The sequence below is a fragment of the Pinus tabuliformis genome, chromosome X (genome assembly GCF_031772625.1).
Source record: "Pinus tabuliformis cultivar Carrire ecotype Pingquan chromosome X, CPIR1, whole genome shotgun sequence".
Classification (NCBI taxonomy): Eukaryota; Viridiplantae; Streptophyta; class Pinopsida; order Pinales; family Pinaceae; genus Pinus; species Pinus tabuliformis.
In genome coordinates, this window is record NC_142308.1 from 316,271,680 (window position 1) to 316,343,768 (window position 72,089).

General features: G+C 37.9%; 2 pseudogenes; both read left to right on the forward strand.

Annotated features, from left to right (window-relative positions):
* The first annotated feature begins 22,261 nt into the window (after positions 1–22,261).
* Positions 22,262–27,315, forward strand: LOC149139688 (uncharacterized; annotated as a pseudogene).
* A 31,102-nt stretch (positions 27,316–58,417) lies between these two features.
* LOC149139689 (short-chain dehydrogenase reductase 2a pseudogene) lies at positions 58,418–59,318 on the forward strand (annotated as a pseudogene).
* Positions 59,319–72,089: the final 12,771 nt, after the last annotated feature.

Consider the following 72,089-nt stretch of genomic DNA (forward strand, 5'->3'; position numbering starts at 1 on the left):
CATCTCTTTAAGCAAATCCTAGTCCCGACAATAGAACCATTTGTTGGCTTAAGGGGTCCTGACCGGGGTTCGGAGTTAGTTGCGCCAACCAAAAAAACCTTACACTATTGGCCCTTTCGGCAACAACCTGCGTAGTGCGGGTTGCAGTCTCACCTGAAGCAGTGTTGTGGGATGCAAGAACCAAGTTTCTGCATCAAGAGACTAATGTGATGTATTTCAGTGCCTTAGATATGCTTCCATGCAGATCTAACCTTTCGACAAAGCTTAAACCTTGAATTCATCCCTAAGTACCTTTAATCCTTCGTGCCTCTAATCAATTTCCTTATTCAAACCCTAATAGCATAGGACCGCTACTTTCACGTGCATAGATAGATCTTCTAGGGCTTCTAGGATCTAAAATTACCGTCACACAGACCTATCTTATTTATCCGTAACTAACTCAGTTTAGATCTAGAAATCCACATACATCATTCAATCATCTTATTAAGAATAAACATATTCAATTAACCCAATTCGCACAGGTAAGACACATTACTTCAAGAAAACAATATTCAGAGAGAGATAAACATATAAATAGATAAATCACAGATGCAAGTATTTCCAACCCAAAATCAGTCTTTATTAATCAGAATCGGTTCAATACAGACTTCAACTACCCTGCGCACTCAGTTGCAGGGGTCCACGCACTCAGACGTGGACTCTTCCAGGCCTCCGCGCACTCAGTTGTAGAGTCTTTCCTTTGCTACTGACAGAAACATACCTTCTTGCCTGTCAATCCCTTACAACATCGTTCATTCAATCCTCTCGTTCATCTCTATCAAAGTTATCTCTAAGACTCGATATGACTCAACTATTTATAGCTTTTCTAATACAATACCATGGCCCCGACTCATGGGTGAGTCTTAAAACCGATCAAAACAAGGGGTTAAGACCCCTTTGACTCCTATCTATCTGTGTGCTCTGCATCCACATTTCGCAGAGACTTTACATCCTTTACAAAATTCTTTACAAAAAATGAATAATTACTTCAATTCTACCCCTGGGGACCCCATCCCAACAACCCCACACTTATATATCTCATCCATTTTTATATCTTTTATTAAGGGAAACTAGTCCCATAATCCCAGTTAGAGCCACCATTCCAAATAGAAAAGGAGTTGCCTTAAGTTCTCGACCGAGTGGTTTTCCCTGATGTTGAGGAAAAGAATTTTGAGCATTTAACACTACCATCCACCTAATAATTATTCATAATTAAATTAAAATTTTGGAAGACTCATTCTAAAATAAACATACCTATAGGAATAATTAGTTGGTTTTTGCAGGATTTAGCCTAAAAAAATTGTTCCATGGGACGTTTAGATTCAATCAAGCCTCATACACTGCCAAAAAGTGAGTAGATCGTTTTTCCATCCAACATTGAAACTAATTTGAGCCTATTCTTAATTTAATTAAGAAAAAATATACATAATCTTACTCTTATACATATGTTATTTATATATTTTATTTAATTTAATATTAATATTTATTAGTCATTAAATTTAGTCAATAATATTTTTAAGACAAAAATTAAAATTAAAATTAACATGTAAAATAAATTTAAATAAAAATTCAAATAAACAGAAATTCTATTATGAAAACTTAAATTTTGAATAAATTTAAATGTTTTTTAATTAAATTTTCATTTCTTCCACAATTTTAACTACTCTTAATTTTACAACGCAAAATTCATTTTCATTCCAATATTATAGGAGGAAATTCGTCATTAGTTTCATAGCACATTCATATTTGGTAGGCGAAGAAATAATCCGTTAGGTTGACTTCAATTAATGCAAAGAAGTAATAGGGATGCTATAATATGTTAGAAATTTAACAACTTCGCCATTACTTTTTGATTAAGATTATGATTTATGATGAGATTAAATTGGTTGGTTTTGGTGAAAGGTTTATTTGTTTCTTATTTCATCTGAAAACTTTTTATTGGTTTTTTAGGTGGGATTTAACTAATTAAATTTGTTTAGTCACTTTTAAAATGTTATAATAGAGGAAGGATGGTATATTTTTTGGGGAGGGATGTGTTTTACTATTATTTTATAAAGGGAAATCGCTGACCCATAGTGTTTATTTATTAGATAAAAAACAATAAAGATATTTGTCTAGATATTTATTTATAATCTGAGTTTTCTCATCGAATTTATTATTTAGTAAGATGTATTATGAGCTAGTGTTGTGAGCCAATTGAGTACTCAAACAAGAAAATAATTTGGTCCAAACATTTCATGTATTGGGTCCAAAAATTTCATGTGAAAATAGAATCTTTATCACTTACAATATTGGGAATTCCACCTAAGTTTACCTATTGTGTCTATTTATTAGATGAAAATAAACAAATATATCCTTATAGATATTTATTCACAATCTCAATTTACCCAATTGATTTAGTAAGACGAGGTGTGAGCCAATTGACTACCCAAACAAGAAAAATAATTCAGTCCAAAATTTTCTTATGAAAATAGGATCTTTGTCACTTCTCATAATCTCAGGGATTCTATGAGAAAAAACCACATGATGGATATGTTGAAACACAATGAAAGAAAGTTACATGATTAATATGTTGGTTAACACTTACGAATGATGGACGAAGCTCTGCAAAACCTTGTGGTAGCTAGGGTTTTGCCTTATCCAACCATTCTTTTCTTAGTTTTCAGGAATATTTTATAGATCTCTTTTGTAATGGAAAACTTCAATGGTCGAGAGAAAAAGGAAGTTTCTTTTGCAGGTATGGCTACCGGTATAGCAAGATCTTCTTCGGTTTCTTACAATTCCATGTTGAATTTGGTTATGATCTTCCATTGGTTCAACAAATTCCTTCTTTCAATGTTCCTATGGATAAGAAAGCTCTCAGTTGTAAAAAAAAATCAAATCAAGGTTTGATTTGTGAGTTTAATGGATTTTGGCCACAGCTAGTTGATTTGCACAAATGGATCTTTGAATCATGGAAGCCCCTTTTAACGGATGAATTAAATATTTACCCTTTGGCTCAGGGTTTTCGCATTATCGTTTTTTATAATATAGAGGATAAGAAGGCCATTTGTGAATATAGGTTGTGGTTTTCGGACAATGCAGGTATGTTTATGTAGCCGTGGACTCCCATTTTTTATCCGGTAATGACATAAATCTCTATAGCTCTAGTTTGGGTAAGGCTTCTGAACCATCCATTACAATTTTAGAATCTTCCATTGCTTTCCTCTATTGGGAATGCATTGGGAAAGTTTTATCGTCGTTGTCCTGAAACTACAAAATTATTCAAGATTACTTATGTCTGAATATATGTGGAGATGGACTTCAAAAACGGTTTTCCCACATAGATTAATTTGACACATCCAAAATATCGATTATGAGAATATTTATTTTTGGTGTAGAGCATGCTATGAAACAGGGTGCGGAATTTAAAACTATCCCAAGCGTTTACAGAAAAAGAAAGACTAGAAAAAGAAAACTGAAGCCCAAATGGTGGGAAGGAGCTCAGGGTATTCACTATAGGATATTTAAAGAGGATGTACTTCAGGATAAGAAAGAAACAAAAGACAATAAGGAAGCAACTTTGGCCATGGAAGTTGCATCAATGACACCAAAAACAAGAAAAGAAATAATGAATGCCAAAGAGGATTCTCTTGACTCAGCAAATTAGAACAACAACAAGCCCTCGTAGAAATAGGATCCCCTTCTGAATCCACAAGGATTCTTGCAAGGAATGCATCTTCTTGGGCAGATTAGGATGATGTGGAAGAGTCCAATTTTCACATGCCAAAGAATGATATGCCATAAATAGAAGAAAACACGAGCTGGACTCAAGTTGGGAAGAAAGGAAAAGACATTTCACTAAGGAAAACAAGAATTCAGTCTTTGAAGTCATAACAAAAGTAGTGAATAATGGGATGTAAATGTATCTGGATATTGGGATTTTTTTGGAGAACTTTTAGTTGGAAACGGTCTAAAATTTTTATGTCATGGGGAACTCGATTGAGGGTTTCTATTGAGCCACAGTGCTCAATTTAAAACCTCTAAGGAAGATTGGAATATGTAAAAGTTTTGACCTACTAACCAGATTTTTTTTAATAATACAAATTCCTACCCATTTCTTTGAAAAGAAATTAATCTCAGGGATTCTACATAATTTTTGAATTTTTTTCATAACTGATATGACTACTGTACTTGGTTTAAATGGATGAGAAATATATCAAAAATTGACATACTTCTTTAGTTGATTCACTACTACCATTATAGCATTTTTTCCTTCAAAATTAGGTAAACATGGAATAAAATCCATTGAAAGTTCTTCCCAACATGGATTTGGTATAACTAAAGTTTGTAGGAGACCTAACATCTTGATTGTCTCTCCCATATTCTATTAGGGGACTAACATTCGACCACAAAATTTTGAACATTAGTTTTAAACCTTCCCAAAAATAATCGTTCTTATTCCCATGGTATATTTTTAAGAACTCTATATATCCTCCTATAAAAAAAATATACAATTCTAAAAAAAACCTTCTATTTAAGTTGAAAATTCTTCTTCCACAAAATTTATTTAATTCAATGGGGTCCTCTTATAATTATTATGTTGGGTTGTGTTATATTCTTTCCACGACTAGCCCATGTAGTTAACCGGGGGGTTTCCGCCCCCCCCCTTCGTTACGCCGATTGCGCAGCGAGGGTGGGTAGCCCCCCTCTACAGGGTTCGGGACAGCGCCCCGAGGAATTTTTTTTGGACCCTATATTAGGTTGTGCGGACCTACCTATGTTTTGAGCATGTTTTTCGCACATGGTTTTGGACACGATGGTTTTTGGTCCATGGTTTTGGACACGATGGTTTTCGGTCCATGGTTTTGGACGCGATGGTTTTCGGTCCATGGTATTGGATGCTTCGGAATGCATAAATATGTATTGTAATATTGAAAGGATAATAATGAAAAATCAAGCTAGTAGTCTCGATTTTGGGATCCAGGGGAAAATCTTTGTGTATATGTGTTTTATGTGTTATGCTCTCACATTGTTTATTTTCTGTGTTTTAGAATTCGTATGCAGGTAATTTCTGTACGGGGTTAAAACTTACATATTAAACTATCTTGCATACCTTTTTAATCTTTTGAATTCTTTTTTAATTACATTAATATGTGTTTTCTTTGTTGGCTTTGGGTGATCAAACATTGTTCACCCCAGCCAATGGGAAAGCTTGGATTTCTCCCTTCCAACCAATAACATTTTTCCATGTGTTTGTCCCTCCAACCAATAAAATTTTGTCATCTATCCAAATTGTTATTAGCCCACCTTTTCCACTACCTACCTATTTATGCAGCTCTCTACTGAAACATAATCCTCCTCCACCCCTGTGCCCTCCCCTCCACTTTTTGTTTTCATGCCCTCTAGAACGTTATACCCTTCTCCTTCCCACTAGTCAATCGAGCCTTGTCCTCCATACCTCCCACATTGAATTGCATTGAGCCCCATCTGTCATCTCACTCACATGGTTGTTAGGTTCCCATTTTGTCTATTTTTGACTGTATATTTTGCCATTGTATTACCCTCTTCAACCCTTAATTGAAAGCCTTTGCTAGTGCTTTGGCTTAATCACTCTAAAAGGTACAGAATAACTTTCCTCATTGCTACATGTTTAATTATTCAACACGTAATCATTCTATCTTTATAATTATTCCCTGAAGTTGATTAAAGTGTTGACTAATTGCTGAAACTGTCTAACTGGCAGGATCACATTTTGTCGTTGCTGAAACAGCGGAAACAGCGCAAACCGTGAAGCTGAAACAACACGAACAACATGTGCACTTTGAGGAACAGTTGAGATTTGCGTAACAAATCTGCATCGGCAAAGGAGTCTAACCAATTACTATATTGGTCGTAATGATCATGATCCTTATGACTGTAACAATATTTTGTTATCAAGAACTGACTTTCTTATTTTTGGTACAAAAGGGTTGAGTCAGAATGTATGAAAATATTTGTAATAGATGTCTCCTCTATAAAGAGGAGACATCTACATTAGAGAGGGGGGAGAAAGGAGGGGAACACACTGTAACACGAAACTTGTAGTGAAGGGATGAAATTGAATTCCTTTTTGTAATATGGTTTATTGGCAGATGAATACAATTCTGTTTTGAGTATTTTATTTTAATTCCTGTGTTATGGGGAATCTTGTGAGAAGGACAGGGCCCACCTTCATCACAAGATTCACCCATCTCTTTCTGTTGCGTGGTGTGTGTGTGATTTCTGTTTATATTACAGTTACTACTTCTAATGATATTTACTTTTGCTGAAACTCTGTTTTCCTTTTTAACGAATTGAGTGCCTCACCGGTGATTAGGATTTACAGAGTGTATGGGTGAACTGGACAACAGAGGCAGGTGCTGAAATTCCTTACTCTGAGGATAGGGTCCTGATCCTTTGTTGTAGCACAACCATCACTTCCTTTTGCAGATTTGTTTCATTTAAGTTATTTGTTCTTACTTCATTTTCTGCAATAGGCTGTAACTATTGTAACTGTTGTAACACAGAGTAGGGATTTAATAGATAGTAGACTGTTTATACTACAACTTTTAATACCATTAAGATTGAGTACATATAGTACGTAGTCACCTTTGGAAAAATCAGACTTTCCCGGGTTGATAATTAATGTGGCACTCGACTGTTTTATTATTAAACAATTAAAGTGACCAACATTTTGGCACTGTTACCGGGGAAGACGACTGAAGATTTTAAGGGTATTAACATTTTTCTTTAGAAATGTAGGATGCATGAGAGGATGCAAGAAGGTTAACCATTCAAGCGGCAAAGGCAAAGGAGGAGGAAGAAAAACTCTTATTGACGATATTATTTCAAAAGCTGAGACATCCCAGAGGTTAAGCTCTCGAAGGCCACAGAACCAACACTCTTCCTAGACAGATTTTCAAACAGAGGAAGTAGTGGGGCCAAAGAGGGTTATAGAACCATCAGAATATACTGAGGAACCAGTGGAAGAAGACGAACGACCAGTAGAAGAACCAATAGAGGAAGCTAAGGCGGAGGAACCAGTGCAGGACATTGAAATTCCAACAGAAAACTCTGAAGACCAGGCAAACGCATCAAGAAAACAACCAATGGAGGATAACAATGAAGGACTTTTCGGTGGAGGTCACAGAATAGAGGGAAGGGGAGAAAATTCTCTCTCCACCCTGGAATTCCCCATTGGAGATCTCCCTAAAGGAGCAACTCCTATGAAGAATATCCCACTTTCAGCATTACCCAATTTCCATGGGTTATCCACAAAAGATCATGATGAATTTCTTTTTGAATTTGATATACAGTGTAGAAGCTATGACTATGTTAATTCTGCTCAGAAATTAAAGTTGTTTCCAGCTACATTAAAAGGGAACGCATTAAGATGGTTCATGAGCTTGGGAGCTCATGTGATTACAACATGGGACCAGATGAAGGAGAAATTTTTGGCTAAGTACCAAGATTATTGTCGAACAAGAGAAAGGAAAGAGGAATTATTGAAGATGACTCAGAAGGAGGATGAAAGTCTGGAGGACTTCGTGGAAAGGCTATAATATAACTTACAACGATCTGATCATCTTGATATGAGTAAGGATATTCTCAAGTCAATATTGCTAAAAGGGGTACGAGATGATTGTTTAGATATGTTGAATATGCTTGGAAAAGGAGACATATCTAAGGAATCCTATGATGAGATTATCAATCTCTGTAAAAGATGTTCGAGAGGAGCAGCAAGCAGACCAAAGAGCAAAGATAGTACATACTCAAGAGTCTAGAAATCAGCAAGTGGAGGAGCAACATGGGCCGAAATAGGTAACTTACTTGAAGAATTTAAAACTGAAATGTTAAGCTCTTTTGCTTCACAAATTGATACCTTGCAGGTTAAAAAGAAGCAGGCAGAAGCAGAAGCTGCTCTGGCTATTTTCTGCTCTAAATGCAGGGGAAAACACCCACTAAGGGAATGCCCCCTGGACAAGGTACCAATCTGCACTATCTGTGAAAAGGACCATGAGACTCAACAATGCCCTTCTTTGCCAGGAATAAAAGCAACACTACAGCCAACTGAAGAAGAAGCTGAAGCAGTGTACCTCCTCACACAGAGAAGACAATGGAAACCACGAGGACCAGGTACGAATTCTAACATGTCGTTTAATCGTTGGAATAATCATCCTCCTTTTCAAACAAATTACCCACCCTTCAACCAAATGTAGTACCCACACCTTAATCAAATGAATTTGCCACCCATACAGCAACCAAACCCTCCTTTTGTTGATCCTACGATGTGGAATCCCTGGGCTCTACAGCAAACCTATTTTAATCAATGGAACCCGAATTGGACAGCTCCACAGATCCCATTTCCAAACCAATTACCTCAGTATCAACAATCTCTCTCCTTACCATCAAATGCCCCACCAAATAATCAGACAATAAGACCCCAGCTGCCTGTACAACCTAACCCCAACCCAAATAATAATAAAGCTCTGCAAGTAATTGATGTTCAAAACCAACTGGTTTCCCCTATGCAATGTAATAACATTCATTTACGTTCTGGAAGAATAGTTGAACCCATTATTGATGACATTACTTCGGATTCTGATAAAGAAGAAATCGGAAAAGAAAAGTCATCTAATGTTGAAACAGTTGGATCATCCTCTAATAATAATGCTGAAACAGTTGGATCATCCTCTAATAACAATGCTGAAACAGTTGAAACATCCTCTAAAAAGACGGCTGAAGCAGCAGAGCCACCATTCCCTGAACGTTTGGCTCTTACCAAAACACTTGAGCCACCTGCTTTTAATCTGTTAGGAGAGCTGCAGAATTTATATGTTAAAATTCCACTCTTACAAGCACTGAGAGATGTACCGATTTATGCTAGAACTGTTAGAGATATTTGTATTAAGAAACCTGGAAGAAAAGCTAAGGACCCCCTAACAGTTCATGTGATGGGTGATCTAGCTGCTCTAATGTCAGAAAAAAATCCCCCTGTTGTTGTAGGGAAAAGTATCCGATTCGGATGACCCTATCCCACTCTAAGGGTGATAGTACCTCAGCAACAACTGTAAACAAAACTACTTAAGGTTTACTTCTTTATGAAAGCAAGAGAGAATGAAGAAATGCACTAACCGTTGCCTTGCGCTTAATATTTGCTCCAATCTCTTCTCTTTGCTGCTTGCTCCTAGCTCTTTGCTCTTTTGCTGGCCCAGCTACAATGAGATCCTGCAAAATAACAAAGAAGGAAACTACAAGAAGCATGCATTCATAACTGATTCAAGGATTAGCATAAATCAAATATACAATCATCACAATACATCATTGAAACAAATGCATATAGAAGAACCTCAATAGCTTTTATTAATGGAAGAAGTAAAGTTCTGAGAAGGTTACAACCATTGAAGGCTCCAATCCGGCAACACCTCCCAGCAGAAAGAATTTCTCCTCTTCACCTCCTTCAAGCAATCACCCAATAGTTCTATAGTGAAACCAACAGCATGTCATTACTTTGCACAAAATTCCAGCCTCTTGAGCTCATAGGAGAGAGCTCAATATATAGATGAATTGAGAAAGGATGAGTCAGCTTGCAACTGATGTGTAGCTGCCTTGTGTCCTCTCTCTCTTCAGTTGATCTTCAGTTCTTGAGTCCACTTGGAGAACCTTGCTTCCACTTGGAGAAACAGAGCCTCTGACTCATCACAAGGCGAAATCCCTGATCCAAGTGTCATTTTTGGAAGATTCTAGAGCAATGACTCAGTGTGCCACTTGTCCCATCTCGCTCAGCGCAGGTGGCCTTTGTTCTACCTGCTTTGCAACGCAGGTACACCATGGAGGAGTTGAGTTTCAGCGCAGAAGCCTAGTGGAGCACCTGCTTTGATTTCAGGATTGCTTGTTTTTGAGTGTTTTCAGGTGGAGAACTGATCTGAGAGTTGTTGGTTTGTTGACCTTGTTCCTCTAGGGGTAGGAACATCATGTTTAGGGACTTCGGATCCCTTGGATTATTGACAATTCATGCCTGATGCTGCAAGGCACAAAATTGTCTATAACAGATGCCCCCTAAAGTATGAGGTCGTTTATCGGGTGAAATGCTTTATTAGGAGGATCCGAAGTTCATTCAATCTGCTGAGAAGTGTCCTGTAATAAGATACAATACAATACATTATTTTTCATACTTTTTCATGATCTAGCTAAGGCGGGCATTCCCATGCTCAGCTTTATAAATTCATTTTGGTACATAGAACAGACGATCGTCTGATGGTAGACTGATAATTCTCTGCTGAAATTATCATCCTTTGAGAAGGATGATCATCTGTTGCAATGATGTACACATCAAATGTCTTTATATCCTGAATACATATCGCAGCCCGGATGGATGAAACTAGATCCGGGGTCTTCAATCTCTTCCGATCTTCACTCGATGTACAAGTCGATCCATGTGAGAATTTCTTGAAGTCGAACATGGAAAGACATCGCTTGATTACCGGTCAATGATGTAAACCTTTAACAAACGCGAGAGGAATCACCGATAAGGATGATGACCCTCAAGGTACAGCAGTACAATTCACATGGTGGGAATAAAGGACTTGGCGTCGACCACCATGCAAAATCTTCTGGTCGAAGGTCATTGATGTATACCTGTCGCCGGAAGTGAGAAACTTGCCATTGAGGCATGCAAGCTTCAAAGTACTGAAGGGGTTGTTCCTAGATCAACTCCTTGGATAATGAGCTGATGTCGACAAGGAGCGATCCGTCAAAGGAGGGCCTTAATGAATCCCACATCAGTGACATGGAACGGAGCTAGTGATTGTGATGAGGTGAAAACAAACTGTGATGTATGATTCAGGGTGGCGGTCATGAAATGGATGAAGGACAATGTATGGCAGTGGATGGGACACGGTTGACTCTTTGCAGAACAACATCTCTTGAACATATAACGACACTGATGTGATGGATCGGTAGCATTACCCCAAATGTGGATGGTGTGGCGAGGACCATGGCGATGAGACCGGTGAATGAAACAACCCAACCCGATGTGATACGGAGGACAAAGTGTCATGTTCAAGAGTGACTTGCTACCATTAAAGTTGTGAGGTTCTCCCAATTTTTCCCCAGTCATTGCTGACCAGTACCTCTTTATTTTTGTCAAGCTTGAGGAGGATAACATATGCTTGTTCTATAACCTGCCCTTCGGGCAAGCCCATCGCTACGTTTTAACGAGCCTAGCAATAGGGAAACTCGTTCTCGTCTAAAGACAAGTTTGTCGCTATTTAATGAATTTAACGAGTCTAACGACAAGGATAACTCGGTCCTTTTCATTTTTAGAGAGTCTGAAAAGGTACATAAAGTCAACTCCAGAATTCCTTTTTCGTCATCTAATCCCTTAAGTCCGAAAAAGTATAAAACAATACAGAAGGGATGAGTTTTCGGTGCTTTTAACGAGCTGAACAAAACAAGTGCTCGATCTTTTTGTGCAATAATCCCTCATGTCCAAAAAGATTAAAATCTAAAGGAGGGATAGCTCTTCCGGTCGCTTTAACGAGCTGGAAGGCCAAAACTCGGCAATCTTTTCATATTTTACGAGTCAGTGAAAAGAGCTTAAAGACGACTCGTCTTTCGAGGAACGAGTGATGAACAGGGCAGCAGCAGATTCCAGGTACGGGTTGGAATATTCCAATCACGGCAGTGTCACAAGGATGGCTTAGTGAAATCACTCTTCGCAGTTGTTCCTCAAAATGGGTAAACAAACATATGGAGATGAACGATTGGCCAAATGAACGGATGGAGGTGAGACTGCAAGAACACGACCAAGGGCTTTAATATGGCTGTCAAAGGTTACATTTACCAATGTTATTTACCGGTTCATTTTTTCTGGGTGAGCTTGAACTCTAGGGGAAGATTGCTCACAACTTATGTTTATTTTTTAACGAGCATGAACTATGTGCTAAAACTGCTCGGATCTTGTGTTTATTTTTTAACGAGCATGAACTGTGTGCTAAAACTGCTCGATTATACCAGTCTTAATACAAGGAACGCCTCAAGTGAGGTAGTCATATTTAAGGAGCTATACCTCACTAGTTACTCCAATTTGGCAAGTTTTAACTTTTTCCCCACATCCTTTCTTTATGCAAGCTGGAAATGGCTAATCCTACGTGTTTAACGGGTTAGACCTACAGGTTTAAAGGGAGGACCTAAAAATTTAAAAAAATAAATAGTCGTCCCGTGCTTACACTCCAAAAGGTTCGCATGCCCCCAGGTATAAAGTATAATTTCAAGGCTACCCCTCCTCTGTCCCACCTCTGTTTTTCTACTTGTCGTCTTGCTATATTTTTAACGATACTTGTCTTCTCGTTATTTTTCGGTGCCGACGGTACTTGTCTTCCCATCAGTTCACTTTTAGGTTTTTGCAAGATCGCAACAGATAAAACATTGGTGTTACGGAGGGAGGCCTGCCTCTTACTTATTATCCGAAAAATAGTTCTGTTCGCTGCCGCAAACTAAATTCCTTTTTCCGGCGATGTCTATCACTAGGTTACTAAAGACGGTGACCACTTGTTGCAGCAATTTCATCTCTTTCTTTGGAGGCTGCCCCTACTTATCCTTCAAAACATATGTTTTAATGGGTGAGGCTTGCCTTCAAAGATGGTGGCTACTTGCTGCTGCAAATGGTCCCCTTCCTCGGTATCCTACTTACCTAGACAAGGGGAGCGAGAAGCTGATTATCTCACTCACATAACTTTGACAAAAGAACTTTATCCTAGAACAACCCTCTCTTCCTTCTTTCGGACGGGGTACGGACTAGTCCCATTCTTCTGCGGAAATTAACTTTATACCCAAGGTTTCCTCTGCCCAAGGCAGGCCAGGGTGCATGCCCCCTGGGTCCCAGTTATATCTTTCCGAATCACTCGCATTCATCGGGAAGTAGAACCGGGGGTGGAGGCATTTCTTGAGTGAATAAGCCGTTTAGGGTTGGTATTTGACTATTTGCGATGCGAGATCCCGGAAATGAAAGTTGGTCTACGAGCTTGACCATCTTTCCTTCGTGTGGAAAACACATTACTCTAAAGAGTGAGGAGACTAAAGCTCCCATGCAATATATATAGTCCCGTCCAAGGAGTAGGTTATAATCCAAGGGTCCTTGGACGACCATGACGTTCATATGAACTGTCTTCTTCCTCAATGTAATCGGAACATTGGGGAGGATCCCTAAAGGGCGACTGGTTCCTTTATCAAAACCTGATAGATTTCTCATCTCAGGTAAAAGCGCCGGGGAACCCAGTGCTTTCCAAGCAATAGAGGAAAGGATACTCACAGATGTTCCTTCATCAATGATAGTTCCAGTTATTACCATTCTATAGATTTGGACAATGATTCTGAATGGTATATTGGCTGGTAACCGGGGTCTGCCTAGTTGATTCCAATCAAAGGACACAACCAGGTTGCTTGGTGGTGGGACCGAATACACGGCCGGATACGACCCTGACGATGTTCCTTCCTGCGATAAAGGAATGGGCGCGTTGCCCTGATGCTCATCAGAGTCTGTGTTGATGAAAAGAATCTGGATGGTGTCATCTTTGTTCTCTTCAGTGAGGGTGTCATTTGAAGATGAATCTTCAACGACGGTGTCATTTGAGGATGAAACCTCTGAAGGAAGAACCGGGTCAACTGCCGTTTCGACCTTTAGACTTTCGTCTGGTCTGGATTCAGTAGGTTCATTCTTAATGACCGACACTTCAGCTGACCACTTGAGCGGGCCCGCTGGATTTTCAACTATCGAGGGACTTGGCACGAGTTTTTGGTATCCAGGAGGAAGTCGTAACGGTGAAACCGGACGATCTTCCAAAACTCTCTTTGCCTCATCTAAGAATGGACAACGGTGGATGGCGTGATCGCCTTCACACAGTCTGCAGGGTGATCTTGGTCTCCCTCTTTGTCCTTCACTCTCGCTAGTTGACGGAATGCAATCAACATGTCTATCAGAGGTTGATGCTACCGGATTGTGCAACCTGGGGGACCAGTCCCTTAGTATCCGGGGAATACAAGGACAGTCACGGTGGAAGTGGGTCGGTGCAGTGTGTGGATTTTTGTCAGATGTCTTTTGCTTCCCCCAGTCGCCTTCGCCTTAGGCTCCTTCTGCTTCTTTTCTTTCTTCTTCTTCTCCTTCTTCTCCATGGGAGGCTGACTTTTGCCGGCTCTACCTTGCGAAGATGAAGGATCAGAGGAAGAATTGTAAGAAGTGGAAGGCTGGAGGGTAGCTCTAGACTGGTCTGACTGTTGATTCGACTGCTCAGGATTAGTGGTGATCTGAACTACATTAGTTGAAAAGAGCCATACAGGTAGGCCAATTGTCAATCCTGGAAGTGACAATGTGGCCATATGAGGCGCACCAACATCTCCCCAAGAGGAGAAGGGATTGGGACTTCCACCAAGGTGACTTCCTTGGTCGGTGGGCTCCATACTTTTCAACTGAAAGATCAACGTGGGAATAACAGGTGATTATGTTCCGATTAAAATAAATTTTATTAACGACGCTTTAGACACAACTTTGCTTTTTCATGTTTTAAGAGTCGAGAAAAAGCTAAAGATGACTCTAGTCTCCTTCGATGTTTTAACGAGCCCGAAGTGACAAATGCTTGGATGGACTTTTTCAGTTATAGAGTTTGAAAAAGGCCAAAAGAAACTACTCTGGAGTTCTAGGCAGAGGGTGTGCCAAACTTTTCGCGAAACCACAGAATACGTTTTACGGTACAGGTGGTCGATCTTCGTGAATGCTGTGTTCACTGCATCACGATCAGTAGGGCGGCCGACACGGCTTCCTATGGATAAAGGCTTTGTTCCTATAGGGGTCTCCCAATATATACGCGACGGTACGTGGGAGCACAAGTCCGTATTAGTGCCACCGACTCTCAGGAGGAATCACCCACATTCGTAGAGATCGACAGTCACTATGTTTAACGACGCCGGAACACGTCTCTACCTAGACCTCTATGTGTTTGCGTTATGTTACAAAGCGTTGTTATGTAAATTGAATTTATTTTAATGTTGATCTTGTTTAGTAGTTTGCCTTTAGGGATCACCACGAGATGTATGTAACAAATTCCTGAATGTAGTCTAAGATGAGAAGCAAACTTTTCAATCTTTCAACTTTGAGAAATCTTAACTACTGAGGAGAAGAAAGGCAAATCTTTTCACACAGATCATAGAGCACACACTAATGCAAAATTTCCTAAATCAGCATGCAAACAGTCAAATGCAAAATGCACAATGCATGTATTTTCTTTTCCCTTTCTTAATGTTGATGTATTACAAAAAGAAAGTTGTTATTTAACTTTGATTTCGATTTAAAGCGAAAACAAACAAGCTTGTCCAAAATCAAAAGACACCTTAAGATTTACCTGTTTAATCACTGGAAATACATGAAATCAAACCATAATGACGAAAGTAAAAAGACTAATCAGCTATGGACAACAAACAAGCTAACTCTTTAGACCAGCAAAATGCCTAACACAGGTTCAGATCTAAGAAGCCAAAGCAAGACTAATTCACTTTCGTTATGGGAAATTGTAAATGATGTAAGAAATACAAAAGAACAAGTACAATTTCGTTATATAACAGAGGCGGAATGATGGCAAGTAAGGTTGGTTTCAGAACAGGTACAAGACTGGTAACTGGCTGCAAAACCTATAGTGAAAACAGGCAAGAAAAAGGGAGGAAACCCCAAATGCACAAGGCAAAATTGGGCCAACGCAGGTGCTGCACAGCCAGTCTGGCTCTCAGCGCAGGTAGCCCCTTCGGGACCTACGTTGCAAAGCAGGTAGCCTGTGTACTACCTGCTTTGGAAAACGAAAGTTGCGTTTTCTCAGTTTCCGGGTCACAATTTTCTCAAAAATTCACAGTTTTTGCTCAAATCAGAAGCTATCAGTCAAGCACACACAAAGGGATGACAAGGAAGATGAAAAGCTATCACTAAGAGCTTACAAGGATCCTTGTAGATCAGCTCTTCAAATCATGAACATGCTCAGAAATGAGCTAGAGTAGCTGCCTTCTACTTCGCTTTTGATATAGTCAAAAGCTTTTCGATTTGGTACTCTTTTGTTCAGGAAATGAATAGCAAAATACTACAAACAATCAAACAGATACGATCCCCAGCGGAGTCGCCAGTTTGTTGTAGGGAAAAGTATCCGATTCGGATGACCCTATCACACTCTAAGGGTGATAGTACCTCAGCAACAACTGTAAACAAAACTACTTAAGGTTTACTTCTTTATGAAAGCAAGAGAGAATGAAGAAATGCACTAACCGTTGCCTTGCGCTTAATATTTGCTCCAATCTCTTCTCTTTGCTGCTTGCTCCTAGCTCTTTGCTCTTTTGCTGGCCCAGCTACAATGAGATCCTGCAAAATAACAAAGAAGGAAACTACAAGAAGCATGCATTCATAACTGATTCAAGGATTAGCATAAATCAAATATACAATCATCACAATACATCATTGAAACAAATGCATATAGAAGAACCTCAATAGCTTTTATTAATGGAAGAAGTAAAGTTCTGAGAAGGTTACAACCATTGAAGGCTCCAATCCAGCAACACCTCCCAGCAGAAAGAATTTCTCCTCTTCACCTCCTTCAAGCAATCACCCAATAGTTCTATAGTGAAACCAACAGCATGTCATTACTTTGCACAAAATTCCAGCCTCTTGAGCTCATAGGAGAGAGCTCAATATATAGATGAATTGAGAAAGGATGAGTCAGCTTGCAACTGATGTGTAGCTGCCTTGTGTCCTCTCTCTCTTCAGTTGATCTTCAGTTCTTGAGTCCACTTGGAGAACCTTGCTTCCACTTGGAGAAACAGAGCCTCTGACTCATCACAAGGCGAAATCCCTGATCCAAGTGTCATTTTTGGAAGATTCCAGAGCAATGACTCAGTGTGCCACTTGTCCCATCTCGCTCAGCGCAGGTGGCCTTTGTTCTACCTGCTTTGCAACGCAGGTACACCATGGAGGAGTTGAGTTTCAGCGCAAAAGCCTAGTGGAGCACCTGCTTTGATTTCAGGATTGCTTGTTTTTGAGTGTTTTCAGGTGGAGAACTGATCTGAGAGCTGTTGGTTTGCTGACCTTGTTCCTCTAGGGGTAGGAACATCATGTTTAGGGACGTCGGATCCCTTGGATTATTGAAAATTCATGCCTGATGCTGCAAGGCACAAAATTGTCTATAACACCTGTGAAATATGGTGACCCTGGTCACCCTACAGTCACAGTTCAGGTTGGTAAAACCTTTGTTTCTAGAGTTATAGTAGATATGGGTGCTGCAATAAACATCATGACACTTGAAACAACACAGTTACTGCAGTTAAAAAATTTTATTAGGGAAACCCCAACCATTCTAGAGCTGGCTGACCGCTCCACAATCAAACCTGAAGGAGTCGTTGAAGACCTGATAATTTCAGTCGAATCTTGGAACTACCCAGCTAATTTTGTGGTGTTACAGACCAAAAATAAGTTGGGGGATCATCCATTGATTTTAGGGAGACCTTGGCTGGCTACAGCAGATGCCTTCATTAGCTGTAGGTCAGGTTCAATGACAATTTCTAATGGATGTGAAACCAAACATCTTACTCTGTACCCTCATGCCACACCGATGATTAACAATGATAACTTTGTGTGGTTAGATTATGAGGATGATGAGACTCAACCCATCTTGACTATCGGACAAGCCCTAACTTTTAAAGATTCAACCGAAGATGAATTAATTAATAGCTTTATTTCTGAACCTTCTTTGATTAACTCTGAAATACATGATCACTTGACTACAATCTTGGAATCTGAATCACAGCAAAATCTTAAAACTGAAGACTTATCTCAGACATCAGCTGACACCCCCTCCAAAAGTATAGCAGTCGAAATCGAGCCTGGCAAAACATTAAATATAAACCCTAACCTAACAGATGCTGAAACACAACAGTTAATGAAGTTACTCCACGAGAATAAACAAGCATTCGCATGGGATTACACAGATATGAAGGGAATTTCTTCTGAATTATGTACTCACCGAATTTATATTAAAGAAGGATCCCACCCAGTCTGCCAACCCCAACGACGAATGAATCCCAATTTAAGGGAAATTGTGAAAGAAGAACTTCAAAAACTGTTGAATGCAGGATTTATATATCCTATATCTGATAGTGAATGGGTTTCACCATTAGTAATAGTACCTAAGAAAAATGGGAAATGGAGAGTGTGTGTGGATTATAGAGCTCTGAATAAGGCTACTCAGAAAGATCATTTTCCCTTACCATTTATTGATCAGGTACTAGATAATTTGGCAGGTAAGAGATTCTTTTCCTTTTTGGATGGATTTAGTGGTTATAATCAGATCAAGATTGCACCCCAAGATCAGGACAAGACCACTTTTACTAGTCCATGGGGGACTTTTGCCTATAAAGTTCTTCCATTTGGACTATGTAATGCCCCAGCAACATTTCAAAGAGCGGTGATAGGAATTTTTTCTGATATGCTTAATGATTCCTTAGAAATATTTATGGATGACTTTACTCCTTATGGTGTGACTTTTGAAGATGCTTTACAAAACCTTGAAAAAGTACTTAAACGGTGTATAGAAGCACATCTTGCCTTAAGTACTGAAAAATGTCATATGATGATGAATCAAGGTATTGTTTTGGGACACTTCATTTCATTCCTAGGAATTCAGGTTGATCCAGCTAAAGTACAAGTAATTCAGACTCTGCCTATCCCGAAAACACAAACTAATGTAAGAAGATTTTTAGGACATGCTGGATATTATAGAAGATTTATCAAGGATTTTTCTAAAATAGCTTCTCCTTTGTTTGTGTTACTTATGAAAAATGCTGAATTTAAGTGGACTGATGGTTGTCAAAAAGCATTTAATGAACTTAAACATCAATTGTCTACAGCTCCCATTTTAAGAGGACCTGACTGGGCACTCCTCTTTCATATATCCTCTGATGCTTCAGATACTGCAATTGGAGCTGTCTTGGGTCAAGAAGAAAACAATCTTCCCTATGCTATCTATTTTATTAGTAAAAATATGACCCCTGCTGAACTTAATTATACAGTCACCGAGAAAGAATTCTTAGCAGTTATTTATGCTATTAATAAGTTTTGACATTATATTACTGGTTACACTACTTTTGTGCATACTGATCACTCGACCATTAAATATTTAATGAACAAATCAGTTACAAATGCTCGAGTTACCAGATGGTTATTATTGTTACAAGAATTTGATATCACAATTGTAGATCGACCAGGTAAAGAAAATGTAGTTGCTGATTTTCTTTCTCGGTTAAAAACTGATGAAAATATTCCAGTAGATGGTTCTTTTCCTGATGAATATTTATTTTCAGTATCTACTCACTCACCTTGGTATGCAGACATTGCCAATTACTTAGTTGCAGGGAAACTACCATCACACCTATCGCACATAGAGAAAAGAAAGATCGTTCAGCAAAGTTCTAGGTACAACTGGATAAGTGCGTGTCTCTTTGACACAGGACTCGACCAGGAAATTCGAAGATGCATCAGAGAAGATGAATTTTATGATATATTGAAGGCTTGCCACGATGGCCCTTGTGGAGGGCATTTTGCAGATAAAAGAACAGCACACAAAGTTCTCAGAATGGGTTACTATTGGCCCTCACTTTTCAAGGACGCAAAGAAATATGTTAGGGCCTATGATAGCTATCAGAGAATGGGCCAGCCTAATCACAGGGATGAAATGCCACTTAACCCCCAGGTAATACTTGAACCTTTTGAAAGATGGGCACTAGATTTTATAGGTCCCATCAATCCTCCATCCAATCAAAGAGTTTATATACTGGTTTGCACAGATTATATGACTAAGTGGGTAGAAGCTAAGGCACTCATCAAAGCTAATGAAGAATCAGTGTTAAATTTTCTATTTGAAGAAATCTTTGTTAGGTTTGGTTTGCCTAGAGAACTAGTCACAGATGGAGGACCTCCTTTTAATTCTCATGGCTTCAAAGATACACTCCAAAAATATCACATTAAGCATAAAATGACTACACCTTATCACCCCCAGGCAAATGGGCAAGTGAAAAGTACAAATAAAGTCATAGAAGCCATTTTAACAAAGACAGTCAAGGAGAATAGAAGGGACTGGTTTCAAAGGTTGCTTGAAGCATTATGGGCTTACAGAACTACTTGGAGGAACACTACGAGTTTTTCACCTTATGAATTAGTTTATGGTAAAAATGTTGTTTTTCCTGTGGAATTTGAAATCGAAACCTTAAGGACTGCTTTAGTTGTTAACCTTGGTTTGACTGATGCACAGACAACTAGGTTGCAGCAGCTTCAGGAATTGGATGAAAAGAGGTTGGATGCCATCCATCAAACAACCATGATACAACAGCAAAGAACCAGGTGGCATGACAAAACTATTAAGCACAAGCAGTTCCAAAAAGGTAATTGGGCCTTACTGTATGACTCCCGTTTTGAAAATTTTCAGGGGAAATTAAGAACAAGGTGGCTAGGACCTTATGAAGTAGATGCTGTTTTTCCAAATGGAACAGTCAGACTCCTAACGATTGATGATAGTAGAACACCATTATTAGTGAATGGGTATCGACTCTGTTTGTATCAACGGCCTGTTTCTAAAGAGGATTTCAAAGCTACTTGCATGACAGACATACACTATACCTTTTTGGGGGAACCAGCTATCCCTCAATGCACTTAATTTCCTGTTTATGTATTTATTTCTAGATTAGATTTCTTAACTAATAATCCCTGTCAAGGGTTGCCATGTTACAATTAATTATTTTGCAGGTCTTAGCTTTGGATGGTGGCTGAAAAAGAAAGATTCCAATATAGGAAGAATTAATCTGCAGATTGGAAAAGCATTGCCATGTCATTCCAGATCATAATCCATTTTCCCGTTACTGATACACCATTTCCCGTTGCTGATACACCATTTCCCGTTGCTGATACACCATTTCCCGTCGCTGATACACCATTTCCCGTTGCTGATACACCATTTCCTATTACTGATACACCATTTCCCGTTGCTGATACACCATTTCCCGTTGCCGATACACCATTTTCCATTGCTGAAACACTACTTTCCAGTGTCGAAACACCAAATCCCACTGCTTAAACACCAATCTTTTCTATTTTCCTAAATATCCCCATTTTTACTCCCGAGAATGAACTATTATTTCAAAAAGAAATATATCATTCTTTATTCAAAGGAATCAGCCATTTATCCTGTTAATAATACCCCTTCACTACTGCCTCTCGTGAATAATAAAAACCTCGTGGATAAAAACCCTCACACCTTACAAACATATCTTTTTTATAATGAACATTGACCTATTAAGGACGAGATAACACTTTTCAGCATGACAACCAAAGGTAATTGTAAAGTTATGCATGTTATGTGTGAATATTAAATTATAGTTAATGAGGAGATAGTTGACATGACCGCTAAAAGCATCGTACTGCCAACCATATCATTCAACCGCAATTGGGGGGGATTACCGAAATATCATAATCATTACAAGACAAGCCTATCACTGCCATCCATATTCCTCCCGGTTGTGTCTAATCCACCTCGTTTATGCCTTACCACGTCATAATTTCATTTTGCAACGTTCTGTTCTGTTTCGACCTCGGCAACTCAGCTCTGCACTTTGTATTCTGCCTAAAACAGTAACCATGGGAGGAGATGCTGTTAGACATGAACTGGGCTCGACGGCATTACTAGAACTTTACCCAGACGCATACCAGATCTTCCTGCAAGCAGGATGGGTGGACTATTTCAGAAGACTTCCGGAATTTGATTTGCAGCAGGTCCTCGAATTTGCATGCAATTTGAGGGAGGGGTATTCTACTGTCCAAGGGGTGAGAATCCCAGTAACAGAAGAAGACATAACACAAGTTTCGGGGCTTCCAACCAATGGCATTCACTGGTTCAGCAGGAAGCATCTTATCCTCAATGCATAGCAAGATTTTTTGTTACCTGGGGAGCAGGTGGAAGCCAAAGGCAGGGGTGTTGCGCTTCGGTCATTACCACCGCCTTGGCCAAAAGTTGCAGAATTCATCAAGCACTACTTCACTTGCGAGGGCCGCTATCAGGTAGTCTACCAACATGACTTCGTCTTATTAAATCATTTGCGGCATGGTCGTCTAGTAAATATGCCTTATTATCTCCTTGGATGTCTGAAAAATATGGCACATTACACTGTGAACGCTAGGCACCAACTCCTCTACCTCACGCACCATCGTTTGGTCCAACTTCTGATAAATAGAGGCTTCGCCCTGCATAATCCACCTCCCCTCATTAACCCTCCCCAGCAAGCTGAGGAAAATCCTCAGCAAAATGAAGAAAATTCCCAGCAAGATGCTGAAACTCAGCAACCAGCAGCAGGAACACCCCAATTAAGCACTGAAAATCTGTTGCAGTCCTCACCCCATGATGAAGCCGAACCGTCCACTCCCATAGTTCACATCCCTACCGATGATTCAGACGAGGATACCCTCATCACTTTCCTTAAAAGGAAAAAGCAACAGAAAACTGCAACCCCGTCAAAAAGAAGAACCAGGGCCTCAGTAAAGGCAGCTACTATTTCTGATGATTCCCTGAGTAAAAGTCCTCGCAAGAGGAAAACTACTGTCTCTCCTGGTTCCCTACCTCGGCAACAAACAAGGTTGTTTGCAGCAACCGAGGCCGTTCCTCCTATCATTTTAAATCCCCGTATTCCCCATAGCCCTGAACCTTCACCTCCTTCACCCTCAGATGCCGAAATTCAAAGTGTTCACGATTTTGTAACATCATTTTTCTCAACAGAGGTAGCTGCTCCACAAGAACCAGTTGTCGACAAATTCAAACCAGACATCCAAGCTGATATAGGACATGTGGCTGTTACACAAGAACCAACCACTGAACTAATAGGTGCCACAAAAGAACCACCTGTTGGGGAGCAAAAAGAAGATGACCTGCATGTGGCTATTACACAAGAACCAGCCACTGACCCAATAGGTGCCACACAAGAACCACCTGTTGGGGAGCAAAAAGAAGACGACCTGCATGTGGTTGTTACACAAAAACCAGCCACTGACCCAATAGATGCCACACAAGAACCACCTGTTGGGGAGCAAGAAGAAAATGCCCTAGGTGAAACTGATACACAAACAGACCCAATAGGTGAAACACAAGAACCACCTGTTGGGGACGCACATGATGAAGTTAATGCTGAACAACAATTCTCTTCTCCTTTGGAATCTGTAACTGTAGAAGCCCTAGTTACTCTAGCCTCCCTATAAGAAGAAAATGAGTTCTTAAAATCAGAAATTAAGGCCTATCAGAAAGAGTTAGCAATGGCTAGGGAAGCCTATAAAGAAGAACTCAATCTGTACATGTTAGCTCAAGTAGCATCTCAAGCTGAAAAGAGTGTAGAGAAAGAGCAATACAGTGAATACATGTGCAGTGAATGTGGGGATATATATACTCAAGCAGGATATAAAATAATTGCAGTCCCATTGACTGGAGCCAACCCTGTTATATTTAAAAAGGAACACCCTGCTGTTACACAAGAACCAGCAGGGTCTTCAAGGATTTCAGAAGAAGAAATAGAACCACCCCGGCCTACCCAAGTTATTGATGAGCAGAAATTAGAAGAAGAAGTAGAACCACCCCGGCCTACCCAAGTTATTGATGAGCAGAAATCAGAAGAAGAAGTAGAACCACCCCGACCTACCCAAGTTATTGATGAGAAGAAATCAGAAGAAGAAATAGAACCATCCTGGCCTACCCAAGTTATTGATGAGCAGAAATCAGAAGAAGAAGTAGAACCACCACGGCCTACCCAAGTTATTGATGAGTAGAAATCAGAAGAAGAAGTAGAACCACCCCGGCCTACCCAAGTTATTGATGAGCAGAAATCAGAAGAAGAAATAGAACCATACCGGCCTACCCAAGTTATTGATGAGCAGGAACCAGAATCAAAATCTTTTACAACTGTGCATATACAAACTAAACCTCCCTGTGTTAGCGATGCTCATGCACAGACTTCTACTTTTCAAGAATTAAGCAACACATGGAGAGCAGAATACGAGCTTTCCCAAGGAAAGGCATTTCAACAGCAGAAGTCATTATGGTTTAACTATGCCTATAGGAATTGGGAAGCAATGGAACAGTCTCGTGCACAGCACAAAGAAAATAAGCAATTAAAAGCCAGACTGTCCCTTATCTTCGATTTGGTCCAACGCTTACTAGCTACAAGAAAGCCTTCTTTTAATTATTCTGTATTCTTGAGAGAACGCTTAGCGTTCCTCCAATTAAAAGCAATAAAGGATGGAAGGCCACACCAGGTCTCTACACCACAACAATTCATTGAAACTTTTGCAGAAGCACCAAACAATGATTAGAATTTGCTGTGCGAACTCTATCTTCACAATGAGGCTATGCCTGAAGATAGAAAGATTAATTTACTTCCTATTTGTGGTGATATTCAAATAAGAGCTTTTATTTCCTTTTTGGCCAACCAATTCAGTTGGCAGAATGCTTTCATGTCTGCACAACAGAATGAGGAGAACTGTCTTCTCTGGATTCGTCCGAAACCACAGAATTCAGCCATCTTCCTCCTGGAACATCAACGGAATCTGCGAGAGCCAGGCATGGCCGATCACATTAGGAATCTGCAAACAGCAATCTTGGAAGACTGCCAGCATTATGTCAAAGCTAAAGGACCTCTGGCCATAAAAGCAAATGAATTTTTCTGGGAACACTGTCCCAAAGAAAGAAGGGAATATCATCCCTACAATCCCCTCAATCTGCAGGCAGCAATCTCAAGGATACCTGATTATGTAAAATGCATGAGACAATGTGCTGAACGGTGGATTGGTTACCATTTTCATTTCCCTCTCTTATGGATTCCTGGAGAACAATACAAGGCTCAATTTACATTGATTAAAAAGGAAGAATTGGCAGCATGGAAAAGAATTTGGAATGCCCAAGGGTTCAGAGACATGGTTGACAGCACTTTCTACACTTACTGTATAAGCAATCTACACTGTTCAGCCCAGTATTCTGATTCTGACTCAGATTAGGCGTTGCATGCAGACATGCAACATTTTCAGTTGGGGGGGATGTTAGGTTCCCATTTTGTCTATTTTTCACTATATAGTTTGCCATTGTATTACCCTCTTCAACCCTTAATTGAAAGCCTTTGCTAGTGTTTTCGCTTAATCACACTAAAAGGTACAGAATAACTTTCTTGATTGCTACATGTTTAATTATTCAACACGTAATCATGCTATCTTTATAATTATTCCCTGAAGTTGATTAAAGTGTTGACTAATTGTTGAAACTGCCTAACTGGCAGGATCACATTTTGTCGTTGCTGAAATAGCAGAAACAACGCAAACCGTGAAGCTGAAACAACACGAACAACATGCGCACTTTGAGGAACAGTTGAGATTTGCGTAACAAATCTGCATCGGCAAAGGAGTCTGACCGATTACTATATTGGTCGTAATGATCATGATCCTCATGACTATAACAATATTTTGTTATCAAGAACTAACTTTCTTATTTTTGGTACAAAAGGGTTGAGTCAGAATGTATGAAAATCTTTGTAATAGATGTCTCCTCTATAAAGAGGAGACATCTACATTAGAGAGGGGGGAGAAAGAAGGGGAACACACTGTAACACAGAACTTGTAGTGAAGGGATGAAATTGAATTCCTTTTTGTAATATGGTTTATTGGCAGATGAATACAATTCTATTCTGAGTATTTTATTTTAATTCCTGTGTTCTGGGGAATCTTGTGAGAAGGACAGGGCCCACCTTCATCACAAGATTCACCCATCTCTTTTTGTTGTGTGGTGTGTGTGTGATTTCTGTTTATATTACAGTTACTGCTTCTAATGATATTTACTTTTGCTGAAACTCTGTTTTCCTTTTTAACTGATTGATGTTGCATATGAGTGCCTCACCGGTGATTAGGATTTATAGAGTGTATGGGTGAACTGGACAACAGAGGCAGGTGTTGAAAGTCCTTACTCTGAGGATAGGGTCCTAATCCTTTGTTGCAGGACAACCATCACTTCCTTTTGCAGATTTGTTTCCTTTAAGTTATTTGTTCTTACTTCATTTTCTGCAATAGGCTGTAACTACTGTAACTGCTGTAACACAGAGTAGGGATTTAATAGATAGTAGACTGTTTATACTACAGCTTTTAATACCATTAAGATTGAGTACATACAGTACGTAGTCACCTTTGGAATAATCAGACTTTCCCGGGTTGATAATTAATGTGGCACTCGACTGTTTTATTATTAAACAATTAAAGTGACTAACAATGGTGTTACATATGTTGCATAGTTTTGTACACATCACCTTGTCATTGGTCAATCAAGCCCCATCATCCATACCTGCTTGCAGAGCATTGAATAGCACTATGGTATTCACATGCCATTGCAAAGGAGATTTCTCAAACTTACAATTTTGGACTTGATATTTTCTTCGATAATATTGGGTGCATCCCAACACATAGTGAATGATAAGTGAGCGTTATTGTTGTTGGGGTATTACTTGTTGGTTGTGGTCCCTAAGCACATATACATAGTAAGTGCGAGAAATAAGAGTTATGAAGAGAAATGGGAGAAATACAAGGCCTTTTTCAGTCATATTGATGAGTAAGTCGAAGTTTGTAGCCCATTCTGTGTTAGCATAGAGAGGTCTTCAACTTCTACAGTTAAAGATGAGTCCAGAAATGTTCTAGCATATGAGGAGCAGGAGGAACCCATCTCATGCAGACCATCTGTGGATGGTAGTGCAGACAATCCAAATTATTCTGATGTTGAAGATCAGTCATGGAATTCACAATATGATTCAAATGGAGGAACTTATGATGATGAATATGATTATTCTATTACTTTTGATCTTGATATTGCATGAATGTCAGATCTCGCAAGGTGTTCTCTTTCTGATAGTTCCAATGTAGATCTTGAGAAGGGTCCTAAACCCGAGGTGAAGGCACCATAAGGGAATGTGCCTTCTGATCAAGGGAGGCAATTAGACAAAATTTGGAGTCGGCCTGAGAAGGAGTGTAGAATATGCCATCTTACTCTGGAGACCAACTAAGAGGTAGGGGCATCTATTGTGTTGGGTTATTCTTGCAAGGATGATTTGGTTGTTTCTCAAAAGCAGTGTGCAGAGGCCTGCTTCAAAATCAGGGGTAACAGGTTAGTTTTTTTTCCCAGTTACCATATTTTTTAAGTATCTATATAGTTATTTCTCATTGGCTATAACATTGTAGACTCAAATGCACAACTTGATTTTCTGTGTGCCTATTCCCCTTGTCGTAGGTTTATCTTATATTCCTATTTATGTTACCAAAAACATGACTAGGGGACTTGTTTTTCATTTCGTTCCTGTTGTTGTATCTATTCCTATCTTGACACTAAATGAGTGCAGTACTAATCAATTTTTCATGTGTAAAATACATCGAGGAGGGTGGGGTTTATGTTTCTTATCTCCTGAAACCCTCTAGCTCTGCTTCTCACTATGTTCTTGCTTTTATTCCATTTTTCCTCTTCTGGTAACATAGACACATATCACTCTTTGGGTGAGGGGCTATTCCCATTAGTTGTTTGTGAAATAGAGGTAGCAACGTTGGAATGTATTCTGGATCATGTTTTTCACATTTTTGGCAAATTTGTCATTTGTACAATATGAATGGTTTCAATAGAAATTATCAGGATTATTTTCTAGAGCCTTGCCTCTTTTGAATTATTTTATCGATGTATTGTAAGAGACCATAGAGAATCTTTCACAAATAAAACCACTGAATTCGTACTATAGGCGAGTTTTAAAAATCAATTTTTTAGAAGCACCATATTAATTATACAGTTTTTCAATGCTAGTCATATGATTATCGTATACAAGTTTTTTAAGATGCCATCAAAATGCTTGTTAAACAGAGACAATGGTCTTGTTATTCTATGTTGTTTGACTTATCCATGTACCCTTCCAAACCACACTATTTTAAGGTAATAAGGTTATATATTTTGTTGGCCATATGTAATTTGCAGTAGCCTTACATTCATTTTGGTTTTCTTGCATCCCTTTTTCTTTTGTTGTGATCCAAGCTAATGAGAAAAGAAAATGGTCTAAAAACAAAATTAACACCTTAACTTATCAACCTTAAAAATTGCAAGTAAGTGGGGTTTAGAATCTAAATTTAATACCAGCTCGTCAATTCTTTTTAGGTGGCAATAGAATCAGTCCCATCGGAGGAGTAGGAGTAAGTATCTTTTAAACTTACCTTCACTATTGTTGGCCATACCTAGTATGTTCATCTCTATTCTATCTTAACACCAAATTGCAATAAAAAATGGTTAGATCCCTTGGGCATGCAACATTTCTAATAAATACCATAAAACTTTGTATAATCACATTTGGACTCTCAATAAACAAAGGAAACATTGTGTTATCTAGATCTGGAGCAAAATCATGAATTGATGCCTCTTTGGTTTCCAAAATTGAAAATACACAACTGAACCTCTTTCCAGAACAAGAATACTATATTCATTTTCTCCTTATATATTCTCAAGAGGGAAAGCCAAAAATCTCTTTGGCTTTCTAGATGTTGCTTGAGTTGACAAAACTTGGAACCTCTGGAGTGACATGAAGGGACTGCATTCCTAGTGATAGCCCCATCCATATTCTCTTGCTTTTTTTTAAAGAATTTGTTAAGTTTTTTTTGTCTTTCCCATTGGACTACAAATTCCCAAGGTACTCATCTTCTTTGAAAATTAATTATGACTGATTTCAAACACGACTTCCATAAAATTGTCTAGAATGGTATTTGGTTATGGTCACTTTAGAGGATGCTTGCTTCTTTGTATTCTTGAAGGTGAGTACCAATCTTTGATGTTCATCCTTAAGAAAAGTTGTTAGATTCGGAGAGTGGAGATCTATTGAATGTGTGTCAAAATCAATGAAATTTGTTGGCCTTTGTTGTGCTCAAAATAGTGCATCCATTCTCCTCTTGTATTCATACAATAATTCCCTGGTGTGGGTTTTGACCTTAGGGAAAGAGAAAACTATTGTAAAACTATTTGTTAATCTCTATCAGTGGCGTTTGGCTAAACTATAACATGTGATGTTTTTTCTAGAGGTTGGTAGTCTTGCTTGATGTGTAACATATTATATAAGCAAAAAATCCTCTCCTCTGTGCATGCCTTTGTTACAACTTCTTTTACTGGAAGGTGTTATTCTCATTTTGCTACCATTTGGATTCAAATGTCTATCTCATGGATAGGCGATTCTGATATTCACTGTCTTGTTGTTTCTTCAACGTTGTTATAGATTTGGCCAAAGGCATTGCTTGCTCAATGCAGATAGTACTCGTGTGCACCATGTGCCTAAGCACATAATTACTCAAGAGTAACATGGAGGCTGGTTATACAAAATTCTAAATTTATGTCATAATTGTGGTTGAGTTCTTATCGTTATTGAAGGCCTTGGTTTCTCATACTAATTAGTCTGAGAATGTAGAGCTCAGTCTTTAATGGGACATTTTATCAGGATATTTCTTTCTGCACATCTTTATATCAAAATTTTAGTTCATTATGATCTGCATGGGAAGGTTTCTTTGCATTGAAGGTAAAATTGTCTTTTGTGATTTATCTATGAGAAATTTCATATGATTTATTTTGATGATATCTTTGTGTCTCAAATGTATTTTGTGGCACCCTCCTTTGTTCCATCATTTGGTGGTTTCACGTTCTTATTTACAGTCTCTTTGTCTGCTTACTTTTCAACAACCTTGTCTTATATTCCTCCCCTCTTTGTTTTTGATTACCTTGAATGAGCTATGCCACCATTGACAAAATGTTGTAAACTCCCATATGTGATCTTTGAACTTATAAGGTAGTTATCTTTGGAACATTCCCTTTATTTAAAAGCAAAGAGGACTTTTATGGAAATCATCAAAATTTATATGACATATGTTTATTGTGCATTTAACCATCGGCCAAGATTCAAGACTAAATCAACCATGACCATCCTTCTAATTAGTTGCCTTTTTCCATTCTTCTTGCTTGACACTGTAGTCTGTTTGTCCTTTTACAAATACCTTCCAATCTCAACGTTATCATCTAGGATTGCTCCATTGATAGCTTAGAATTGTTGGTGCCATCAATTCAGGGAGAGCTCACTCTTCTTCCTCTTATGCTTTTTTCCTGCAGTCTTAAGGTTTTCACCTTCACTCTATCCCTCTTATATGTATTTTCTTCAACTCTATTATTGACTAGCTCAATGGAAATTGCGTTTATTCTTGCCTTACTCTTTTATGAACTTGAGTAATATGATTGCTTTATATATAGTTGCAGATATCCACATTCCTTTTCCTCCTTGTACCCAAGTTAGAGCATGGCATTCAATATCATTTCTTCCCACTTCTCCAACAATGCCTCTACCATGTCATTAACGATGCACATCTGAGGCACTACTGGCACTGACAAGTCTTTCCTAATTGATTGCCTCAAAAATGCCTCCCTAACCAACTCTACCAATGGAGAAAACCCCCTACTCTTGCTTGCTCCAATTGGTGTTGCAGATGTTGTTTCTTTAAATGGTAACTTCTGCATTTATTAAAAATTTGACTTGTAGGTTTCTTCTAGGTCCAGCAATAGACAAAATCAATCAAACTAACTGTGAAACTAGGTTTTTGGAAAATTTCATTTTCTTTTGGCAAAATCGGAATGTAATTTGTTACATGAATGAAATATTCACACCCCCAAAAGCAATGCATAACATTTTTGCTCAATTGCAGGTTGCTTACTAGGCTCCCACATTCTCATTGTCACTTCGGTGGCAAGTTTCCATATTCTCGCCATGGTTGGGAGGGTTTGTACACTGAACACTTTTTCCATGGTTGGGATGGTTTGTACATTGAACACTTTTTCAATGGTTGGGAGGGTTTTACACTGAATAATTTTGATAGATAAATTGCTAATGAAATTCTAGTGTAATTCCATGCTAGAATATTCACAACCCATCCATGGGTAAGAGGTTACCCAACCGGCATTGGGTGCAAGTCCAACTGTGCGTAAAGCCCCAAGCTTCTTGGAAACAACTCATTATCGAGGAGATTACCCAAGCTAGACTTGACTATAAGCCCAAATTATCAGCAGTACCCTTACGTGCGCTTACTTTCTTGAAATGAGCTTAGTAAATTTCTAAATTCTCCTTCTAACTTGTTAGATACATAAAATAATTTTATTCAAAAGGTAAAAAAACCAAACAAAATATAAGCCTATCTTTGCACATTTTAATACAAATGATAGTTATCTCCCTTCTTTTTAATTTTTTCAATTTTTCCATTAGTTTTCTTTCTTATATAAATAACTTTATTTTAATTTCAAAATAATATTAAATATAATTAAAATTTTATTTTTATTTTATTATTATTTTTTATTTCAATAATTTTAATTAAAAAAAACTTATTATTATTACCTCTGCGGTTGCAGGGCACAGGATAAATCCAATCAATATTGGGTGGACTTTAAATTAGTTCCACAGTTTAAAAATTAAATTATTTTCTTTAAAATTGACATTAATAAAATAATTAAAATTATTTTTGAAAAATATTTTATTTTATTTATTATAAATTTGATTGGCTATAGTTTTATTTCTCTTATTGTATAATGATTATAATTTGTCCTCCTCCCGCACTGGACTGCTTACAACCCAGCCACTTTGGGCTGACATGCCAATATGTAAATAAAATCAAATATTTTTAACATGCTGCTTAAAAAATATTTAAGCCATCACATCCTCGTATAGGCTTTGTATCAAGGCTTTTTCTATGGTAAATCGTCTAGTTCTATGGTGCAGTAATAGAATCCAACACATCGTTCATTGTGCAAATCTGTCAAGGCAACGCAGGCATTTAATGTTTTTTTATTATAATTATTAATTTATATTTAAAAAAATCATAATTATTAATTTATAATTGATATTTGTTGATGAGAAGGAATTTTTTTAATTTCAAGGATATTTTTGTTTTTTTATAAATTTATTACAAATAATAATAAAAAATTGTAAAAAGCTTTAGCACAATAAGAATCCAGAATGGGCCTGGGATGCCCTATTTTTGCTAAGAGCTTCTTTCGGACGTAAGGAAACAGGTTAACGGCCCAAGACCCAGAGGCATCTGGCAGGAGTGATAGCCTGCTCCCTTACGGACCACCAGCGGGTTATTTCAGGTGGCGTGGTTTTCCTTGATAACAGTGATGTGTTAAACTAACATTCGCGGATAGCAGCCAGAGATGGCTGTCCTCACTGTTGGTTTGACAAACTGAGTTTGATAGGTTTTTCCACCTTTTGAAAAAAAAAAAAAAAAAAAAAACAAAAGAAAAGAATCCAGAAGAATTAAAGTCCCTTTTGTTTTATGGGTTCAACATTGTTTCAAAATGCTCATGAGTTTGATTATTTTGAAGTTTAAAGTTTGTTGAGCGGAAAATGATAATAGGTTTAATCATTTGAAATTTAAAATATTTAATATTATAATTTAGGAATATTTATTAATTAAATTTTATTTTTTTATTTTAATAAATTAATTTTATGATTTGATAAATGAAAATAAAATTTATAATATATTTAGAAAATAATATTATATATATATATATATATATATATAATTTTATTTTATTAGAATTATTAAAATTGAGTTTTCAATGGAATAAATTAAATTTTTAATTATTTTTTAAGTGGTTTGTGATTATTGGAAATAGGATATTATTTATTTTTGAATTTAAGTATCACATAGTCTCTTTTCATTCACAAAGACTAGATTTTTGGGATTTTACAAATCTATGTTACAATGTAAGAAATTGAAATCCAGGTGGTCTAGGCCTCACTCGATGAGGTTTTGAAGTTTTCTGAAAGTGCCCTAATCTGTCGGTTCAATGATTTTTGCCAGCGGAGGTATGGAAGCTTGTCATTTCTGATGAAATTAATATCTACCCCTGTGCTAGGGGTTTCTTTATAGTAGATTTTGGAAACCCTAAAAGCAGACAATGTATTCTAGATTCCGGCCCTCGGTTTTGGGAAAACTCAGGTCTATTCATGAAGCCATGGAACCCATCATTCGATCCCTCAACACCAGTCATAACCTCAGCACCAGTTTGGGTGAGATTGCCAAACCTACCCTTGCATCTCTGGAATTTCTCCTCGCTAAAAGCCATTGGAAATGCAATTAGGAAATTTTACTGCAGGTGCCCAGAAACAAAGGAATATGCCAGAACCACCTATGCACGCATCTGTGTGGAAATGGACTTCAACGCTGGATTCCCATCTGGAATAAACCTAACAAGTAAAGACTACGTATGGAACTAGAAACTCGATTATGAAAGTGTCCTCTTCAGATGTTGATCCTGCTTTGAGATAGGCCATCTAGCCAAAAATTGCCCAAAAGCCTCCCAGAAAAATTCTGCTAGAAAGAATCACCACAGATCTACATGGTGGGAAGGAGCACAAAAAGAACATTACATTGTCATCAAAGAAGAATACTCTCCAAAAAACTTTGAATCGCAAGAAATCTGGCAAGAAAGAAACAACTCTCAAGACAAGCAGGGGGAAAGCCCCACCCAACAGCAAAAAAGTGAACTCGACAATCCCTCAAGCATTAACAGTTATGAGGATTCGAATACCACACAAAATACATCTTCATTTAATAGCAAAGCAGATATCCCAGACTAAACTTCTTCTCGAACTATCTTCAAAAGGACAAACACAACAAATTGTGAAGCTAAGACACCAATGTCCCAAGAACCAGAAGAGATGAAGGAGATGCAAGATAAAGGAAGTTGGAAGACCGTAGAGAAAAAAAGAGAGCTACAACACCAATCTCACCAAGAAAGACGAGAAGCCAGACAATTAAGAACTAAGAAAATTATAGGTCCGATAGACCAATTTGGTCTCAGTGGATATTAACCACCACCACCACCACCACCACCACCATCATCATCATCATAATCATATTTTTAGTTTTTTATGTTTCTTTAGAGTGAATAATTTTGATGGTTTTATTTGTAATAAGTAAAATGAGTATTAGGAAATGTAGAAATGTTAAAATAGAAAATATTTAATTTATGCCTATAAAAATATGTTTTCATATTTACAAATTTTTATTATATAAATATTTGATTTAGGTAGTAATTTAATTAAACTATCTTATTTAAGTTGTGGAAATAAATTTAGGTATGGAAGATAATAATCATTCCTCTCAGTTATTTGATATAAACTTGATTCTCACACACGCATAAAAATATAATATTAGTCAATTGAGTTTATCTCCTATGGCTAGAAAGAATGATTGGAAACCCCTCATCTTTCTACATGTTATTTGATATATATACCTTAATGGCCACTCTCTTCTTTATTTCACAAATTTTATATTTGATTTGAAATATAATTTGATAATAATTATATATGCTTTAACATTATAATAAATTTAATATTCATATATATATATATATATATAGATATATATATAGATATATATATATATATATATATATATATATATATATATATATATATATATAACATAATTTATTAATTAACATGTAAAAATAAATATAAAACATTAGGCAAAGTAAAACAAATATTAAATACCATTAGATTCATATAATTTTAATAAAAAAACTCAATTAATTTAATGACTATAATTACCTATCAAATTTAACCCCATTCCCATAGACAAAATTAATAAGGAAAAAAAATTATCTAAAGATATATTATTGTGTATATCAAATATCTGGAGAACCATTTGTAGTGAGTCAAGGAAAGTGAACAATAAATTATAATAAGAAATAGCTTAAATTTTATGGAAAAAACCATCTACAAATAGAGTTCTTATTATCTCTGCAAAGATAATGCAATCATGAGTTTTCTTGCTATTTTAATTGTAATTTTATTAATATAAAATTGTATGTTTTTTTTCCACTAGAAAAATCGTAATCTTTCATTATGATTGAAAAATTACATGTTGTAGATGCTTTCAGCATATGGTGTATTGTCCTTTGCCACTGAGGGCATTTTCAAAATTGTTGTTCAGTTTGCCAAAAACTTTGAGTTCATGTTGTAGTCATCAATATGTCAGTCATCTACAATAGTTCCACATACACCACGCAGGGTGTTGTCTTTGCTGAAGGTCTAAGAATATATACAAGAAATATAGCCTGTGTGAAAATATATACAATGTATGAGCCATGCATATCCATCAAAAATAGAGCCAAAAAACTGTAATCTAGGGGCTCTCTGCCTTGTGGTAGTTTTGATCATTATAGGGCCGATGATAGTAGCGATATTCATTGGAGCCTCTCTGCTCCTGTATCATCCACTCTCCTCGGGGAAGTACCATGGCCTCCTTGGAAAGCCCATCAGCACTGCAGTTATGTTCCCTGTAAATGTGATTACATGAAATAGTGTTAAACTGAGCTTTGAACAAATTCACTTCATCCAAAATATTACTGAGTGTGTGTGAGTGACAGACAATAATATTATTGAACCAATTAACTATGATTTTTGAGTCACCATATATGTTTAAATCCATGCAGTTATGACCCAATGAAAAATGCAATAGATGACAGAGTGTAATGAGCTCTGCAAAATTATTTGTTCCCTCACCAAGCCCCATCTTTACTTTGTAGAAATGTTGTTCATTAATGTATAGTATGAATCCACCACCACATCCATGGTGCTGTGCAGCACCATCAAAGAATGCCCAAGGAGAGTTTTTGTCAATAGGTGCAGGATCATGTGGTCTACGAGGCCGAGGTTTGTGTGGCTCAGGCAACTCGTGATAGGCAGATATGATTCGGGCAGTAATATGCGGCCAGCAAATAGGTCTGTCTTCAAAAATAATTTGATTCTGAGCCAGCCATAGATGCCAGTAGATGATTAAGGGTAGACATTGTAATCTAGTGCCATGATGAAGATTGCACCAGTTTTCCCATGCTCGACCAATGTTGTCACCCTCCCATTTCCCGGTAATATGAATTGATGAGGAGATATTCTGCCATAGATTGATTAGAGAATTACATTGAAGGAATAAATGCAATGTCGATTCAGAAGAATTCTTGCATAAGACACACCAGTGAGGGCCATGGAAAGATTGGTGAGATAGTGACTCTCCCGTGGGAACTTTATCTCTGAGAATACACCAAAAGAACAGTCTTGTTCTTGGGGGCGATACAAGTTTCCATATACTCTTCCACCAAAACGTTGTCTGCTCTGGCTATTTGTGTGAGATCAGATTGAGATATCCGACCTTTGGAGAATAAATGCCATTCTCAGCAAGACTCCAGACGAGTTCATCTGGTCCTTCCTTGATCCTGATGTGTGATTCACACAGTGCATTTGTGTAATCATGCCATTCTTGATGCCACTGTGGTGGAATATCGAGCTGCAGGGCAGATTTCCATCCTTGTGTGAATATGTTGGTGTTCAGTGGATCCACTATGTGTGCTATAACCTTTATCTCATGAGAATGAAGGTGCTGGATGAGTTCTCTTGATAGCTGGAATCTACCTCCTCCCCCAGTCCAGGGATCCATTCCAATGTGAGCCTTTGATCCGTCATTTATTCTCCAAACGAGATTGTTTCTGATGCTAGGCAGGGAGTGTAGGAGGGCCTTCCACACTGATGAAATACCAGTTCTAGGCCAGCTCGGCATACAGACCCAATCCATAATTTGATGTGGCCAAATGTACTTGTGATATGAAATTGTAGTCCATAGATTCTGCCCAGTCAATAGAGTCCATCCCATTTTTGCAGCCAGGGCTTGTGCAAATAGGGGTAGGTCTTTTAGCCCCCATCCTCCCCATTTTTTAGGCAAGGCGATCTTATTCCAACTGACCCAGGCAAAGATCTTTTTGTCTTGGTGGCCATTCTAGAGATATCTGCTACAAAGTTGCAGTCAAGCCAAAATGTTTATATGGATCCATGCTAATGCCATCCAGAAAACAAGGGTGGACTCAAGAACGGATTTGACGAGTACTAATCTACTAGCTTTGGATAAGTATCTATGACTCCAGTTAGAAAGCCTTTTTTCCAGCTTGGTGACAAGCCAGACCCAATCTGCAATTTTTTGGCTGAGAGGCTTAATCCAAAATCCCAGATATTTGAACCCCCTGTCCAGAGGTATGATGCAATAAGGGAAGTGTTGTTGTGCAAGTTGTGACTCTTGGATGGAAGTGAGGGCTAAGGTAATGGTAGATTTCCCATGATTAGCCTGCATACCTGTAGCCAACGAGAAGAGGGAGAGAATTTTGGAGAAAGTGAGAGTGTCTCTTATGCTCCCATCCAGGAAAATGAGAACATCATCCACAAATAGGAGATGAGTGAGGAAGCAGGAATCAGATATCTTGAGACCACGAAGGCTGCCATCTCTTTTAGCAGTAGCTAGTAAACGGCTAAGCCCATCCATAACAATTAGAAAGAGTAGGGGGGAGAGGGGACAGCCTTGTCTGAGACCCCGCTCAGCATGAAAGAAATGGGAGGCAGATCCATTGATGAGTACACTGTAGGTAGGGGAGGTGATGCAAGCCATAATCCAAGCAATGAAATCATGGGGGAAGCCCAGGTGTATAAGGAGCATCTTGATGTAGAGCCAACTGACTCGGTCAAAAGATTTTGCCAGGTCGATCTTTAGGATGATACCTTTTAGGTGTTTAGTCCAGATCGAGTGGATGGCCTCATGGGCCAAGCCAATAGCTTCATGGATCTGGCGATGCTCGAGAAAGGCAAATTGTTGGGGGGCAATATGGTGAGAAAGAATGGGCCAAAGACGATTTGCAATGACCTTGGAAATAATTTTATATAGACAGTTGCATAAAGAGATAGGCCTATAGTCATTGAAAGAGGAAGGGGAACAGGGAAAATTTTAAGAACCACCCTAAATTTATATGTATAATAAATGTGCTAATCCCCATTATACATAGGAAAAATGGGAGGCGAAATTATCAATAATATAATATGTATATATAATTTTTTTGGCGAATCTCTCACCAGATTATATTATCTTGTACAGTGATGGAGAATCTTTCACTGAATTATAAAATCTTGTAAGATCTTGGAAAATATTTTACTGAATAATAAAAAATTGTGAAGTCTTGGCAAATGTTTTGTTAAAGTATGAAAACCTATATGATAATAAGAAAACATATTCATTAAATTGTAATATACTAACATACATGTTTGGAAAAAGAAACATAATTTTCTTTTCCTACAAACAATGTTCCAAGTTTCAGTGGCCGTGTTTGTCAAGGTTCTTACAATACACTCTTTTATATCCTTCTATTAGTTTTGATAATATTCCACAACAAAGTTCTTGTAGGTGTTGATATTGACAATGAGTTTTGTAAAGGTAGGAGAGATTAATCTTTTCTCTACAACTTTTGTCAAGCTACCACTTTTTTCAAGTTATCAAATTTGTTTCTTATTCTATAGACTCCAACTATGAGATTAAAAAAAAAAAAAAAAAAAAAAAAACAAAAAAACAAAAAAAAACATCAAGTTTGTTTACCCCAACACGCCAACAAGTAGCAAGCCCCAACTATATTATATAAGAAAGTATTAGGTATCCCAAGGGCTTGAAGGGGATCTAATTGAAAGAAGTGACCATTGTGAGAATCCTTCCAATCAATATATGAATATATAAATGTAGATTTATTATTATTTTAATTGAAAATCTTCAATTAAATAATAAAATTTAATTACGTCTCTCCCAATCTAAATTGCTTATTAGCATAATTCACTACCCTCATAGGTCTCGCATTTTTTAACAGCATTGTAACATGTACATTAATTTCCTTTTTGGTGAACAATCTCCACCATTTAGGAAAATATGGTGTAGTGGCTCCAACCCCTACAGATCATTAGGACAAACTAAGAATAGCACAGAAGATGAAAGGTTGTACACACCAACTTATTTTTCAAACAACTAATCCAACATCAGTACCTAAAGTTTTTCATGAAGATATCATATTGAGAACGTTTGTAAAATTGTGAGAAATCTTCTGCCAGGGTGATGCAGAAAGAGTGATAAGGTTTCATTGTTTTGAATTTTTTTTATTAAATCAGAAAAAGTTAAAAACCAATATTAATGGAGACATTGGTATTTTTTACTAAATTTTGTGAAGTTACTAAATGTAGCTTTAACCATTCACCTTAAGATGTTTTTACAATATAATTTCCTAAGCCTATTTAATATCTTCATTATCATAAAAACCAACCTATATCCATCTTAACTCCACATCTACCACTCTTAGGGGGATGAAATCTATTTATCCCTCTGAGCACTCGGTAGACCCAGAATTAAGATGGATCTAAGATGATATAATTTCCCCTTAAATAGTCTATGCTCACTTGAATACCATGGTATTACCATGGGTGAATACCATGTGTTATCATAAACCTGGAGCTTAACAATTACTATTAGTAATTTATAAAAATTAATAAAATTAATAATTGATTTTTATTTTATTTTTTATTTTAACCAATTTAAAATGTTTAACATACATTAAATTACAACATCCATTTTTACTCTTGATCCACCAAGCCCCGAGAGGGATCAAATATTTTTTCACTCTATGCTAGTTTGCATATCATGATATTTGATACCTCTCGGGCTTAGTAACTAAAGATGGATCTATGTTGGTTTAATTCCGCCATTTAAATAGGCTACATTCCACATGAATACCATGGGTCAATACCATGTGCCATTTTTATTTTTATTAATAATAATATTAGGGTTAATAATGTTTTTTTGCATGGTATTAATAATAATCTAGCCCATGGTATTTGGCCCATAGTATTTTTCCCATAGGTTTCACCTAAATATAATGCATTTTTTGAGTGTTTGTAAATATAAGGTGACTTATGGAGTAAATATAAAAAAATGTTTTATTTGTTTACCATACCTCCACTTTATTTATATTTTTATTTGTTTACACCCTTGCATGTATATAAGGTGACTTATGGAGTAAATATAAAAATTGTTTTATTTATTTACCATACCTCTCATTTATTTATATTTTTATTAATTTATCATACCTCTTTTATAAATATGGTATTTGGCCCATAAGATTCACTTAAATAAAACCTATTCTTGAAAATTAGGGTGAATGGAAGGTTGTAACTCCTAATTTCAAGGGCTAAATTTACCTTTTCTACCCTCTCCCTTAAAATAAGGTGGGCTATTTGAGGGGATTTGTAAAAATGGACTATGATACAAAATATTCACCCACTAAAAATTTAAAACCCCATAATTTCGTCAAAGGGCGAACATTCGCCCCTAAAATTTTCCATGAAGGGGAATCAGATTTCGGGATAAGGGCAATAAAAGTCAAATTGACAGCATTGTACATGGATCCGGATATTATACACTCTTCCACAACTTTTAACAGATCATTCCCCAGAAGTTCATAGAATGCAAGATAGAATTCTATTGTCCACCTGTCAGCCCAGGACTCTTGTCATTTTTGAACCATTTCATCGTTCCTTCCAGTTCGCCAGCAGTAATAGGGGCAATTAGCTCCTCGGACTCATCATCATTTACATGGGAAAATGTCTTGCCACATTGATGATATCAACCAGATTTGACCCAGGAGGGTTTTTGAAGAGATTCCTGAAATGAGAGGTGCCAAGATGGGAGAGTTTGTTAAAGGTGTCAGCTACTCCCCCATCAGGTAGAGGTAAGTTCCATATTGTATTTGAAACTTTTCTACCTTTTGCATAGTTCTGAAAGAATCTTGTGTTGTCATCTCCTGCTTTTAACCATATAGCTCTGCTTCTGAGGCGCCAAGATTCCTCTTTCTCCTTCAAAATCCTTGCCTTTTGGTTTTCTAGCTCAATCAGGTGAGCTTTGTCGTCAGCTGAAGTAAATCCCAGGTTTCAGTCATCGAGCAATATGCTCAACTCAGCTTCAATTTGTGATAATAATAGCTCCTCCCTCTGATGTTTCTCTTTTGCCCATTTGATAGATAGATGCTTGAGCTGGGACAGGTTGTGGCAGAAACCCTTTGTCAAGGAATCATGTCTATCAATAGGGTTGGCATTCCAGTAATCCGAGACCATGTTTATGTACTCAGGGTCCTGAAGCCAGACATGATTAAATTTAAATGGAGCTTTTGGTTTAGGATGGGGGCCAAACACTTCAAGATAAATGGGGGAGTGATCTGAGATGCCCCCTGAACCCACCCATTGTTTGTAATGATGCAGTTGATTCATAAGGGGGACCTTTATCAGAAAACGATCTAATCTCCTTGCTAGTGCAGCATCCCCCACCCTTCTGTTTCGCCAAGTAGGGAGTGGCTTATTCATGGGGATATCCACCAAATTGTGTTGTTCCAGAAGGTTGGTCATATAGCCAGTGATAGAGTCCACTTGTGCTTGTGACCCCCAAGATTCTCCAAATCCCATAGAGAAATTGAGATCTCCCCCAAGAATGATGTGATTAGGAGAAAAAATCGATAGATTTAACAGATGTTGCCAGAAGTTTTCCCGCTGATGGCAGGGACCATATATATTAATGACCCTCAGGTTTAGACCAAGCTCCGCTGAGAAAATATCTAAGCCAATAAATCCATGGCCACCCCAGGATGCTAAGACCCTGATGTTGCGAGGATTGTAGCCAATGGCTAGGCCCCTTGATCGACCCACAACATCCGTGGCCAAAAAATTCCATCCAGGAGATAAGGAAATTAATGTGCTGGTGATGTTATCGGCCTCACCTAGGGTTTCTTGTAGCATGATGATGTCAGAAGGCTCTACTTCGAAAAGTCTACGCAGGGCTAGTTTCTTGGAGGCACTAGCCATGCCTCTGCAATTGAATGAGAGACACTTCATGGGGGAACCCTGCCCAGGGTGTTCAGTGCTCTAAGAACCCCTTCCAAAGTGGATTGTCTACCAGAGGCGACCTCTGCCCCAGCCCGTTTGATGGCTATGGATAGATTTGATTTTCTCCCGTGAGATGAAAGGATGACAGAACCAGGTTGGGTAAGTCCCAAACCGGAGATATGAGACGGGGGACCACCAGAGTGAGAACGAGAGCGGAGGTTGTAATTGTGAGATGATGACTTCCCGTTTGATGATGGGGAGGTGGAATTGGATGATAGAGTGGGCAAAGATGGCGTGGTGGTGGCGATGGAAGGTAATGATGGAGCCATAGTGCAGTGAGCCACAGATGTGTTAATGGTGGATGAAACAAGAGATGAACAATAAGCAAATGAGGTAGGGCAAGAGGTCAGAGAAATACCTGATAATTTTGCGGCCTCAGCTGCAGCACGAGCTCTTGTGGGGGGGGGGGGGGAATGGCACTCTATGCACTCCTTCCACCATCCTCGGGGTGATGTTGCTGACCGGAGGATGTGGACCCGAACTAGGAGAGTGATTCAGAGCCGGTGCTTCATTCCCTGTAGAAGTGGTAGGTGCCCTCGGAGGATCCTCTGGTTTTTTGATGAGTGGGCATTCCTTAAAGATGTGCCCCACTCTGTGACATCTTCTACATCGGAAGGGAACTCCTTCGTAGTCCAGGATCTGTACCCGAGTGTATTTCCCCCATTGAAGAGTGATTTTCTCTTCCAAACCTTCGCGAGTGTCCAAATGGACCAGAATGCGAGCTAGGGTTCTGTTCTTCGATTGCACAAATGTTCTGTCATGGTCTAGGTAGGTGCCTAGGGCATTTCCAATTCTGACGAAAACCTCCTCACACCAATACTATAGTGGAAGCCCTGGCAAGCGAACCCAAAGAGGTCCCGCCCCAATTTTCTCCCTCTCTGGGTTGAAAAGGGGACTCCATCTCTTGAGGAGTATAGGGGCCATCTCAATATGCCAGTATCTTGCGAGGACCAGATCTGTGTAATTTTCTTTTGCAAAATGAAGAGCAAACCAACCCCTGGGCAATACCTGCACCTCAGGTAGTTCCTTAAGCATACTTCCCCAAATCTCTCGGACCCATAAGGTGAGCCTGTTTGCTGAGTATGCTCGGCCTCGAACATGTCCAACCAGCATAATGTTAGCCATGTATGTAGCTTCCCCAATAGCAGAACTTTCGCCAAAACGTATTGTGATGTCCTTTGTGGTAGCCTTCACACACTTCGTCTTCCGTTTCCCAGTTCGTGGGGTAGATGGATGGTCCGACAACGGATCTGGTGAGCCCTCCTGAGTTGTATGAGCCACTGATTTGACCTTCACCGTAGGGGTTTCAAAACAGCCCGACGGGGAGTTTGCAGAGATGGGAGGGTTTTGACCCCCGGATGCCTGGAGGTCCTCTGGCGGAGCTGTGAAAAGAGTTGAACTGGACAGATGGAGGTGGTCTGTCAGTGGATTCGGATCAAAAGAGGGTGAAGGTGGAGTGTTTGTAGTGAGAATGTGAAGAGTTCCCGGTGATAAAGGAGGGCAGTCGAGTGCAGGAGAATCAATGGAAAGTGACCCGAAGAACAGCGGAGCTGTACTATGACCAGGATAGGTAACCACCGGCGCAGTGCTTGACGGAGCAGGAATGGACGGGGGAGATGAGCCAGATGCCGGCAATATGAGGTTAGGGTTTCCAAATATGACGTGGTCGGGGAAAGGATCCTCGGAATAATCAAGCTCCTCGACCTCCATAACATCACCCATGTTGTTAGTTGTTACCACCGACAGATGGAGACAGATGCGGTTGCAATGGAAACGAAGATCTGTCGGTCGTCCGGGTCCGGGTGCCTGCAGGAGGGTGCTGCAGTAAAACTTAGGGTTTTTACCCTAAACCCTTATGGTGGCCTCCTAATTTCGCACTTCATCTTTATCCTCACTCTCTATCCTTCTCCCAAATACAAAATTGTATGTTATTATTGTTTTTTAACCTAATTAAACCGTAAAGTGTTTCCCTTTGAAAACAACTCCCCTAGCTGCCACTCTCTACCTATCTGTACCATTAGATCAAATGTTAGACGATTAAAAAAATTATACACCATCAGATTAATAATTTGTAATTAAGACAAAAACTAATGGTTAAGGGTTTAAAAGTAATAATATCTATGACAATAAGTTAGGGAAAAAAATTGTATACAACCCTTCCTCCGTTCTTTGCCATCCCTTCCTCCATTCTTTGCTTTCATTTCTTAATTTGGCAGACGTTGTGGACAACAAGATTCTGGAAATCATGCCTCTCAAGGGCGCCATGATGATTTCCATGCCTCTCAAGGGTGCCATGATGATTTCCATGCCTCTCAAGGGAACCATGACAAACAAGGTCATTCATTGTAATTGGAAGACAAGGAAGGGAAAAAAGTTTAGGAAGGCCCTGGTTCGAACTTGTTCAATAAGGAAGATAATATTCAGATATTCTAGTGCATAAGTGTATAAAATTTTCCTTTTTAAATGAACTAAGTTTATTTCATGTTATGTGCATACCTACAACAAAACTCTGCATCATCTGCAAAGCTAAACACAAGGTACCATTTGAAGTGATATTATAGATCCATTTTTTCTATTTACAAGTCCAACCAATAAAAAATCAACACACTGAGTATAATGCAATGTCAAGAAAACCAAAAGAAGTGAATGTTTTAGGATATGTATTTTCGCTCCTTACAGTATTGTGCTAGTGAATTTTCCATTCTATTCTCTTTTCAATAAAAAGTATGAACTGTCGGCAAACATCCCACGATTCAATGCACTATTTTCCATTGTGATATGGTAGCTGAGATTATAGAGCAGCTCTCAAGGGTTCAAAGAATTTCATAATTAATTATAATTTGTTTTTCCTTGTTTTGAAGTTGGGAGACTTGAAATGTAATTTCAGGAATCTAATTCCATAATCAATTAATTGGTTTGAGTTTCTTTTGGCTTAGAAGCTGTGAGTGAGGGCCATGCTTTTCAACCAGGCTCATCTTTAATATTACTTTAAGCTGGTGATACTAAGAAATTTTGTTTTAATTCTGTTATCTCACGCCTTGTCACATGCTAAGGGTACCTAAGTTTTTAGCTCTATTTATTAGGTTGTTCCCTAGACTAGTTTCCTTTTGCATAAGCATGCATTCATGTGGATTTTATGTGATTGTCTCAAGTTTCGGTCTTTGTTGACACCTAATCCTTGTGATTGGGTAAATATATGTAAATAGATAAATAACAAATATGAACAGTCATCGGGAGATGAACTGAACAGTTTCTCCCTCATGTATATAATGAAGACCTACCTGATGGAATAATACACACGAATCATTTTTGCCTTATGGAGTTACTGCCTGGCTTGACATGGTATTAGAGCTAGCTCCATTTTTGGCATCCCTTTCTGCCATTGTAACTCCCTTTTGCCATTTTTTTGCAGTCTGTCCTCTGCCCCTCTCCTTTGACAGAAAATTTGTGCTGCAATACATAATTTCTATGTCCCAAATCTCTACGTGAAAGTTGTGAAAGATTAAATGCTACTGCATTGAAGCCGAAGGAGATGTCTGGTATATCTGCTGGTATTCTGTTGAGCTCATTGATATATCAAGGTGAACAGTATGCCAACTCCTCTTTTTTAGACTGTGAGTTGTGTCAAACTCCGTTCCCATTCACATTTTTTTGCATATTATTTGCGGGTTAATACAGTTCTGGTGTATGGTTCATGGTTACACCGCCCATATTGTCAACCTCCGTTCCCATTCACGTTTTTTCGCATATTATCTGCGGGTTAATACAGTTCTGGTGTTAATCCAACTACAGTGTTAATACAGTTGCGGTTGTTAATACAACAGTTCCACTTCACCATACCACGCTTGCTACCACACTCATACACAGTGAACCACACTTGCTCCCGTGCTCATACTTAGTGAACCATGCTTGCTCCCACGCTCATACTTCCTTGTTGTTTGTAATGTAATGTTCTGACAAGCTGCAACACAAATTTATAATAGCTAGATATTACCAGTGCCTTTCTTGTGCGTTATTTGAAGGATTGTGCCTATTTAGAAACCAGATTTCACAAATTCGTGTGAATAAGTCACCCTCGAGATAAATTTTACATAACTCAGACCTTCTATCAGTTATTCGAGGAGGATTTTATTGGATTGACCCGAAAGTTATGTAAAGTCAAATTGAGAAGGGCTCTTCCTGTGTTTTGAAGCGATGTTGCTAGTGCTGTTCCGTAATGTTCTATGTACATGGAAAGGCGATACTATTGCACCTGAGAATCTACTTTGTTAGAATTTGATGGAGTTAAGGTGTTGTAGGCATGAATCAATAGTATCCATGTGGCCAAACTCCATATTATAGCAGACAAGGAACACCTGATTCGTGCATTGCAACTTAAAGCAGTTGATTTCCCATGTTTGTGTACCATGTTTCTTGTTGCTTTCATTCGCCTAGATAATACTGTATAAAATACGTTGCAAAATAAGAAATAGAAGAAAACATTCTGGTACAACAAATTTATGGGCCTCTCAAGCACATTGCTGACATGCAGGTCATGCGTCTTATTGACTTTCTCGCCTGGTAGAACAATCCCTTCATTCTTCCATGTCCACAAGTCCTTTGATGAGTAGCAATTAACGCCTATGATGTCCACTCGTGCAATTCCTTTCCTGTGCATGCGGTAGCTTCGACCATCTTTATTCTCTCCATACCAGTTCTCCATATAATACCTCCTGCAATAACACCTTTGTCCAATTGCTACCATAATTTCATTTTTCAGAATATTGCTGCTACAGTGCATTTTTTTAGCAAAAGTATTTTTCTATCAACAGAAATAATTTTTTACAAAATGCATTCAATCATATCCATGGTGGGAATAGTTCTCACTGGCAAGAAGAACTATCCTGAATGGTCCCAGATGATAAAACACACCCTCATTTTCAATGATTTGTGGAAAGGAGTGTGTGTCGGAGATGAAGACAATGAACCAGTACAGCCTACCTCAGACAAAGAGCTCGTCATTTGGGAAAACAAGAACAGCAAAGCTTATGCATTAATCGCAGCATCTGCAAATGAAGGGGTGAGTCGCCATATTTCGTCATATTCAACTGCCTTTGAAGCCTTACAAAAGCTGAAAGAAATCTATGACTCACATTCTGCACTTGAAGTTGTTCAACTCATGATTAAACTCTTCACTCTTGAACTGCAAAATAATGATCCTCTTGCTCTTGCATCTGAAGTAAAGTCTATAATGCATGATATCAAATCCACTAAGGTTGAATTGGATATTCCTCTTATTGCTTTTCTCAAGGCACTTTATCCTACTTACTCCAATTATCTTGTGTCATTGCAAGCAAATGGAAATCTCAAAGATATAACCTTTGCTCTCTTGTGAAAAAGTTTGCTGAAAGAGAGAAAGCTTTTGGAAAGAAGACAACCCCTGAATCTTCTGAAGAGGTTGTATGCCTTGCTCATAAAGAAAAGCATCCCGCTCAAGATTCTACAAGAGGAAGAGGTGGTCGAAGAGGAAGAGGAAGATATTTCAGAAGTAGGGGGGCAGACATCCTCAAGGAGAAAAGGTAGATTTGTACTGCATACGCTGCAAAAGAAATAGATCACATGATGCCTCTACATGCAAGCTACCATGGGACAAAATTGAGCAGAAAAGAAACCAACAGAGAGGTAAAACTGATGATACAGACAAAGGTAAAGCACCTGAATCCGCTCACTATGTTGTGGCAGAATGTAACATTGGAGTAAATGAAGATTTATTTAATGCTTCACTTGCTTCTTGGAAAAATGATTGGTTTCTTGATTCAGGAGCAACCTACCACATGACTCATAGAAAATATTTTTTTGAATATTTCACTGACAATGTTGATGCAGCGGTATACTTTGCAGACCAATAAAAAATCAAGCCATCATGGCTTGGCACAATCAGGATTAAACTGCTTGGTCTTCCAGACTTTCTTCTGCATCATGTTCTATATCTCCCATAACTCAAGAGAAACTTGTTGTCCTTGGTCCACATCCGCTAGCAAGGTCAATCCATTCATATGTTTGATGGCAAGCTTGAGATAAGAAAAGCATCTGACCACTCACTTGTCATGAGGGGAATAGAAGAAGAAAGGCTTCTTAAGCTACAAGGAACCTCTGCTTGTGCACAATATTTCTCATATAATTCTCATCATGAAGAAGGTACACTTCCATCAAGTTTATTATGGCATGCTAGATTTGGACATTTGAACTATGACAGTCTCCGCTTGTTGAAGAAAAATGGTGTTGCTGGTTTGCCTACAATTCCTAAGAAACTTAAGCAATGTGATGCTTGCATTCTAGGAAAGCATAGCAAACAGTCTTTTCATGATTCACATTCAAGAGCACATAGAAAACTTGAACTCATTCATTCAGATTTATGTGGTCCAATGCTTGTTCCTTCTACAAATGGAAATAAATATATCATGACATTTATTGATGACTACACCAGAATGTGTTGGGTTTATTTATTGAAGAAAAAATCTGATGCTTTTCAAACATTCAAGAATTTTCATAAATGGATTGAAAATGATGCACAATCTCATATTGGGTTTATTCGCACTGATAATGGAAAATAATACACATCAAATGAATTTGAAAACTATCTTCGCCAACATGGGATCAAACATCAAACAACTGCGCCTTATAATCCCCAACAGAATGGTGTAGCTGAAAGAATGAATAGGATAATCTTAAATATGGTACGATCCATGCTCTTCTTCAAAAATGTAAAGATAATGTTTTGGGCTGATGCTCTTCTATGTGCTGCATATATAAAGAATAGTTGTCCGTCTAATGCTATAAGAAACAAGACCCCATATGAAATGCGGTATGGATATGTTCCTTCGGTAAAGCATCTCAGGGTCTTCGGTTCCACCTGTTATGCCTTGATACCAAAGGTACATAGAAACAAACTTGGTGCTAGAAGTCGTAAGTGCATCTTTCTGGGGTATTCAAACACCTCCAAAGCATACCGCCTTTATGATGAAGTAAATAAGAAGTTTGTTGTATCTAGAGATGTAATATTTCTTGAATCATCCAAAAATGACAATGTTGTTGAGCGGCAACTTGATCGCTTGGATAGATTCGCAAAAGCAAAATCATTTCAAGAATTTGATAATTAGGTTCCACATCTTGAAGGGGGGATTCCTATACTAGATTAACATGTGGAATCTTCTTCTGAAGAACACTCTCCCCCGCATGAAACTCCAACAACGGATGATGCTTTAAGTGATGTGATTGATACAATTGGGAGACTCAATCTTGATTCAGTCCCAACTCAATCAACGGAGCAGCCTGGACCATCTAAAAAAGGTCCCCCAAAGTGTCTGACAAAGACACTTGAAAGTGTTCATCCTGATGAGGTCGGAAAGACAGGAACTAGAAATTCAAACCGGCAAAATGGAGGTGATGTGGATGACTCTAATTCACCTGTTGATATGGATGTTTCTTATGATTGTGAATTGAACTTCTCTACAGATTTTGAACCAACTTCCTTCAAAGAAGCTGCTTCTCATGGTGAATGGAAAGAAGCAATGCAAAAGGAGTATGATGCCCTCATAAAGAATGGCACTTAGAAGCTGGTTGATCCTCCATTAGGAACCAAACCAATTGGCTGCAAGTGGGTCTACAAGAACAAGTATAAAGATGATGGCTCACTTGACAAGCACAAAGCTAGGCTTGTGGCAAAAGGTTTTGTACAGAAGGAAGGGATCGATTATGAGGATATTTTTTCCCCCACAGCAAAATGGGCTACCATCTGGACACTCTTTTCACTAGCAGCTCAGAACGGTTGGAAAGTCCACCAAATGGATGTAAAAACTGCTTTCTTAAATGGATATCTAAAAGAGAATATTTTTATGTCCCAGCCTGAAGGATTTGCTGTGAAAGGACATGAACATAAAGTATGCAAACTAGTGAAGTCCTTGTATGGCCTCAAACAAGCACCACAAGCATGGTATGAAAAACTAATTGAGCATCTTCTGAAACTCAATTTCAAACATTATGATCTTGATGATGCAACTTTATTTGTCAAGAAATTTGGTAAAACAGTTGTATATCTTGTAGTATGTGTAGATGATCTTTTGATGACACGGAACAATGAAAGCTACATTGCATCCACAAAGAAGGAATTGGGGAAAAGTTTTGAAATGACTGATTTAGGCTATGTTCATTACTATCTTGGCATTGAAGTAACCCAACATCCAAAGTCCATATTTCTTTCTCAAAAGAAATACATTGGAGATATGTTGAACAGGTTTGGCATGAAAGAGTGCAATCCTGTTACTACTCCAATGGAACAAAACTTAAAGCTCACATCTATTGAAGGAAAATAATTTGAGGATGCAACAAAGTAAAGACAACTTGTAGGAAGTCTCAACTACCTAACTACTACCAGACCAGACATTTCGTTTGCTATTGGAATCCTCTCTAGGTTTATGCAAAAGCCTTGCAAGGGACATTGGTCTGCTGCAAAAGGAGTTCTAAGTTACTTGAAGGGAACTCAAGACTTTGGAATCAAGTATACACAGGTGGACGACTTCAGCTTGATTGGATACTCTAATTCAGACTTTGATGGAGACAAAGAAACTGGGGTATCTACTTCAAGATATGCTATGAGTATTGGATCAGGAGCTATCTCCTGGAGATCACACAAACAATCAGTTCCAGCAGATTCCACAACAGAACCAGAATACGTGGTAGCAGCTGAAGCAACAAAAGAAATTGTGTGGCTCAGGAAAATTCTTGAAGATTTGCAGGTAAAACAAGTACAATCAACTCCACTCATGATTGACAATACCTCTGCAATAAAGTTGGCCAAGAACCCAAAGTTCCATGATCGAATGAAGCACATCAATACTAAATATCATTTGATTCGACATCATGTTGAGGCCAAAACAATCCATCTTCGTCATTGTTCCACAAATGAGCAAATTGTGGACATCTTCACCAAAGCGCTTGGAAAAGAAAAGCTTGAACGATTTAGAATGACGCTAGGACTCACCAAAATCCCTTCAGATTAAGGGGGGGAATGTTGACACCTAATCCCTGTGATTGGGTAAATATATGTAAATAGATAAATAAGAAATATGAACAGTCATCGGGAGATGAACTGAACAGTTTCTCCCTCATGTATATAATGAAGACCTACCTAATGGAATAATAGACACGAATCATTTTTGCCTTATGGAGTTACTGCCTAACCTGACAGTCTCCAACATTGGCCTCTGCACTTGACCAACTGAACATAATCTTTCGGCAATTCGAGGGTATTGCAAAGCCTACCCGGCTCATTGTCTGTAGAATCCCCACCCATTGACTTGCCACATTCATCAACGTTAACCATTTTGTCTTCCAAAATATTTGAGATAAACTCTCGACAGAATCTGACATGAAGGCCTCTGCCAACATCACTTTTCTAAATCTCCAAAGGGTCGCAGAAAATAATAACACGTTTGATGAGGCGAAGTGGAGTTGATAGGTGAGAGGCGGACTTACATTGAGCTTTTGGGGGTAGTGGCAGTGATATTAAGGAAGCTAGCGATAGGAGAGATAAGGGGGACTGAAAGAAGTGTAGTGGTAGAAGGAAGTACTTGTTGCCCACCTTCAATTTCTCATCTGGAGAAAGAGTGGGCATCTTCTGGGGGTGATGTAGAATGAATCGGAGTGACAGACCAAATGTTGAGGGAATTCCTACATGATATGGGGGTGGTGAGGGGTTTTTGAAGGATTTGAAGGGTGCCATCTGAGAGAACTAGGTAGATATTTTCCTCTCGGTCTTTCATGCCTATGAGCATCACTAACTAGGACGCCATATTACCCATATTTTCTTCTTTTGATTCTTATCAAGAAGCAGATAAAAGCTTGGATATACCTGGAAGGAACGCCGAACTTGGTTTGTATATGGGGAAAACTTATGAGTAGAACAAGACATTTGCCTAAAGCAGAAGGAGAATGGGCAGCTATGGTGGGTCGGTAAGGGCGACCTTAAGGTGATGCATTTTCAACTTTGATACAACCAACAGTTTGAAGACTGTTAGGTTTGTAGGACATCTATTCTCAGGGATAGTTTATATTACTCTAGATTATAAACACGGGCTTTGTGAACTTACCCTGTCCATGTTATTGCTTCCTACCGAGTGGTGAAATTCTTACATTTCAATCATATGACAGTGTTTCTTCAGAGCCTCTTGGTGGGGCACACATCATATTGGTTACAAGCCTTTAATATTTGTGGTCTTCCCTGATACTATCCTAATAGGTCTTTCCCTTGTAAGTAAACTTTGCAAGCATGGGAGCAGGGATTTGGGAGCGACTATTGTGCTAAATGCGTGTTTGTGTTAAAGAATTAAACTAGATACCACATGGACCCTCTGCTATTCGGCTTATAGTTTCAGGAGTTTGGGCTTGAAGCCAATGATGTGGGCAGAGTTTTCATCATTTAAAGGGCACGTCATTTGTCTGGATATTTTTTGGTTTAATATTGCTCTTCCTTCTTGTAAGTTGGATGTTTCCTCTTCTAACGTAGGTCTACCAGTAAAACTTGCCCACAAAATTGACTTTCAATTTCACATTTCAACTCGGGTTGGATTCGCCACTGCCTTTGACATGTTTTCTACTAACACAATCTGCAATAGTAAAAAATGTTGATGAAAATGACTTCCAACTTTTCTTGGGCTAGCCAGTGCCTTTGACGTGTTCTCTACTAAAGTGGGTCTGTGATAGTAAAAATTTCTCTCAAAAATGACTTTGGCTTCAAATCTTGACTCTCTTCTCGGTTTTGCCACCGCCTTTTGTTTGTGTGGTCCTTGTTCCTCGTGTTTTCTCTGAGCGGTCTCTTGTTGGATCTGCCTTAAATTTTGCAAGTTGTGAGCTCTACATTACTACATTTACTTTGTAGTTGTTCCCTTCGACGTTAGGTCAGAACGATTTAACAATATGCTTTGGCCTTGGCTTTATGTTCTTCCATGACTTCTCTATTTTCCAATTTCCATGGACGCTCCTTTTTCTTTTTCTTTGTTTTATAAATTTCCCTTTTTTAAAGTTATTTTTCATCAAATACTTAAATATCAACAATTTCCCAATTAGGGCAAAGATTAAAGATTTATAAAATTAAAAGAACTCTTCTCCAACAAAAAGCTTTACTTTTAAATGCCTGGGCTTTTGAAATCTTTGGCACATGAACACCAAACAACTCTAATAGTAAATTTATATTTTATTTATTTAGTTAGGACCTTTTCACTCTGAAGGGATGTTGGTATTTACAGAGGCTAAGTTGGTACTTATAGGTGCATAACCATGAGGAAGAAAGAGATATAGGAAGACTATTTATTTTAATAATGGAGTCCTCGAAACATCAATGTGGTTTTCTTTAATTAGTAGAAGGAAACTTATTGTTGGTTAACTTGCATCTAATTTTCAATTTGGAATAAGCTATGATATTTTGATGAAAATTAATTATTTTATTTCATAAGTAATCAAACTTGAGATTGTAGATGTTCATGTTATATAATGCGACAATATGATTGCACTCTTACACACTTATAGAGAGATGATTATATTATTATAAATAAAATGCTTGAGTAGAAAATGGTTATTAATGTCATAAAAAAATTAATATGAATATAGGAATTGTATTACATACAAATTATAAATAAATGAATAATATATAATTTATATTTTTTAAAATCCTTATGAAACTACTTATTTTGCAAAAATAGTTTAAAATTATAAAATACAATTGTCTCACTTAAGCTCTGCCACTGTAGGAATCAAGATTTCTTTGTGGATTTTGTATTGTACTATCCCATGATGATAGCTACAAGTTCTTGGAGCAACAAAAGTTGTATGGCTGTTATGAGGACTGGCTTTATTTTGATATTGGAACGTCACCACACTTTGAGAGGAGCCAAGATAAAAGAAAAATATGGCAAATTATTGGTAGTTACAACTACTAGCATGCACTAGATCCACAAAAATATAGGTGGTATGCACTTCCTCCAATACCCTATGATCGAGATCTGACTTGAGGACAAGCAATTTTGGGTGCCGCATCAGTCTTGCAAGTAAAGATTTATGTCATTGGTTGTGCCCCATTTGGTAAAGTGGCGATAAGATACTTCATGGACCTGCTTGTAATTTTATCAAAAAATTCATGACAACTCCTTATTTTGGTTGCCTCAAAGAAAAAGATGGTAATTTATTGGTAGTTACAGTGAGTGGGATGCATTAGATCCAAAAAAATATAGGTAGGTGGTACATGCGTCTTCCAATACCCTATGATCGAGCTCTAACTGGAGAACAAGCAATTTTGGGTGCTGCATCAGCAATCTTGCAAGTAAAGCTTTATGTCATTGGTTGTGCCCCATTTGGTAAAGTGGCGATAACATACTTTGTGGACCTACTTGTAATTTTATAAAAAAAATCATGACAACTCCTTATTTTGGTTACCTCATAGGAGTAATTGACAATAAACTATATGTTTGACAACAGTCGCATGTTGAGTTGCAATATATGGGAGTTGGCTCATGTTTTGATTACATCACATCGCCACAACCAGAGGTATCAGTGTCATCTATCACAAGAAACATGGATAATGAAAAAATGCATCCCAATATGTAAAGGGAGTGCAATATAGTACATTAACCTAGCATGTCTTCCAGGGTAATGTTAAAAGATAAGACACCCTAGTCCAACAAGTTATGTGGTTAATTATTACAGGTTGTTTGGTTTCAAATCCATATACATATTTTTATTCATATACAGATTACATATGATGAAGGTTCAAATTTTCGATGAGGGGAGAGGTTGGAGTAGAGAAACTTGTATGCTGAAGTTTACCCATCACTATGAAGCTCAAGTATTTGAAGTTTAAAGGAGAGAGGATGCAAGTAGTCTAAGAGCCTTCAAAGCTTTTGTTTTTTTGCCTGCAACAACAAAAATATTCAACCTACTGTGTTGGAACATGAGGAAAGCTCATATGGTTTCAATAAGCTTAACATTTTGGAGAACTTTATGACAATCATTCATAATTGTGGTTGAATATCTACATACAATGGTTGTGTGGCACGTTAGAGGTAAAAGAACAAGTCATAGTAGATAGCCATGTGGTGTGTATGGTGTTGTAGCATCTTTGTAGAGATTTAGTAGGGTTCATGTTATTAGATAGTATACACCTAGTTGATTCAGACCAGAGGCTTGTTCTGGAGGAATTTGTATGGGAATTTACTCATCCTTGTGGGTGGATTAGATTAGACAGTATCTTGGTCTCTGATTCAGAAGCAAATTTCAGACAAAGAAGTTGGTATGGGTGTAATGCACAAAAAATGCAAGAATTGATCATTCTAAGCCAATAAGGGTAGTAGTCTAGAGGTACATTGAAATTCTCGGGACTATATCTGTGTTCAAGATGGATTGTCAAAGACTACATTCATGTAAAACTCTACTGGTTGTTGTCTATAATTCTATTCTTATGATTTCAACAGGTAAGAAACCGATCTAATAACTTCATTATTCATTGCATATATATACATACTTTGTCTTTTGAAGCATCAGTGGTTTCATGTTGTGTTAATGTGGGTTTTTGAAATTTGAAGGGTTCCTGCATCCATTAAGGCTGAAAATTGGGTTAATGTGGGTTATGGTTGTATGTTGTTTGGTATTGCACATTGCAGGGGGAAATGAGGCGGAGGCATCACAATAGCCAAACCTTGGAATTGGTGTAAACTATGGAATGGAGGGGGACAATTTTCCATCATAGAAGCAGGTAGCTAAGATGCTTGGAAACACCATTATCAATAGATTCAAGATCTACAACTCATATCCCTCTATACTGCAAGCATTTTCCAACACAATCATTGCAGTTATTATGGGTCTTAAGAATGAGAAAGTCCAAAGAATAAGTGAAATCCTAAGTACAGGCCAAGCTTGGGTGGCTCAAAGGATTTCTCCTTACTACCCTTCAACCTTAATAATTTTGATCACTGTAGGGAATGAGGTCCTTACAAATAGTGATGGGTCGTTAGACTCTTCTCTTTTTCTTAATCTAACATGGTTGAAACATGTACAACAACATTTGCAGCTCCTAATTAAAGCTCAGGGTAAGTACTTGTAGTCTGTGTTGGAGAAGGCCAAGGAAACTCTTGCTAGCCACAATTTGGGTTTTGTTGGACTAGAAGTTGCTCGTGCAGAAATATCATAATTGGTGTATGAGATGTGACTGTCAAATAAACACATAAAATCTCAAACTGAACAAAATTTAATATCAAACATCTTAAAAAGATAAAACTACTAATAAATATATTAAAAAACTAGCATAGATCATAAATAGTCAGAAGTTTGTTTAAATTTAAAAAAAAACTCACTACAATTGGAGTTAAGAGAATAGAATTGGAGTGAAGAGGAATATATGCTAATCTATCAATTGTACTCCTCACAAATTTTTCTCTGACACACTACATTTATTCATTTAAATGTGTATCTATTCTGAACTCACAACTTTTATGCTAGCATCTATTTTAAATTAAATGCACCCACAACCTCAATTTAGATGGCTTTGATATATTTTGCGCTAGCATCTATTTTAAATTCAATGCACCCACAACCTTAGTTTAGATGCCTCTGTATAGATATCAGAACAAAAGAAAAAAGTTGTATTGCAAGTGATGATGGAAGGCACAATATGATCATACTACCACCTGGCAATATTGTCAATACCCTATATTGTTGGGCTTCATGTGTTACAACTCTATGATAATGTGTAATAGATATGTGAATGCCCATTATCAACATCTATAGCTCAAATGTTAAAAAGTAACAAACAATGCACTCAGATTGACACTTTGACTCCATATGCCCTCATTTCTCCTGGGCACAATCAATTATTCGATTCATATGAAGAATCTCTCTATTCGAGTACATGTTGCAGTTTTGATTACTTCATGTTTGTTGAAGTAACATGTATGGTATTCAACTCTTAGGGTTTTTTAGATTTTTTTCCCCTTTTCGATAAATGGAAAATGAAATCCTACAAAACACTCAGATTTCAACTATATGATGACATGGTGCAGATGCAATAATGTTGGCCCATATGCATTCTAGTTTCAATTTACTGATTTTTTTAATTTTTCCCTTTTGTTTTGTATTTGACTTATATAATAGAGAAACATAGTTCTTAATCTTTTGTATGCTTTCAAAATGTTTCAAATTGTTGAATTGGTTTTCAGTATTAACCGCATAGTGAGACATTCATTGTTACGATACTATTTCCTATGTCACTTTCTTACGGCGTTTCCTTTGCAACATTTGGTGCAATTGCTAGTTTAACTATATTTAAACTAAGCCTAATTAATTGCTTGTAATCCTTGTTTAAATGTGAAAGTTAGTTCATACTTTTCAATGTTCCATAATTAAACTAAACAACATGAAACCCTAACTAGCTTTCCATATATGTCCCAGAGTGAAGACAATAAAAATGGATTAAAAAAACATCCTAGAAGGGTTCATAGATGCCTCGTACCTCATAAGATTCGTAAAGGCAAGTGTGATAAGCATGACCTTGTTTTGACGTGTATTTGAAATAATTTTAAGATAAATTATTAATATATTAAAATGTTGGTCCTCGTATAGTTGAAATATTCTGAAAATAAATGATTAATATATTAAAATAAATTTTATTGTAAACACTATTTAAAATATCCATACGGTGATCCACGTTTTTATGTCATCGTATATATGGCTTCTGTCATCGGATATCAGGCCTCTGTCATCGCATATCAGGCCTCGGCACTAGACAAAATAATAGATTCCTCTGCCCTAACGAGGACAAATTATCATCCGCCAGCACGGGTTCCGGAAATCTACTTTCACAATTATATAGGCTGGTTAGTACTGTCATCTCTTCTATTTTTCTTCTTTGGCTCCTTCCCAACAACGTACATTACTATGCAATTATTTTCATTACAATAATGGCGTGATTTCATTGTGACGACCCTGCTTGCAACGCCCTGCTTCTCCCCTTGTAATTGCGAGCTTCGTCTTGATTTTGACTCTAGTTAAGTTTGCCTAGCCCTGTCTTGTATAATTAAACGTTACTAGACCTGCAGTCGGCGGTACTGATTTTGTTTCATCACTTCTCCCTGTCATCGAACTACCCATCTCGCTCCCCAACCATGTCTAACGAAGAGCTTAATGCAGCGGCTTCTTGTGTTGGCAATCCGAGCTTTAATGAACCAGAGAAACGGTAATCACAGTATACCAGAAATGTTCTTTCAGTTTTTGTTTGCAATCTATTTGTTTCAGAATTCAATTCTCTGAATTTATGGGATTTCACAATTATTTGAAACTCTTGTGTTTCTTTTTTTCAATATATGTTGCTCAGTAATTTTGGGTAATGATTTTTGAATGCAGACTGGAGGGCAAGGTAGCAATAATAACGGGTGGAGCATCAGGCATAGGAGAAGCCATCGTTCGGCTCTTCACAAAACACGGAGCCAAAGTCATAATCGCAGACATTGCGGAGGAAGGTGGGAGAAAGCTCGCCGGATCGCTTTCTCCTCAGGCAACTTACGTGCGCTGCGATGTGAGTAATGAGGAAGACATGAGAGCTGCGGTGGATTTGGCGATGGAGAAACACGGTCAACTCGATATCATGTATAACAACGCAGGAACTGTCGAATCTGTTGCGGCTGACAGCGTGGCGGAGTATGAGATGGAGCAATTCGATCGAGTAATGAGGGTAAACGTGAGAGGAGTGATGCTGGGCATTAAGCACGCGGCCCGCGTGATGATCCCGCGGAAGAAGGGCTGCATAATATCTACTGCCAGCATTGCAGGTATAGTAGGAGGAGTTACACCACACGCATATACGGCTTCGAAGCATGCAATCATAGGGCTGACAAAGAACGGAGCAGCTGAGCTCGGGAAATACGGGATCAGAGTTAACGCTGTCTCTCCTTCTGGCGTGGCCACGGCCCTTTCAGTCAATTACATGAAACAAGGCAATGTTTCTGCTGTTTCAGAAGAGGATAAGGCCGCCGTAGAGGCCGCCTGCAATAGTTCCGCCAACTTGGAAGGAGCGACTCTTAAAGCGGAGGACGTTGCGGAGGCGGGGCTGTACTTGGCGAGCGATGAGGCTAAATATGTTAGCGGGCATAACCTTGTGGTGGATGGCGGAATCACTGTTGTTAATCATTCTTGGAGGCTTAACGATGAGCGTTCTTAATGTCCCAGAGGGTCCGAGTGCTACAATAATCATGTCGTAATTAAAGACATGAATAAATAATTCATGAAGAACATCAACTCAAAGACAACAAATTTATCCACAAGTTTTGAAGACAATGTCCCAAACAACTTAAGGATATCTTTATCAATAAAAATAATTTTGAGGTTGTCATTTATAATTTTTCTTCGTAACACAATAAAGATTATCAATTCAATAGCTTTGAGATTATTATTGATATTTTTTTAAGATTATCACAATTTTTTCGGGCTAAGAAGTTTGAACGAAGTGGAGTTTTAAATTCACAAATTCATCTCAGTTTTAGTAGTAGCCAATGTGGATCAGAGATGGATTCTCTATAATATAAAATATTTTGTCATTATATTTTGGGTTCACCATTTCTTTGGTATTTCTACATAATCCCTAGGATAATTACTATTTTAATTTCTCCCTTTCCGATTATAAAAATTATTTATTATTATTATTAATTAATTTTGTTTATAAATAATTTTTATTAATTAATTTTGTTTAAATAATTATATGTTTTATTTTCTAATAAAAATAAATTGTTTTTTTCTTTTACTTGCTTTGATATTGGGTGATGTCTACAAATAGTTTTATGTTTTATGTTTTTTTTTTCTTCCATGTAAGATGTTTGGGATATTTAGGATTTTTGTATAAAATCAAAAGGATGTAAATTATTTGTAGTAATAGTGTATATATAAACATGATAAATTATTGATCACCACATTTATTATTATGATTGGTAAATATATTGAAGAGTTCTCTCCCTGGCCCTCACCCACCATAAAGATGGAGTAAGCAAAGTGGTGGGCTTGGTTGACCTTTAATGAGTGCTTTAATTAAGTCTTAAGGGAATTTTTTACAATTAAGAAATAAAAGAGAGATTTACAACTTAGTTAAAATACAAGAAAAACACAAAGTAAAAGGGGGAGATAGAAGGAACATATCTAGATCAAATAAGAGTTGACAAATTCTTAAAACTAGTAAGAGTTAAGCCTCCTAAGATGCTCTAAAAGAACAACATTACAAGTTTCCTTTGTATGCACCCAAAATAATAATTGTCTAAAAAATAATGCTACTACATGCACACATACCAAATCTATCTAAAGAATATATGAAAAAATATTACCAATGAATAGATAAACTTAGCCCTAGTTGTGGGGTTTTGTCCTTGCAATAGAAGTGTTAGTAATCATCCTTAGAGAGGGTTTGGAAGGATACAAGAGAAACATGTAAGGGAAAATCCTAGATCCAACTAAACAAATGGTAACAAAAGGAAGGAGCCAAGCCAAATGTATAAGTCAACCAATGAGGGTTAATCACTATTGCGAGGCTTTGGTAGATACAACAATAGATCCAAATAACACAACTACTTTGTAGGAAAAAGAGAGATTGTATATACATATATATTGTTGAAGTAGCAACACTTTTTTCAATGAGAAAAAAAAGGAAGAATAGTCTAATGGTTTGTGGGGAATGGATGCAAATAGGACATACAACAAGAGGGTGGCATGCAAGTAATAAATAAAAAATGGTGGAAGATCATTTTCGGCCATCTCAACCTTTGAATGCACCAGTAATGGATATGACACTATAAGGAAAATACCTTCTAGTGGAGGTTATAACAAAGGTTTTTAGTGTTAAAAAATTGGCAAAAATTGTCAACATATCATTCGCTAAAACATTCGTTTGTGATAGTGAATGTTTTAGTAGAGATTATAGCAGAACTTCATCACAACTGAAAAAATTTGGGCAGCCAGAGGTTTTAGAGGATGTTTTTTTGTGGTGCATTTCATGGAACAAGTAACACTGATGCACTACATTTATAAACACATCGGGCATCATACATAACTAAAAGCACCAAGGCATTGAATGCAAAGAAAACTAGTCCCTAAAATGCATACGCCCTCATGCTTTTATATCAAAAAAAACCCTAGGGCATTCTTTTAAGCAACAACACCAGGGAACGCAAAAAATAATTGCAGTCCCGGTGCTTTTGTTTAATATTGCAGCACCGATGCGTAGTTTTGTATAAACACACTCGTGCGTTAGTTATATAAAAGGACTAATGTTATTAATTTTAATAATGCACCGGGGTTGGAAATAATATTTTGTAGGACCGGGGTATTATTTCTATAAAAGCACTCGTGCATTAAGACTTACAATGCATCAGAGCATTAATTACAAACAATACGAGTGCTTGAACAACTAAACGCCTCGGTGTTGTCATTTTCTAGAAAGGCACCAGTTATGCAAAAAGAAGTCGTCATGGTGCTTTTATGTAACATAACACACCTATGCTTTTTTATGTTGTCGACGCACTAGGTTTTTGTATGAGATTTTCTCTTTTTTGCAAACATCGAGCTATGATAGTGCAATTATTCTAATTTTTTAAATTCTTTATTCATCGAAAAATCGACATATATCTTATGAAAATATTCATGTAAATTAAAATTTGATTAGTGCATTTGTATATGATGTTTAGATTAATTTGTTATATTATCAGATTTCACATCTCTTCATTATAATATTTAATCATCCATATATTTAATGAGTGGTGTAACATTTCACAGTGACATTGGATAACACAATAGACTAAATTAAAATGTATTTCATTATATATCAATAAGAGGCTCTTTGTCATACAAAATGGGATTGTTATTGGTGACCCCTTGTCTTTAAATTGGAACACTATGTCCATTACATTAAACAAAATGTCTGATTTTCACGAACAATTATTTCAAAAAATATAATAGATTGCGTTGATATCCAAATAGGTCATCATTCTTCGCTGTAACTATTGTCAGTGCTCGAGCTACTTCCATGAGTTGGGTTATTTGGAGAAATGTTTTGTTGATTGCATTGATTGTTTTCGTCTTCTTGATCTTGTTCCATTTGTAAACATAAAAATAAGTGTAATGAGTGTATCTACATTGGTGAGAATAATGAAAATCGAAATAAATATTATACATAAATGTAAATCGAATAACAATGTACTATAGCAAAAAGTGACTCATAAATTGTGCACATGGTTTCAAAACCAAGTCTCATGCCTTATTGCAACAAGTCTTATGCTCACATAGTTCCATCTATGTTTCCTACATGTTTTAAACCCCATGATAAATGATAGATTTAATATAAAGGATTTTTTTGTTCTATTAATTATAAAATCAGGGAAGTAAAAAAGCATAGATACTTACAATTTCAATAATTAATTTTTTATATGTCAACATACACTCGCTGTTGGCATTGATGTGTGTTCCAATGTTGCACATGTGCGGTTAATTGTCATTGATGTCAACCTGGTTGCTTGGGTTTCAGGTGCGTTGGATATGCATATGTATGGAGATGGTCCTTGGCATGTACCTTAACTTGGAGATGGTTCTTGGCATATATACTATCTTGTACTAGCTTGGATATGATGGTTGAGGAGTAGATGGCTCGTGGTTGGATGATGGTGTGTTGCAGTATCTTGGATGCCTTCCCATGATGATGGTCTTCATGATCATGCTGCTGCATACAGTTGATGATGCCTACTTTAGGATTTAGAATTGAGGAGCCTTGTTGGTTAGGACTCCATGATCTCCATGTCTTGTATTAGGTCTCCCATGTTGACATGTTATACATTGGGCTTCGAGAGGATCTACATGTGATTTCATATGCTTGAGATGGTTGTGTAGATGTTGGAGGATGTTTGACTAATATTGGAGTTGCACATTGATGGCATGGATGTTGCAGAGATGTTTAATGGCCGTGTTGCCTAGTTTTGGTGGTTGTTTGGCATCCTAGTCAACCTAGTTTGACTTGGGATAATGTTGGTGATGTTGCAGTGATTTGCAGGAGTGTTGCAGAGGGTCCAGTGGCTTCCATAGAACCTACAAAGAATTGTCAAGCTCCAGGAGAGGTTTGAGTAGTTTCTGAGCTAGGGTTGGTTAGAAATTTTTTGGACATTTCTCTTGATTTTGAAGATTTTGTTACCTAAGGTAAAATATAGATTCTTTAAGGCATAAGTCTAGCTCAACAACATGGATCAAAGCCATTATAAGAATATCATATCATTTACATAAATAGAATCTAAATAGAGAAAGTAATACACTATTTTATAATAATTTGAAGACCCAATTAACATACTCCTAATTTCTCACACACACACATATATTATTTGGAAGTTTTCTAATTTTGGCGATAGGAATATGTATTTTGGAATTGGCTTCTAGAATTTTAATTTAATTTTCAATAATTATTAATTCGATCATAATGGTTTAACTTCCATAAAATATTCTTAGTAATATACACAAATCAAAGTTTGAATTTTATTTCCAAAGTAGTTATGTCTTTTTGGTTGAATTTGATTTTAAAAAATGTGATATGAACAAGTGTCATACGAAATGAGTTATGGTTTTTTAAGCATGTGGTATTTATAAGGCATGGTATTGGCCCATGGTATTGTAACAAAGCCTATTTACATATTAAGAATATGCATGATAAAGTGAGGTTGAATCTCCATAGATGTTGATCATGAGTTGTTTTAAATAATTTGTCAAGGATTTTGGTTATTTAATTAATTTATATAATGACAAATATCCGTTTATTTACAATTTATAGATAGAATTTAGTGTAATTATATAAATTAAATGACTACTAAATGGTAATATACACCAATCTATAATAAATTTGAAAGCACTTACTTCGTTCTAAAATTCAAAAAAATCATAAAAAATAACTAAAATATAACTTTATTTAAAATAATTATTTATTAAGAATTAATACATAAGTTAACTATGTCTGCTTGGGGTAGCTCAAGTGGCACTGGCCGTGGGAATGAAGTCTCACCGAACCAAAATCGAAGAGTCCTACCAACCTTACTAACTATATATATATATATATATATATATATATATATATATATATATATATATATATATATATATATATATATATATATATATATATATATATATAAGTTAACCATATATATATTTTTTAAAAACATATAACAAGATTTTTAATCATGGAGATTTACCTCCACTTTATTATGGAAATTCTTAATTTCTAATTAGGTTTTGTTACAAAAAATTTGGGTTATAAATACCACCTGCCCATATCTCATTTTATATGACATGCTTTTTAATGAATTTAGCTAAAAGGGGAAAAACAAACATAGCGATTTTGGAAATAAATCTCAACCTTTGATTTGTATACACTAGTAAAAATGTCCTAGAATATTCTATGGAAATTAAATATCCACTTGTTGTACTACTCAACCCCCCCCCCATTAAGGTTAATGGTAGAACTAATAAATAATGGGGACCCTTTGGATTTAATATAAAATATTTTAGTTTTAATAAAATAAGACAATATTAATTTTATTTTTCCAAAAAAATTGACTAAATGAGAAATCTCCCTTATTGGAGCCTTCATATTGGAGCTTAGGCCCATAAGACATATTCACAAATAAGCTACCCATATGCTTTTGTTTAAAATATATTATCGGAAGAACTTTATTAGAATATTTTAAATATTGTAACATGTCCCCATAAGATAAGTTACGTTAAAACCTTCCCCGATTAAAGTTTTCAAATATTTTAAGTCTACAAGTAATAAAGAGCTTCTTTGCTGATATAATAATAAAGGCCCGACCCCTTAGGATTGCCACGTAGCATTATCCAAGATTCTAAATATTGAAGTTTTCAATGTGAGTGTCACTCTAATTACATTGATATCTCGATCCCCCAATCCTCCGATGTCCCTTTTTTTCCCATCCTCCGATAAATGACATTGACAATACTACGATATCCTCACATCTCTGATACTCCGATATCCTCATATTGCTGATCTCCGATATTCCCAATTCTCTAATCTCCAATAAACTCCCCCTATTTATATCGAGATTTCCAATCAGTTGCCACTCTTTCCAACCCCCGATATCAAATCTTCGATACATGATCTCTGATATACCTTCCCACTTATATTTTTCAGTCGTTACATTATAATAACCTATCAAAGAGTGAGAATATTGCATGTTTCATTGATACAACGATAAGGTTTCTCCGATATAATCCTATAATATGTTGGCATGTATGAAATCCCATGTGAATCCACGTTTTATCATTTAATGACCAAATGTAACGAATTTATGATTTCAAAGTTCTACATGATTTCGTTAATGTGACTCGATATCACTAGATTTTGCTCATAAAAGACATAAATTGATATGAAATTGGTTATTCGCTCTAAGGAATTCTTCATTTAAGGAATTCTCCACTTATTCATATGTTTTCCTTTGCAAGCCAGTCCCAATAAGCAAAGCTCAGCATAAATTTATATGGAAACTAAACCCACGAAGAAACTCATTGTTCAACAACAACTAGTCGCTCCTTCACCTGAAGCTACCGAAATGCCTGCATTATTCTTAGACATAACCTTCACTCTTGATGATGGAATCTCTTCTTGGGAAGTTATTTATAAACTCTTTGAAGATGAAGTACCCAGGGTGACAGAGAAAAAGCCACAACCGAGGATTCTGCTCCTATTTCTGAAACTACTTATAATGACATCACCAATTCATTCCTGCATAGGATTGCAGCCCGGCCCAACATCCTACCCTATACAGATATGGTTAAATTGGGTATCATCCATTTGAATATTGTAGAAAGGAATTTCATAAATATGAGGAACACAGTTATTGGTTCATTCACTAGCAATGATTTGAGCAAGATATATCACCTAACGTCTCCCCATAAAAAATACGACAAGCACATTTTAGAGAAATTCATGAAAGAAAATGAGGATCAGTCAAAGGTCATCAAAGCATGGAGAATGGATCCCAACAAACACAAGCATGAGGATAAGCGTATGTATATTATTGTTTCCACTGTCAGACCATTCTGTTATATAACTGCTATGATGTGTAGAATTTTTTGTTACCCTAATTTAGAAATTCTCATACCAGCAAGTACCCTTAATTGATGCTTCTTCAGATGGATATGTTATGGATTGGGGAACCATATTGTTTGATACTATAAGTACCCAAATCCTAAATTATAGGAAAAATTGCACTTTTTCTGAGAACATTGTTCCCCCTTTCTATATGAGCACCTATATAATGGATGTTATCTGTTTCACCTCTGATTTTACATATATGGGATGGAAATGGACCATAGAAGACCCTACACTTCTCCATCTCTATCATAACATACCTTGGGAAGCCAAATACCAACCTCATCTCTATAAAATTTTCCATGGAGTTATGTTGCCCATCCATGAAAGTGTCTTTAATGAGAGATCTCCTAGTCTTTCACCTGAATCCAACAATGGTTTATTATCAATTGTGATGGGGCCAGCCCACGTGGTCCCGCCGTTCCAAAGCTGAGGTGTAATGCACTTACGATCTGGAAAGTAATGTAATTGATTTGGTAATAAATGTTGTTTGATTTTCAATCTCCTTGGGTTACGGCATGGGTACCTTGATGGTCTGCTGGGTGGACAACTGTCCCTTCTCGGGATTTTGGAAACCCGCCTCGGTTTGGGTTTTACTCCGTCCGCGCTCCTTTGGTGGTCATTGTTACGTTGGTCTTTAGCTCTGCGAGCTCTTGGCGATTCTTTGTAACTACTGTAATTTCTCTGGTGAAATGTATGAACTCTGCCTTCCCGGTCGACAGTGTGGTGTGCGTTTGGTTGCGGTCGTGGTCTCTGTTGTTCCAAGTCTTGGCCTATATGCTATCGATTGTTTGGTGAAGCACTGGTAAGGTTTGAACTACGGTTCTGTTTACATGTGTTTTCACTGTCGTTGTAGTGTATATCCGGCTTTGATATTCGCCTCTGTGTATTCTGGTCACTGTCTGCTCGTATCTCACAAGGGTTTTTATCTATTCGAGAGCTGTAAGGTTAATGAGGACATCTACTTCAGCGTGGGTTCGTCGGCTTCCAATTTCGACAGGTCATGTGGCATGCTCTGCCCGTCCCTCTGCCAACTTAACCAGTAAGCTTCCGTTCCTTGCTAGATTTTATTTCTGCTATTTGTTTTGAGACTAATGGCCCGGCTCCTCTGTGAGCAGGGGCTCGTCCGGGTGCGGAATTTACAACTACGGCTCGCCTATCAGGTAATGGCCCTTATTAAACTTCCTCAATAGCTTCTTCCCAATTCTCCGTTCTTGTTTTCGTTTGCTGTGGTTGGTGACTGACCCTTCCTCCGTTTGCCCTTATGAAGGTGGAGCTGTTCGTTGGTCCAAACACTTGGACTCCCGGCCGCCCTGGATAGTATTCGGGTAGATTCGCCTTGTTGTTTTAACTGTGCTTGTTTGGGTTCTTGTATGGTCTGCTTGGTTTTCGTTGGCTCTGTGCCGCTATCTGCTGTTGGTTTCTTAGGTGCTAGGTTTTGTGGTAACCTCAGGAGATGGGCTCGAACTCTTTATTGAGGGCTTTTGTTTACAACCGTGTCAGTTCCCATGTCTGCGAACTCGGTTGGTTTTGTAGTTATTTTGAACAGAGAATGTGAATGCTGATACAGACTTTTAATGACTATGTTCTATCCTATGAATTTTATATGGAAATAAATCTGGAACCGCTCGTATGGTTTTGTTTGCATACCTGTTAAATGTGTATACGCCTGAACACTATGTCCGCGCGACCTGTGCTGGTCGTTGTGTCTCTTCGTTTGATTATTGGGCTTCTGTTCTGGTTCAGAGTTTGTAGTGAAACTGTTAACAATGTTTTTATACCATAAAGGAAAACAAAAGAACGCACAGCATTGAATTTCTTTTTACAATATTTGAGGACACTCGTGGAATTGTATGTGCACTAAAAATAATGGATATATTTCTTTCTGTTAATTATCTTCTTCACTGGCCAACCCGTATTGGGCTTATTTTTCCTCCTTTTGTATCACTGTCCTCGAACAATTGGATAACTGTTGTTAGTTGTTTTGTTGTCAGTTACAATAGTTATTTTGTATTTGAAACTTATTCTTAACTAGCATGTTTTCCTTTGCTTGTATTTACAACAGTAATATAACTATTCGGAAATGAATGACTCTGACTAATTACTACTGTTCCTAATTAGAGCTCATTACATTATTCTTGGCATTTTTAACAGAAAAGTAAAATAAAAAACAATAAATAAAAATAAATACAGACATGTTGTCTGTCCAGTGAGTCGTGTTCTCTGTCCTTCTCAGAAACCATATTAACCTTCTTTCCGTCTTCGCCCTGTTAACCAGATGCTCATGTATCAGGCTCCCGGGGTAAAAGAAATTCATGGCTCCGTTCCATGAGTTCCTCCACCGAATAACCAGCCTTCTGTATCTGCGCCGCGTCGAGCCATGAGCTGTCCTCCATTGGACGGTCTCTCCATTTGACGAGGTAACGCAGATATTCCTTCCTGCGCGTCTTCTTGGCTACTTGGGTGCTGAGGATCCCTTCAATCTCATGGGATTTTACCGAAGGCAATTGTTTCTTCTAAGAACTGTCTTCAAATTGGGTGTCCCGTTTTGGCTGTACCACACTATCATCCTCTGTTTGGGCATTATATGGGAACAGATCCGCCACATTGAAAATAGGTGATATTCCTATGTCAGGTGGCAGCTGAATCTTGTAAGCATTGGCTGAAAATTTACGTAGGATTTTGCAGGGACCAATTTTCTTATATTTTAGCTTATTATATGTGCCCTTAGGAAACCGATCCCGGCGTAGATGCGCAAGGACCTCATCCCCAACATTAAAATGCACCTCTCGTCGCTTTGAGTCTGCTTGCTGCTTGTATTTATGTACATTGTCCTGCAACCATAGTTTGACTTTTTCATGTAGTTCGCTCATTGCTTCTGCAAAGTCTTCCCCATCCGCGCTTCGCCGTTCCAGCTTTCCCAAATCTCGTAGTTCATGTATTCCCCGAGGATGCATGCCATACAAAATCTGAAATGGGCTAAGTCTGGTGCTACGATTGGGCGAATCGTTATAAGCGAATTCTGCCTGGGCGAGAGCTCGATCCCATAATCGTGAATTTTCTCCAGTCAAACTCCGTAATAAATTTCCCAAGCTCCTGTTCACCACTTCCGTTTGTCCATCAGTCTGCGGATGGTACGCAGAGCTGAAGTTCAGTTGCGTGCCCAACTTTTTCCACAGGGTGCGCCAAAAGTGCCCTGTGAACTTTACATCCCTGTCGGAAATGATAGTTCTGGGTAAGCCATGTAATCTAACAACCTCCATGAAAAACAGGTGTGCCACATACGTGGCGTCACTAGTTTTCCAGCAAGGGATAAAATGAGCCATTTTTGAAAATCTATCTACCACCACCATTACTGAATCATACCCCCACTGTGTCCTAGGCAATCCAAGAACAAAGTCAATGCTGACCGAGTCCCATGGCCTGCTTGGAACAAGTAGTGGTGTGTAAAGTCCAGTATTCTGACTGTGTCCTTTTGACAGTTGGCAGACTTTACACCTGTTTACATATCTCTGTACATCCCTGCTCATTTTAGGCTAATAATAGAAATGTCCAAGTTGCTCCAAAGTTTTGTTGATGCCAAAATGTCCCGCTAATCCGCCGCTATGCTTTTCCCGTACAATATTCTCCCTCATTGAACAGTCCGAGATACATAATTGCCCACCTCTGAATAATAATCCTTCCTGTAAATTATAGTCTAACCACGGTCTTGCATTCCTTAATACGGGATTTTGGCAGGCTTCAAAAGCTTCCTTAAAATCCATGTCGGTTTGGTACAAGTCTTTCAAATGTTTGAATCCCAATACCTGTATGCTACTCTCCTGTAAGAGCAAGGCTCTTCTGCTCAAAGCATCTGCCACTTTGTTGGCTTGCCCGCTTATGTGTTTTAACACGAAAGTGAAACTCTGCAGGTATTCTACCCACTTGGTGTGCTTATGGTTTAACTTGTGCTGCTGCATTACGTATTGCAATGCCGAATTATCAGAAAACAAAATGAATTCATTGCCCAGTAGGTAGTGCCTCCAATGTTTTAAAGCTTGGACCACTGCGTAAAATTCCTTGTCGTATGAGGAATATTTCTGCCGGCTCTCATTGAGTTTTTCACTGAAAAATGCCACTGGTCTATCGTCCTGACTGAGCACAGCACCAATAGCTGTTCCACTTGCGTCACACCGAACTTGAAAAAGTTTATTGAAATCGGGCAGCCTCAAGATTGGCCTCTCCGTGATCTTCCGCTTCAAAAGCTGAAAACTTTCTTCTGCCTTCTTGGTCCAACAAAAAGGCTGGTTGGCCTTTTTGATGGTCTCTAACATTGGTGCGCAGATTTCACTGAAATTTCTAATAAACTTTCGATAAAAACTTGTCAATCCATGGAAACTACGTACCTCAAATAAGCTCTTTGGTGACGGCCAATTTATAATTGCTGCAATCTTCTCGGGGTCCATTTTCAATTCATTTTCTGCAACTACAAACCCAAAATAGACCAGCGCCTTCTGCAGGAAAGTGCATTTCTTTAAGTTTATCAGCAGTTTGTTCTGCTGTAATTTCTCTAACACTTTTCAAACATGTTGAAGTTGCTCTCTTTATGTTCTGCTGAAAATTAAAATGTCATCAAGATAAACTATCACGAACTTGCCAATAAATTCCTTTAACATCTCATTCATTAGTCTCATAAAGGTACTAGGAGCGTTGCTCAATCCAAATGGCATGACCAGCCATTCGTACAGCCCTTCATTAGTTTTGAAAGCTGTTTTCCACTCATCTCCTTCCCTAATTCTGATATGATGATAACCACTCTTCAGATCAATCTTTGTAAAATAAGTTGCTCCACTAAGACAGTCCATCATGTCGTCCATCCTGGGTAAGGGAAATCTATATCGAATCGTAATTTTATTAATGGCCCGCGAATCTGTACACATTCGCCATTCTCCACCCTTCTTAGGTGCAAGTACTGTTGGTACTGCACAAGGGCTCAAACTTTCTCTGATCAGTCCCTTATCCAACAACTCCTGCACTTGTTTACGAATTTCTTCATTGTCCTTCGGACTCATCCTATACGCTACCTTGTTTGGCAAGCTTGCTCCCGGTATAAAGTCAATGTGATGGCTAATACTCCTCTTGGGAGGCAACTTATCAGGTAAATCGTCAACCACAATGTCTTGGAATTCTTTCAACAACTCCTGGATTTCTACAGGCAGTTATGCTTTTTCTGTGTTCAGCAACATCGGTCTTGTCCTCCTTACAATTGCATAATTGACCTCATTTTCCTCGATCTTCTTCACAAACTGTTTCCCTCCAATTAACAATGTTTTTGTTCCACTTGGTTCTGCTGCATCCTCTTCCTTGATGGGTACAAGCATATGTTTGATCCCATCTTTCACAAATTTATAACAATTTGTCTTTCCATCATGTGTCACCCTCTGGTCATACTGCCACGGTCTCCCAAGCAGTATATGGCACACGTCCATTGGCATAATATCGCAGACCACTGTGTCGTGATATTTACCAATGTGAAATTCTACCTCGCACTGTTCATCAACTAGTAACTGGTGGCCTTTCTGTAGCCACGACACCTTGTAAGGCGTGGGGTGTTTAAGCCGCTTCAAGCCCAGCTTCTCCACCATTTCGGTGGCAACCAAATTGTCTGTACTTCCGCTATCTATAATCAACTTACAACACTTTCCCTGTGATTTGCAAACTGTTCGAAACAACACTTTTCGCTGGGTCTGTTCAGCCATCTCTTTGGCTGGTTTCGACAGCACCTTGTTCAAAATTAGAGCTTCCCCCATTTCCGCCACGTTCTCTATCTCCCAAGGTTGTGCTTCAGCTTCCTCAAGCTGTGCAACAAATGCTCCCCTCTGGCCAACGTGTTTAGCTTCCG